This window comes from Myotis yumanensis, unplaced genomic scaffold (assembly GCF_028538775.1).
Source record: "Myotis yumanensis isolate MYYU_CA2020_CCGP unplaced genomic scaffold, mMyoYum1.0.hap1 SCAF_5, whole genome shotgun sequence".
Classification (NCBI taxonomy): domain Eukaryota; kingdom Metazoa; phylum Chordata; class Mammalia; order Chiroptera; family Vespertilionidae; genus Myotis; species Myotis yumanensis.
In genome coordinates, this window is record NW_027223756.1 from 35267738 (window position 1) to 35328685 (window position 60948).

Genomic DNA, 60948 nt, shown 5'->3' on the forward strand with positions numbered 1-60948 from the left:
GTGACAGAGTTACTTTATAAACATCAAGGACAGATGTAAAGGTGTTTTGAGAGCAAGCAAAAAGGGGGGTGAGGGGCTGAATGATATAAATATAAAACACAACCCCCTGGACATGATTTAAAGAATATTCCTAATCCCCTTAAGAACATTCTCTAGAATCTGTCCACAGAACCAGAGACCTCTAAGATGAGAAAGCCCTGCAATAAGTCTTTTTTTTTCTTCTTCCCCCTCCTTTTGGGCAAAATGCCACGGCTAGCCAAATTCCACAGGTGAGTCCAGAAAGGTCAGGCTTAGGTCTTCAACTGGCAGGTGACGAGGGAGACAAAAATGGTCAAGGTGGGGCCCTTCCAACCAAAATTTAAACATCCTATATAATAAAAGCCTAGGTGGTGTCATATGACGTCATCACAAGATGGCCACCCTCACGTCGTCACAAGATGACCACCACAAGATGGTCACCACAAGATGGCTGTTGGGGGAGGGCAATTGTGGGCGATCAGGCCTGCAGGGGAGGGCAGTTGGGTGCAACCAGGCCAACAGAAGAGGGCAGTTAGGGGCGACCAGGCGGGCAGGGGAGGGCAGCTGGGGGCGAGATCAGGTCTGCAGGGGAGGGCAGTTGGGGGCGATCAGGCCAGCAGGGGAGCAGTTAGATGTCAATCAGGCCAGCAGGGGAGTGGTTAGGGGGCGATCAGGCTGGCAGGCAGAAGTGGTTAGGGGCAATCAGGCAGGCAGGCAGGCGAGCGGTTAGGAGCCAGCAGTCCTGGATTGTGAGAGGGATGTGTGGGATCGGGCCTAAACTGGCAGTCAGACATCCCCAAGGGGTCCCAGATTGGAGAGGATGTAGGCCAGGCTGAGGGACACCCCACCGATGTGCATGAATTTCGTGCACAGGGCCTCTAGTTTTAATATAACATCCAAGTATATCTTTTCTAATCTTAAACACAACTGTATTTCACTTCTAAGCTGGTCAACATTCAGTTCTAAATGTAGCTGGTCCCCCTCTCCTCCCCACGAAGCTCTGCATGGGGGTTCCTGCTCGAAGACAGCAGAACTACTGGTGACTAACAGCACCAGAAAAGAGGCTAAGCATAGAAGGACACTGGGCAGATCAAAAGGCTCTCTGGGAAGGCTGCAGATTTAGAGGCCAAGCAGCCAGGAACACGCCTCAAACATACCTTAGGGCCAGGCAAAAACACAATCCTATCTTCCTACAGTGGCCTGCAAGGATGGTGGCCAGTGCCTCCTCCCTCTGTGGTCTCTGCTCCTCCCACTCTCCTCTTGCCTGACTCTGATGCACTGGTCTCCTTGTTGCTCCCCACACAACCCCATCCCAGGGCCATGAACATGCTGTTCCCTCTGCCTGGAACAGACATTCCTACGGCTTGCTCCCTGGCTTTACCAGGTTCTGTTCAAACACCCCTCCCTGGAGAAGTCTTCCTGGACTGCCCTGTCCCTGTGCCCTCTCCCTGCTTCGCTCTTCCTCAGAGCACCCACTGCTCCCTGACACTGTGTTAAGCACTGTCTGCCTCCCAGAGGGGACCGTAAGCTCCATGAAGGCAGGGGCTCGGGTTTTGTTTGTTGCTGTAAGCCCGTAGGTGCTTAACTATTTGCTGAATGTTCCATGAAGGAATGAACAAAGGAATGAACGGAAAAGTTCAGCACACACCAAGTGCTCACATTCTCCTGCCTGTGCTGGAAGATCAGGGCAGTAACAAGAGTCAGCTTGTGCGGTGGCTGCAGCTGCGCTGTCACCCTGCCCGGATTGCGATCAGCCCTGCGGCTTCCACTTCGGAGGGAAGGCTTGTCCGGGGACCTGTAGCTCCAAAACTCCCCGACAGCCTCTGCAGCATGTGGGACTTGTCTGGACTGTTGCTGTGCAGACCATGGAGGTCTGGCTGGGTTCCTGCCCTGCTTTCTGAGGGCCTCAGAGAGACTGGGAAGTGACTTACCCAAAGTCTCCCCTCTCCCCCTGCCCGGTTAGCGCCGGGAGTGACGCTGACAAACACATGCAGTCGTGTGTAGACTCTCAGGGTCACATAAGGTCAGAGCTGGGTGAAGCCTTGGCGATCCCAAGACCCGCCTGTGCTCTGCAGATAACACAGGCCGAGCGTGTGTGTGGACTCTGGGGTCTGGCGGATCCAACCTCCACCAGCTGTGTGACCTTTGAGAATTATTTGAGAAGACAATATAAAAGCACTGCTTTTCTCAGGTGTGAAATGGTGATAAAAGTCCCTACTTTAAACAGGAAGCTTGTCCTCCTGTTCAAAAGTCTTTATTTCCATTCTTGATCTTTAAGTCAAATTATTTTGGCTTGAGAAGTCAAATCCTACCACCACCAAAATCAAGTCAACCCAACCTACTCAGTGTGATCCCTCTGGACTCCTCCTCCTGATGCTCCTGCTCCCCGCCCCCCCCCCCCCCCCCCCCCCCGCCACCCACCCCCCAGCTGTGTGCCTGGAACCACCACCGCCTTCTTTTCTCCCATCTGAGTTACTAAAGCCCCAGGAGCAGGCCCCACAGTCTTCCCTGACCTGGGCTTTTCTGGGAACTCACAACTGGGTACTCTGCCATGCACATGCAGCATGTTAACAGGAAGAAACCACTTTTTTGGTTTTTTAAATTTAGATTTCTTTTCTTTTGAAAAATTGTATTTATTTATTTATTTTTAATATATTTTTATTGATTTCAGAAAGAAAAGGAGAGGGAGATATAGAAACATCAATGATGAGAGAGAATCATTGATTGGCTGCCTCCTGCATGCCCCCTACTGGGGATCGAGCCTGAAACCTGGGCATATGCCCTTGACTGGAATTGAACCCGGGACCCTTCAGTCCACAGGCCAACACTCTACCCACTGAGCCAAACCAGCCAGGGCTAATTTTATTTTTTTAAATAGTTTACATTCAATATTGTTTTCTATTGGTTTCGGGTGTACAGCATAGTGGTCAGACAATCATATGCCTTGCAAAGTGTTTCCCCGAAGTTTCCAGGACCCACCTAGAAACCAAGTTCTGATTCTCCCACCAGAACATGTGACCCTTGAGGGCAACAGCCTCTTCTCTGAGGGTGACTCCACTCATCAGGCACTAACTAATACTCAAGAATCCCTGCTGACTGAAGTTAATATGCCCCCAAATATTCCCTCCATTTCCCGAGGGAAGAAAATGAAAGATAGAAATCAATTAAATTGGAGGCAAATTCAAGTCATTCCTATTTCTGAGTGCTTGGTCTGTGTTGAAAAAAAAAAATCATCTCTATCTCCAACCTAGACTTGACAAGTAGGGCCACGCCCTAAAAAATGAGGCATAGAATAAATCATGAAGACTAGCCTCGCGTAAAGACTTCAGGAAGGAACACACGGTTAAACTGAAAACTGTTAACTGGTGTTTAAGAAGAAAACACAACAAACAGCCCGGAAATGTTTTCAGGAGTTTGCCCATCAAAGTCCCTCGGGGCCCGATTTGTCCTTCCACACCTGCTTTTACTAAAAACCAACAGCCCAATACCAGAGCTTTGTGAGTCAGAAGCTGAGCGAAACCGGACACAGGGGTACTGAACTGAGGCACAGCACCCAGAGAGCAAGCGGTAACCATGCCAGGGCTGGCCGGGCCTTGTGGCCACGAGGGTGGGCCCAGGAGAAGCTGGAACCAACAGAAGATGGGCGTCCCACATGACCCCCTTTGGGGGTCGAATGACCCTTTCATAGGGGTCGCCTAAGACCATTGGAAAACACATATATAATTACATATTGTTTTGTGATTAATCACTATGCTTTAATTATGTTCAATTTGTAACAATGAAATTGGGGGTCACCACAACATGAGGAACTGTATTACAGGGTCTCGGCATTAGGAAGGTTGAGAACCACTGAACTAGAGGGAACTGTTCTGGGTGGGCCCCGCACTGGGTGGGCCCCGCCCTGGGTGGGCCCCGGGCCCCGCCCCCCGGGTGACAAAGGGGCGGGACACCACGCTCACAGTGCAGAGGATGACCCCTGGCCCCGCATCCCCTCTGCAACATCCTGGTAATATTTCTGGTTCCGTTGTTATTGTTGTTTTTGTAAACAAACTGAAAATCGACAAACTACCTCAGAATCCAACATGTGTGGTTTACACCAACCCCTACGTTAAAAATAAATAAGTAACGCGGGACAGAAAAGAGGAAAACTCTGGTCAAGCTCCAAACTCACCGATGGCTGGTGGCTGGCATTCCTGTCTCCAGGAGAAGGGAGTCCATTTTCTCGGTTCCCTGCTGTCCAGCCCCAGGTCTGCCTGCAGTGCAGGGAAGTCCAGGGCGTGCTGCCATCTGCAGGCAAAACAAAGAAAAAGCACAAGTTATGGCTCAAGCTGCCCACCTGAAGCCCTTGCCGGGAGCTTCCTCGCGCCAGAGCCAGGAGAAGTCACTCAGTTCTGCATTTGGGATCCCACCTCAGAGCTGCAACAGACACACTAACAATTCTAAGCGACTAGGAGCTCAAGTATTTCTTACCAGCAGCAAAGTCTTAGACAGGGCTCACCGTGTGCCAAATGCTGTTCTCAATGGTTTGCATTTAACAACTCACTGAATTACCACAAAAACAGGTGAATATTTTAGATCTCTGCCAATCTGCCTAATTCTTGAGCTAGACTGAATAATTAAAACGAAGACCTTGATAAAACCATCTTCTGGGATAGAGTCCGGGCATCCCGCAGATGAGTCATTGCCTGCATTTTTGTCGAGCGCCTGTCTTGGCCCAGGCACGACTCTGGGACCTGGGAGTAGAGGCATGGACTCAAACACAAAGCCCCGCTCTCACGGAGCTTCCATTTGGGTGGAGGGAGGCGACAGAAGAGGTGACAAATGCTGTGCAGATGACAAAGCAGGATAAAGCGGATAGAGAGTGATGACATTCATTCCATTATTCATTCGTTCCCACGTTTCCCCAGTACTTACTAACCACCTACCACAGCCAAGCACTGCGCTGGGATGCAGTGATGGGCCCCAAACAGACACAGCCCAGCTCGCCTGGCATACTTATCACACAGGAGAAGCACATACGAATCAAACGACCACCTCGATAAATGCAAAGCTGTTAACCTGTGGGAAGTGTGATAGGGGGATGGCACAGGTCCCTGCGAGAGCATCCCAGGGAGGCCTGACCTTGTCTGAAGCCTCGGGAAGGCCTGGGATGGAGTGTGGGGAGAAGCATTCTTGGCAAAAAGCACACAATGTACAAAGGCTGGACCATGAATAGCAAGCCAGAGGCGGAGTGGGGAGAGAGGAAGCAGGGGCAGGTGGAGAGGGGTTTGGGCAGCTCTTGCATGGCACTCGCAGCGGTGAGAGGTCCTTATCACCTGAGAACTGGAGCACCACAAGGGGCCTGGCGGAGAATAATGTGGCGGGATGTGAGTCTTTTTAAAAGATTCACTCTGAGGCTGGCTGGATAATGGCTCCACCAAAAATGTTGATGCCTGAATCCCTGGAAGCTGTGCATATGCTCCCTTACAAAGGGGCTTGGCAGATGTGACCAAATTCGGCATCTTGAGATGGGAGGCTTATCTAGGAGTGTCCAGGTGAGCCCAGTGTCACCACAAGGGTCTTCATTAAGAGGGAGGCAGAGGGAGAGGTGATTACAGAGGAGGAGTGCCAGTGTGATGCCACGTGAAAAAGACTGGTGGGTTTAAAAGATGAGGAAGGCCCTAACCGGTTTGGCTTAGTGGATAGAGCGTCGGCCTGCGGACTGAAGGGTCCCAGGTTCGATTTCGGTCAAGGGCATGTACCTTAGTTGCGGGCACATCCCCAGTGCAGGGTGTGCAGAAGGCAGCTGATCGATGATTCTTTCTCGTCAATGTTTCTAACTCTCTATCCCTCTCCCTTCCTAAATGTAAAAAATCAATAAAATATATTTTAAAAAAATAAAAGATGAGGAAGTAGCCATAGCCAAAGAATGAAGGAAGCCTCTAGAACAGTGGTTCTCAACCTTCCTACTGCCGCGACCCTTATTTAATACAGTTCCTCATGTTGTGATGACCCCCAACCATAAAATTATTTTTGTTGCTATTTCATAACTGTAATTTTGCTACTGTTATGAATCATAATGTAAATATCTGATATGCAGGATGTATTTAGGCAACCCCTGTTAAAGGGTCGTTCGACCCCCAAAGGGGTCGCGACCCACAGGTTGAGAACTGCTGCTTTAGAAGCTGGAAAAGCCTTGATTTGTTACAGCAGCAATAAGAGACCAAGACACACTGTCTTCGGTGAAGAAACACACTAGAAGTAAGGAGAAGGGGAGGCAGGGGCCAGTTGGAGGTCACTGTGTTATCCAGGCAAGCGGTGTGAGAGCTTGAACCACAGCAACGGCAGTCGGAGTGAAGAGGCGTTGAAGGAGGGGAAGAGTCAACTAGTCAAAGGTCTTGCTGCAACCTGGCAGATGCTACCGAGTGCAACATCAGGCTTCTTCCAGGCTCAGGACGCGGCTGGCTTCTCCTGGGCAGAGCCCAGCACCCTCTGTAGGAGGAGGAAGTTGTCCCGGGCTATAGCCCACTCCTGGACTCTTCTCAGGGACCTGCCAGCCCCATCCCCCAAAGGAGTCCAGGGGTTCCAGACACAAGCTCTAAGAAGTAACAGCCTGGGAACTGCTACTGGGCAAAAGGTAGCAATTGTTTCAGCCAAGCACTAGGCCTTGCAGTGAACATTCTTTTTCTTCCAAACAAAGAGATTTCATAATCTTGGAAATGAGGTGCCCAAATTTAAATACACACATCTCCAACCCAGGTGATGCACAGCCACAATGATATCCAACATGTGGAAATTTCAAGGTCAGTAAAATAATACAGAAATCAAAGGAAGATAATAAATGAGAAACTAGGAGACCCTCTCTCAGCACCTACCCCACCCCTACGTAATGACCCGGACCTACTGAAAACGTGGTGTCCTGACTTGGTCCTGCCTAATAGGGCTGTTGAGAAGAAAAGGCAATAAAAATGATTACAGAGCATTTTCTATACATTCTCCCTGTTTTACTGCAAAAGTATAAACATATACCCACCAAGTACTTTGGAGTCTACTGAGGGGTGACAAGTAAGTCTTAAACGCACTGCTCTCCCTCCCTTTAGTCCGCCACCCCCCCCTCCTCCCCCCACCTAGGTGGCTTTGGGTCAGGCCTCAGGGACCCAGGAGCATGTCAAGACCCAGGAGTGCATGCAGATTGCATAATACCAGGTAGTCCAGTTAGGGTTGGAACAGGTTAATTAAAAAGCAGATATATGTATGTATGTATTGTTTTTCTGGTGATAAAAGTGACATATGTTTATTATTGAAAAATACAAAGATCTCCTGTAGTCCCAACCATCCAGAGATAATTTATTTGGAAATATTTTCTTTCAATCTTTTTTCCAATAATTTTAGTGTGTGTATCTATATATCTATAATTTCTTTTAAAACTTTTTAGGTACTGTGTATATTTTCTTTTGCAACCAGCTTTGTTTTAAATAGCAGTATATGATTTTTCTGTGCCATTAAATATACTTTTTAAATAGTTGGCACTATTCCATCATAGAAAGGTATCAAAATCACTTAACCAATTCCTTCTTGCTGGAAAACTGAGTGGCAACGTTATGTAGCAGAAGTCACGGGGAGGAACAGCCCACATATAAGAACACCCCGTTTAAAATCTGCCTGAAGCTCTGATGATTCCTGGGGGCCATGTTTCGCACATTTCAGTCATCCATACATCACCATTACTAGTTCACTGTAATTCTATACCATCCGTACCATACTTAACAGTTCCCTTTAAGTCAACTCATTTTCCCTTCAGTAAACGTGTTTTAAAAGCAAACCTTATTTACTATTGTAAATGGAAAACCGGCATCATAGTCATAAATGAAGGCGACTAGAAAAATAAATACGAAGGAAAACAAAACAGTGTGGTGAAAATACAGTTAAGATACTGCTCGCCCTTTGCTCATTCTTTTATATCAAAAGGGAGATGAGGAAGGTGTGGAGGGCTTTTCAAGACGGACTAGCACCAAGCTGAGACGTTTCTCCTTGGTCAGAAGATTGAAAAGGGCAATAACTTCTCACCATGCGAGTCAGTTAGACAATGCTGTATGCTCCGCCTAGAATGACTCTGCACCACCCGAAATAACCCCACGTGGGAATCACGTCTTCGGCTAGACCACTGGAAGTAGCATTATTGGGATAAGAGGTATGGACACTTTAAAGAGCTTTTGATAAACACCATCCAAGTTACTGGCACCACTATCAGAGTGCCCATTTTACTTCACCCTCACATAATAAGTATGATAAACAGCAATGTTAAAATGTTAAGCTTTTTAGTGTAACATATTCAGCAGCTGAATTTTCAAAGCTATGCTCATACTCCTGCAGCCAGTCTCGGACCCTGGGGCAGGGCCATGACATGAATCTTCACTTAGTGGTAAGTCTACACAGCCCGACACTGCACTTTTTAACCCAGTTAAAGGAAACTCAGGAAAATATGAGGAAGTGACTTCAGCACTTGTAAACATTTCAGAACGTGTTTGTGCCAGCAAAGGTCAAGTGAGGATTAGAATAGCATGGACTCCACAGTATGCTTCTGAGAAATCAGAGGCCGGAGAAGCAATACTCGCGAGACACAGATAACTACAAATGTTCAGTAAGCCAATGAAAACGCCAAAAGAAACACATGTTGAAGCCCTCCTACCCTGGTATGATAGGCCATTGCACAAATCGGTTAAAGAGTAATGCAATTGTTAAGAAAAGATTTTAAAAATAGAAAAAGGAAACTGTATTTTGAAGCATGAAGAGTTAATAACAATGGGAAGCTTCCAGATTATTTCAATAATTTCTGGGCAGATACCCATGTGTGAATGTGGCTGTGGGAGTAAGGTGGGGGAGGAGAAGATAATTAAAAACATGCTAAAAAGTTTCTTATGTTTGGAAGGAGGTTAGAGATTCTGATTAATTTGGGGCATTTATAGGAAAACATAAGTTTGTCTATGCTTAAGAACTGAATGAGGGCTCCTGGTAAGATACAGAATTTAAAGTCGCTAAATAAAAAGGAAGGAATGGGGACAAAGACGCCTTGATGAATCCAGAAAAAAACAATCACAAGAAAAAAGGAAGAACCCATAATAAATATATGGCAAAACAAGATGGTAGAAAGGCCACACATATCAGTGATCAAAATAAACATGAATGAATTATATTACACTATTTAAAAAACCAAGATTTTCAATCTAAATGCCCATTAATGGAAAAATTGATAAATAAATTATGCCATTCCATTGTAATGGGGGGGTGTGTGAGCATACCACAGAAAGAGGCCCATGCCTTACATAGTTTAGAAAGTTGTAGAAAAATGTGTAAGTATAGAAAAAAAGAGTCCAGAAAAAAGCACACCAAATTGGTAACTAAGGTTACCTATAAAGAGTGGGATTATAGAAAATAGGAGTGGCCTTTCCTATCTAACTCTATGAGTGTCTCATTGTTTACATCTATTACAAGCAGCATGTAACCAGGAAAACAAGGTGAAGTGAAATAATAAGTATAAGGGAAGAACCAATTAAATAGAGGATATAGAGGACAAAAAAATAAAGGTGGTTGACAAAACCCAATGTATTTCTTTAAAAATAGACAAATCTCTGGGGAGACTGATCAGGAATATCTGAGAGTGCCCTGGCTGGTGTGGCTCAGTGGCTAGAACATCAGCCTGTGCACTGAAGGGTTGCAGGTTCATCCCTGGCCCCTGTCAGGGCACATGCAGGAGGCAACCAATCAACCAATCAATGTATCTCTCTCACATCGATGTTTCTCTCTATGTCTCTCTCTCTCTCTCTCTTTCTCTCTTTCTCCTTTCCTCTCTCTAAAAAACAAATAAAAAATATCCTCATGTGAGGATTTAAAAAAAGTAAGAGTTAAAACTATAAAACTCTTAGCCCAGTCAGTATGGCTCAGTGGTTGAGAATCAACCTATGAATCAGGAGGTCACTATTCAATTCCTGATCAGGGCACATGCCCAGGTTTCAAGCTCAATACCCAGAATGGGGCATATAGGAGGCAGACAATCAATCATTCTCTCATCATTGATGCTTTTATCTCCCTTCGCCTCTGAAATCAATAAAAAGAAATATTTTTTTAAAAAGAGAAGATTGATCAGTTGGACCTCAACAAAAATTGAAAAAAAAATTGCTTTAAAGAACACCATCAAGAAAGTGAAAGGGGGCCCGAATGGCATGGCTCAGTGGTTGAGCATCCACTTATGAACCAGGAGGTCACAGTTTGATTCCCGGTCAGGGCACATGCCCAGGTTTCAGGCTCAGTCCCCGGTGGCAGCCTATCAATAATTATCTCTCATCACTGATATTTCTATCTCTCTCTCCCTCTCTGAAATCAATAAAAATATTTTTTAAAAGAATTCTTTACCCAAGAGAAATGAAAATATATGTTCACACAAAAATTTATACATAAATGCTCATAGGAGCATTATTCATAATAGCCCCAAAATAGAAACAACCTAAATATTCATCAACTGATGAATGAATAAACAAAATGCTGTAAATCCATATGATGGAGCATTATTGGCCAATAAAAATGAACAAACTACTGCCCTAGCCAGTTTGGCTCAGTGGATAAAGCGTTGGCCTGCAGACCGAAGGGTTCCAGGTTCGATACCAGACAAGGGCATGTACCTAGGTTGCAGGCTCCTTCCGGGCCTGGGCCCTGGTCAGAGCACATGCAGGAGGCAACCAATCAATGTGTTTCCCTCACATAAATATTTCTCTCTGTCTTTCCCTCTCTCTAAAATCAATGGAAATCCTCCGATGAGGATTCTAAAAAAAAAACAAACTACTGATACATGCTGTAATACAGATGAACCACCAAAACATATGCTAAGTGAAAAAGCCAGTCACAACAAATCACATATTGCATAATCCCATTTATATGAAACTAGAAGCCTGGTGCATGAAATTTGTGCACGGGTAGGGTCCCTAGGCATGGCCTGTGATCAGGACCCATCTTCCCTGGCTGCCAGCAGCCGGCCCCGCCCCCAGTGGCCGATGCTGGTCACCCTCTGTGTGTGGGGTGACTGGCGGGGCAATTGGGGCCCTGCTCACTCGCACTCACCTTGGCCTGGCACCACCTGTGTCCCCCGCCACCCACCCCTGGTTCCCCATTCCCCATCGGATGATCAGAGCCTGCCGGGCAGGGGGGGTGGCGGGGGACACTGAGTGGTTGGCCGTTCCCACCCACTCGCCACATGGAGATACCCGAAAGGATGTTCGGTGTAGCATCCTTTATGGAAGCAAGGAGTTAAGAGGCCACCCAATGTCTCTTCTCAGGAGACTGGTTATGTACTTGTGGTATGCACTTATGATATAGTGTATCAAAAGAACAAAACTATGCAACAGCTAGGAGTAATGAGCTAGACTTACATATAGCAATATGGTTTGACTCAAAAACATAATGCTGAGGGGGAAAAAACCAGTATGAGATTTATAGCACAATCCTGTTTATCCAGGTAAGTTCAACCAAAGCAAAACATGATATATCTTTCAAAGATACACATTTTCTGAGAAGATGTAATGAGAGGTCGGGAGTGTGTGTGTGTGTGTGTGTGTGTGTGATCTCAGAAGATGCGTGATATGATTTCAATCTTCTTGACTTGTAGAGACTTGTTTTGTGTCCTAACATGTGGTCTATCTTTGTGAATGACCCATGTGCACTTGAGAAGAATGTATATTCTGCAGCTTTGGGGTGAAATGTTCTATAAATATCAATTAAATCCATCTGATCTAGTGTATCCTTTACAGTCACTGTTTCCTTGTTAAGTTTTGGTCAGCAGGTGTTCAAGTCCCCTAAGATGACTGTATTGTCGATCTCTCCCTTAAAGTCCTCTAGAAGTATTTTTTTTATATATTTAGGTGCTCCTATATTGGGTACATATATGTTTACCAGGGTTATATCCTCTTGTTGGATTGATCCCTTTAGTATTTTGTAGTGACCTTTATTGTCTCTTGTGATGGCCTTCATTTTGAAGTCTATTTTGTCAGATATGAATATTGCTACCCTAGTTTTTTTTTTTTGTTTCCATTTGCTGGAAATTTTTTTCCATCCCTTCACTCTCATCCTGTGTGAGTCTTTTGTTCTGAGGAGGGTCTCTGGTAGACAGCATATAACTGGGTCATGTTTTTGTATCCATTCAGCTACCCTAAGTCTTTTGATTGGAGAGGTAGTTTTGAAGAACAAATATGTCAGTATGGCTGCCTTAAGTTTGTGCAGGCCCAACAAGGAGGGTGTTGAGAGAGAAATAGAGGATAAAGGGAGGAAATAATAACAACAACAAATAAGACTGAGGAAAAGAAATAAAACTCCTAGCATTACTTTCTAGTGAAACACACACACACACACACACACACAACAAAGGCCATCACATCACATGCTGGTGGCTAACGCAATGAATAATAAAGCTGTGGCGAGAAGAAGGGATTGGGGGAGACAGGGGCTTGCTCAGTCTTCAACTGAGTCATCCAGTTTTCAGGAACACGGAAGCAAGAACCCCGGGGTGGGGAAAATGTGGTGGATGGTGTCCACTATACCACCCCTTCCTAACCCGAGATGAAAGGTAAGAGAGTGTGGGGTGTAAAAAAAATAATTTTCCTCCCACTTTTCTAAGTTCTTCTGGCTGGACTAATAACCAAACATAAGACAGATTAACAGGAGAAAATGTCCAAATTTATTGCACATAGGGGCTCCATAAGAATCTAAGACTGAGGCCCTAGCCGGGTTGGCTCAGTGGATAGAGCATCAGCCTGCAAACTGAAGGGTCCGGGGTTCAATTCCAGTCAAGGGCACATGGCTGCAGGCCCGATCCCCAGTTGGGGGCCTGCAGGAGGCAGCCAATCTATGATTCTTTCATCACTGATATTTCTCTCTCTCTCTCCCTCTCTCTCTCTCTCTCTCTCTCTCTCTCTCCCCCCTCCCTTCCTCTCTCAAAAAAAAAATCAATAAAAACATTTTTTTAAAAAGAATATAAGACTGAGGATGCATTGGGCAGTTGAGGCTTACATGCCCTTCTAGACAAGGGGGACGGAGGCAGGGGTCTAGGACAGTGGTTCTCAACCTTCCTAATGCCGCGACCCTTTAATACAGTTCCTCATGTTGTGGTGACCCCCCAACCATAAAATTATTTTCGTTGCTACTTCATAACAGTAATTTTGCTACTGTTATGAATCGTAATGTAAATATCTGATATGCAGGATGTATTTTCATTGTTACAAATTGAACATAATTAAAGCATAGTGATGAATCACAAAAACAGTATGTAATTATATATGTGTTTTCTGATGGTCTTAGGCGACCCCTGTGAAAGGGTCGTTCGACCCCCAAAGGGGTCTCTACCCACAGGTGAGAACCGCTGGTCTAGGATTTCAAAGGGAAAGTAGCCAATTCACGGGTAGATGAGAAAGAGCAGACTTGTCAACAAATTCTGGCTGGGCCACCCTGAGACAAGGGACAGAGGGGAGTCCAACAAACAGGCTTTGCTGGGTTTCTCCCAGGCTGCCACGTACTCATGGGTGTAAGGTGACTACCCTGAGGTCAGTGTGCTAGGCTTTGCTTCCTGAAGCAGGCTTTTCCATCGGAATTCCTTCAGGCAGGAAAGGATCAAAGGCCCTTTGTGAATCTTTCCTTTCTCCAAAATAGCCGTCTTAAGATCAATATCCCAAAAGGCATATTTTAGGGGGGCAAACTTTGGTTCCCCCTCAAGAGGAGAGAGAACCATCCGTGACAGTTAAATTTTAGTTTAATAGGAGGGAGTGGAGAAGGGCCTTAGGAAATTCAGAAGAAAAGGAACAGCTTAGAGGAGGTTAGTCACAAAATCAAGGACCTGACTTTCTGGCTCATGATAAAGACAGCATTTTCTAAAAGTGATAGATGCCACTCTTCTGAGGTGGGACTCCATGTTTTAAAAACTAGGGCACTGAGTCATCTCATCAAATTCAGATGGCTATTTTCAACGTTAAGGACGTTCCAGCTTTGTCTCAGTAATGAGTCTTAGGATCAGATCCATGTAATTAAGCTGAATTCCTTTTTATTGAGACAAAAGCAGAAGAGAAGGGGGTTCTTGGCTACAAAAACTGGGTTCTTGTCCGTTTTTGCAAGTCGGTGCCTGTAGACTAGTCACTTTACTTTCAACACTTAGCGCCTTACCTCTATGCCTGTCCCACACAACCGGCCTAGCGCGCAGCGAGCTGACCTACCTTCTCTCGCCCGGGGATGGGGCACACCCCCAGGTCAGGGGCTGTCTCTCCAATTCTTTCACACCAGGAGTGCGCGGTAGATCTGACTAAGGACACAGACCAGGGCACTCATCTTTCACCCTTCTGCCCGGCAGACGCGGTGGAAGGTTGCGTGGTTTGGGAGGACCTGAGTCCCTGGGTGCATCCATCCCTGGCCATTTATGTCAGCCCTGGGTCTGGGGTCGCTGCAGGGCCCGGGGGAGGGGCGGCATCCCGGCCTAGCTGCTCTCCAAACCTATGACCAAGAGGGGGTACCTGCCAGGCGCCCTGAGGGCACCGCAGGGACGCCCAAGTGCACCAGATCGGAGAAACGCAGAAGCTAAGGACCGAGGGACACCTTCTGGCCGGGATGCGCGCCTTCCTCCCGTTGAGCTCAGGTGAGGCACTCTGCCCCGCACCTGACAGGCTTCCATCCTCCTGCTTCCATTTGGGAAACCCAGGTTGGAGGGGGAAGGGGGCGCGGTGTTCTACCGAACGGGAGCGTGTGCGGGGAGCCGTGGCTCGCCTCGCCACGTCCCACCCGACCCCGGGCTGCCGGGTCCTTGGCCCGTGGGTCGGGGCTCCCCGGTCTCCCAGCCCGGCCGGGAGGGTCCGAGCCCTCCCCGCCCCGCCGGCCGCGTCCCCGGCCCTCCCCGCCCGCGGAGGGCGACGACGGCCCGGCGCCCCGCCTGCCGGGTCCGCAAGGAGGAGCCCGCGAGGCGACCGCCAAGGGGCTGCGCTTACCTCGCCCGGCGCGGGCTGCGCCCCGGCTCCAGGCTCGCGCTCCGGGCTCCGGCCGCCGCCGCGCTCCGCGCCCCTCGCCCGGTGGCAGCCGCGCCAGCCCAGACCACGGCCGCTTTCATTTTCCTCAACTATATCGGCAGGAAAGCGAAAGCGAAAACCGCCGAGAGGCGGGCCCGGCCCGAGCGCGCGGTGAGCGCGGGCCCCGAGCCAGAGGCGGGGGCCTCGGGCAGCGCGCGGCCCGCCGGGCGGCCTTCGGGCTGGAGCCCCGCGCGCCGAGGGGCCGGGGCCGGGGCCGGGGCCGGGCAGGAGGCGGGCAGCCCGGCGGCCAGCGGAGGGGCCCGCGCGCCTCGGTCCGGCCGGGCCGCTTCCCTGCATTCAGCGCCTCCTGGGCCTCGAGGCCCGCGGCGGCTGTGCGGCCCTGGCTGCCGGCGCCCCTCGTGGGTTTCTGGCCCGAGAAGGTGGGCTCTGGCCTGGCAGCGGAGAGCCAGCCTCGGAGGGATCCTGGTTCCAGGCGCTGAGCGCCCCGGTCCCTGGGCCAAACTGGTGCGCCATCACTTGTAACAGCCTGGTCCTGGCACGAGGCTTCCTCCTGGGTCAGCGGAGAAATAAGTCCGAGGTGTCGGTGAAATGGGGGACCCCTCCTTTGACAAGAAAAACTGGAACAGCAAGCTTAAGGTTTGGACCCCCTGGTCTTAATGGTGCCCATCAGTACCCCAAGTTTAAAGACTCCAGGGTTCAACCTCTTGGCTCTGTCACTTGCTGGCTCTGTGATTTCGGAAATACTCCCTTGGCCTTAGTTTCTTTCCCTATAGGATGGGGATAATAACTATCCCTGCCACAAGTGTAGGCAGTAAGACAGACGAGCAGAGCAAGGACGATGGGCCAGGTACAGAAAGTCACCCGGTGGGACACCCCAGGTGTCCAGCAAAGGACAATTGTAAGGTGGGGGAAGGCTAGGTGACTTCCTCCCCTAGCACATCACTGGTCATGAGATTTGGACCCCCAGTGCTTTCCTCCCCTGGGATAACATCTAGCCCTCAAGTTGTATTTCAGCTCCAGGCCCAGATAAGCAACAGAATGACCTCCTCCCCCCACTCTCCACCTGCCAGCCAATCAATCAGTGGCGACCAGACCCTGAATGGACACACCGGGAAAGCTACTGGATATTCTATTAAGATCTTTCCCTGGTGCTGCCCCTAAAATCTCCAGCCTTAAAAGCCTTAGGAAGGAGGACCCAGTGCTGCTCTTCCCTCTGGGGAGCACTCCTCCTGCCCTTCCCTTCCCTCCCCTTCCCTCTCTTCTTCCTCCTCCTGTCCCTCCCCCTCCTTGGGTCGAGGCATGTTACCATTAGCTTCCTAACTCCCAAGTTCCAAGGGCCCTTCCTTGACCTCCATAATTCATTTCCTAAGGCCATTTCTTCTAGGAATTACCTTTTCTACCTCTGTAATGGACCCAATAAATCTTCTCTTACAGTTTGGGTCTTGCTCTGAATTCTTCCCTAGCCAGAACCCAAGTACCGAGGTTGCTGAACCCCACCAGTCAGACACCTGGTGCCCTTCCCGCCTCCTACACCACCACTAGGTCATAGGAATTTAATGAACCATATAATGGAGAAAATACTGGGTATTTTATCTTAGGCTCTAGGTGGTTCTTTGAGGGCAGTGACCGAGTCATTGTTTTTCTGGGTGCTTGATGGACATATTCTAATGGTCTGATAAGTTGGAGGTCTCTGTGATAATAGGAAAGAAAGTTTTCTTCAAAGTTTGGACTGTGTTCTGTTGACTAGGAAGGACTGAGGACACTGCAGCCTTTATAGGAGGCACCTGGCACTTCGCCTGACAATCAGCCACTGGGCCAGTTTTTATTAGCGTAGAGCGCTGCTCCAATCAGTCAGAGGGAGTCCCCGCAGCTCTATCCAGCACCCACTTTTGAGATCTGAAAATACTTTTTGTAAGTATTTCCACTTGGAAAACATTGACAAGACTCCATACTCCAAACACAATTTGCATGTGTGTGTTTGTCACAGAGCAATCTGATACCTGCAACAGAAAAACAAAAAGAGCTTAGTCTGCCAGAGTCACTTTGGTTTGCCTGTTTGTAATTCCTGTACGTTCCCTGCATGATGGCGGCTTTGATCTGTGGCTGACATTGTGGTTTTCCCTGTGTCCTTGCAGTATTTTCCTCAAGAGCAGGTGGGGAAGAGGGGAAGCCAACTGCTGGCCTTAGAAAAACAGAAGCCCATGTTTCCTCTTTAGAAGAAGATGCTATTGCTCTCTAGTATGAAGTAAAAAGGAAAAAAAAAATAAATCCAGACAAGTCCTGGAGCCTCTTCCTTGTTATAGAACAATCATTCTTGACTTCAGGAGAGCAAAGTAGAGCTAACTCTACGTCTGCATAAAAAGTATGTCTGGGAGATGAGGAACAGGAAAAGAGCGGTTGAGACACAAGGTGAAGCCAAATCCTGGCTGCCTGTTATAGATGTTGCCCAGGAGAGCAGAGGTAGCAGGAGGTGAGGACTAGTCTGCAGTCTATCACCTTGGTGATTTCCCGAGGTCCAGATTTGGTCCTCAGCCTTGTGGGATCAAAATTTTTATCTTTGCCCTAGCCGGTTTGGCTCAGTGGATAGAGCATCGGCCTGCGGACTGAGGGTCCCAGGTTCGATTCTGGTCAGGGGCACATGCCCGGGTTGCCGGCTCAATTCCCAGTAGCGGGTGTGCAGGAGGCAGCCAATCAATGATTCTCTCTGTCCCTCTCTCTTCCTCTCTGAAATCCATAAAATATATTTTAAAAAAAATTTTTCATCTTTTTTTTTTTGCCCAGCCACCAGGGTTGTGGGCTCGATCCCCAGTAGGGGGCATGCAGGAGGCAGCTGATAAATCATTCTCATCATTGATTTTTTATTTTTATCTTTCCCTCTCCCTTCCTCTCTGAAATCAATAAAAATATATATATATATACATAAATTTTTCATCTTTTTAGTGTTCCAGCTTTGATTAAAAGTCAACATTATATAAAATTAGAATGCCAACTTACTGACTTCATCTGTTTGCTAGCCTCTATGCGAGGTGCATTGCATACATTGCTTTATTTAACTCTCCCTATAATTATGTGGTGTATTCTGATGTTTGTTTGTTTTTCAGTTGGGAGGAAAAAGCTGAAGGAAATTCCCAGTTAGTGTGTATGTAAGTGATAGTGTCAGGGTTCAAATAAAGGCATCTGATTCCAAAACCTGGAGCTTACCCATTCCTGTTAGAAGCAGAACTCTCAGGAACATTGGACTCTTGCTGTTGCCTGGTGCATGCTCTCTCTACTGGTAACTGTGCGCTTTGTAGCCCAATTGTAAGAAGGTAGCTTGGCAAATTGAAATCAGAATCAGAAGAGTCAGAATCTGACCTCAGTGTTTAATGATCTCAGACCTGGGCAGCCTGGTGCGTTTTCCTCCACACCAAAGGCCACACAACCTGCTGGGAGGACTGCTCACCCATTCCCGCTGCCTGGCTGCCCTTCTCGGGGTGATGCCCACTGGACACTCCATCCGTGTTGCCTCCTGTCTTTATTATGCTACGTGGGCTGCCCCTTCTCAGGTGGACACATTTCTTATTTTAGATAGAGCAAGGCCTGATCAAGTGTAACAGTGCCCTTAGACTCCTGGAGTCCTTGTTCTTCTTTATGGAAGCATTTTGTTTGTATATCTTTGCTCTGATTGACTTGATATATAATTGAACTTTCAAAGAGCAACTTTGCACCCCAACTCTTAGGGGGAAATTTACTTTCTTTTCCTTCCTACCACCCCTCACCTTCTAACTCTAGGACAGTGATGGCGAACCTATGACACGCGTGTCAGTGGTGACACGCGAACTCATTTTTTGGTTGATTTTTCTTTGTTAAATGGCATTTAAATATATAAAGTAAATATCAAAAATATAAGTCTTTTTTTTGCTATGGTTGCAAATATCAAAAAATTTCTATATATGACATGGCACCAGAGTTAAGTTAGGGTTTTTCAAAATGTTGACATGCCGAGCTCAAAAGGTTCGCCATTACTGCTCTAGAATAAAATCTTGTGCAAATAGCAAGTTATGGAACAAGCATTTTATCCAGGCTGCAATGGTCATTAACGAAGACTCAAAATTCCAAGGCCAAGGCCAGCCTTCAAAGACATTGGGGCTGGGGGGCAAGAAGAGATGATCAGGCAATACAGCTAGAGAACAATATAAATGCAAAGAAAGATAGAATTTGCTGATTAGAAAACACCTGGTGTGTGATTCAAATAAAAAGGGGGGAAAAAGTCAAATAACCCTTTACATACTTCATTTATTCAACCAATATTTTGTGACAACTACAAAATGCAGCCACTCTCTATAGTTAGCCACTGCTATGATTCCATAATGAGCAAAACTAGACATGGTCTCTGCCCTCAGGAAACACCTTAGTGAGGTAGCCAGACATTCACACAATCAGTCAAATACAGAAAACTATCCTAGATGCCTTCCCATTCGCTGCAGTGTTCACACAAGGCCACACGTTCTGGCTGCTCCCAGCCAATGAATGAGCACAATAGGGGTATCAGAGCCAGGTCATTTCTGCCCAAGGTGGGACTCCTCCAACAGGCAAGGCAGTCTCTACCCTGCAGGTCCCGTGAATATGGCCAACACTTTCTCAGAACTGCTCTAGGGCAGCGGTTCTCAACCTGTGGGTCGCGACCCCTTTGGGGGTCGAACGACCCTTTCACAGGGGTCACCTAAGACCATCGGAAAACACATATATAATTACATATTGTTTTTGTGATTAATCACTATGCTTTGATTATGTTCAATTTGTAACAATGAAAATACATCCTGCATATCAGATATTTACATTATGATTCATAACAGTAGCAAAATTACAGTTATGAAGTAGCAACGAAAATAATTTTATGGTTGGGGGTCACCACAACATGAGGAACTGCATTAAAGGGTCACGGCATTAGGAAGGTTGAGAACCACTGCTCTAGGGGGACCCAAAGTGACAAGGATGCCCTTTATCAAGCTGGAGAACATTGGAAAAGACCCAAGTTTTGGAGGGCTTTGATTCTGCATGTGTCTGGTGATGCTTCAGGTGGGCAGGGAACCTCCATATCCACGTTCCCAGTCATAAGATATGTTTGTGCTTTGCTTTGAAACTATCAGCTCTGTCTTCAGTGTAAGCTAGTGTCTGGTCTTTGGGAAATGCTTGTTGCATGGATAATTTCCCAACTTCAGTTTAGAACTCAATACTAGAACTATTGCCTCTAGAAAAATATAACTTACCAGTAGCAAAAGTATCCTTTAACTTCCTTGAGGAGGAGGCAAAAGTCAAAAAATAGAAAGGGAGTGAGCAGTTGTTCTTGAACAACCGAAGGTAAATCATTGTGCTTTGGGGGCTCTGGTTTTCTGGGAAAAAGGAGTAGTTTTTTTAATAAATGTTCCTGAAGAAAAGCAGTTACATATTTGGCAACACCAATGGAAATTTCTGTTAGTCCCTAAGAAAAAGAAGCTAATATTCCAAAAGGCACTCTTGCTCTGACGCCTATCTCCCTGAGCAAGATGCCCTTGGAGAGCTGGGTGGTATGGGCCGACCCTGTCACGGAGATTGCAGTCACGAGCAGCCTGTCTGAGCGAATCATCCGGGAGAGAGCGGAGCTGTTCAGGTCCAACATTGGTTCATCCTAGTGCAGCGGGTTGTACAAAATCATAACTACTACCTGCTGTTCGAACTCCGGGCTCTCTCGTAGGTCAAACATTTCCTGCACGAATCTCGGACCCCAGACAACCCGCACCCATCTCACGGCATAGGTGAGTTTACATGCTTTGTTAGTAGGTGGCCAGGAAGCCCAGAAACCATTGGTTTCCTTGCAAAGAAAGGAGTAGGTGTGGGCATCATGAGGTATGTTTTCCTGAGGGCTCTGTCTCACTGAAGGATGAATGAGTAAACATATTTGTTAAAATGTTAATAACAGACAATCAAATGTAAAATGAATATGCTACTTAAGTGCCTTAGGGATAGGAAGCCTGTGCTTTCTCCCAAAGGTAGTTATAATTTCCTTCTGGAACCAAACAGACCATGATAAGGACTAATTATTTGTATAGTCAATAATTACATTAGGAAGTCTGGAGGAATAGCAATATTATTATTGTTAATAATATTAATTAATTTAGTACTGCTAAGCTCTTTACATGCATGATCTAATATCTATATAATAAAAGTCTAAGCAACCATTATAGTGGAACAACTACTAGACCAGTCTCTATGATGCGCACTGACCACCAGGGGGCACTCAACGCAGGAGCTCCCACAGGGGGGCAAACAGCTGGCAAACGCAGGGGCAGTGGCAGGAGCCTCTCCTACCTCCACAGCAGTGCTAAGGAGCAGTGAGTAGGTGGTCCCAGATTGTGAGAGGGATGCCGGCAGGTGGACATCCCCCAAGGGGACCTGGACTGTGAGAGGGTGCATGCTGGACCTGGACTGTGAGAGGGTGCATGCTGGGCTGAGGGACACCCCGCCCCCCCAGTGCAGGAATTTCATGCACCAGGCTTCTAGTAATCCCTATAACAACCCAGTGAGGTAGTTCATCTATTTTACATGTGAGGAAAGTTTGTGATTTGTCCAACTTTTTGAGCTAGTAAGGGGAAGCCGACTGTTAGACTGCTTGGACCACATACCTGCTCCTGGTGCGGGCACTTTGCCAGTAAGTCATAGCGCCTCCCAGAAAGAACATGTGCTTGAGGTGAGCCTTGAGCATGGGTAGAATTGGGATAATCAGAGACAAAGGAGGGCAATGTATGGATGGAGGCAGCAGGATCAAGGAGAAATATGAAACTGGACGTGTGTCATATCAGGAGCTGAATGAACTACATAAAACGTATGTGAAGCCCTGGCCCTCGTGTCTCAGTGGTTACAGCGTCAGCCCTCGCGGTCAAGGGCAGGTACCTGGGTTGCAGGTTTGATCCCTGGCTCTGGGCTGGGCTAGTGCAGGAGTAAACCAATCTGTGTCTCTCTCATATCGATGTTTCTCTCTCTCCCTCTCTCTCCCTCCCTCCCTCAGCTCCCTTCCACTCTTTAAAAATCAGTGGGAAAAATATTCGTGGGTGAGGATTAACAAAAATAAAAATATGTGAAGTTTTGGGAAGGGATTGGGGGAGTTTTTAAAAATAGTGAAAAGTACACAGAAGAAACGAATTCATCCTTGTCTTCATCTTGCATATTTACTCCCAGTTTTATTTTTTAAATTAAAAACCACTACAAAACTTATGCATTCTCATTATATGGAATTCAAGCAATATAGAAAGTACAATATATGCTATAAAGCTCTCCCAAATCTTACCATCTAAAAATTATTACTATTAATGTTAGAAAAATATTATTATATACATTTTCCTTTGCATTTATAAAGAGGAGAACGCAAAGGTAAAAATGATACCGCAATAGAGTTTTTGTGTGTATTTCTCTTATTAGGAGGGATGTAAATGAAACCGACAACAAATGGGTCCGGGCTGCCTGTCACTACTTGAGCCAATTAAACAGAAACAGGGTTGAATTATGTATGAGCATTTATTCCAATAATGCCAGCAGCATCGGAGAGAAGCAGGTCATCCAGGAAAGTCTGCTCTGCCATAAACCAGCTGCTTATATTGGGTAGAAGGACAAAGATTACATGGGGAAGTAGGCAAAAGGAATAAAAATGGGTATAATGGTTAGATTGCAGGCAATGTGGGCTTGGGGTGGTGAGGACTCCATTGTTTGGGCAACAAGGTTGTTAATCTTACCAAGATAATGGACCACATTCCAAGGTTGACTCCCTGGTGTGTGTGTGTGTGTGTATATGTGTGTGTGTGTGTGTGTGTTTGGGGGTGGGGGTACAGGGGGAGGGGCGCATGGTACAACTCCCAGCCAGGTTAGAGTGTGCTTTCTTTAATTAGAACAAAACAATCACGGTTAACAGAGCATGATTAATATTTTTTTATAACTAATAGCTAGTCCCCAATAGCCTATGTCTGCCCCTAACAAAGTCTCTGATTCAGGCATCCTGGGCATCCTCTACCAATGTCATTGGAGTTTTATGAAGATCAAATGAGAAAGTAGGTGTATTTTCCAAAGTGCTTTTTGCTGTAGCAATGGCGTACAACATAAGGAATTGCCAAGCTGTCTGTACTGCATCCAGACTCTGTATCTTAGAGTCTAAAAGCACTTTGGGAAAAGGACTTGAATGAATCACCCAGGGGAAGATTAGTTGTGCTGCTTACCACCTAACAACAGGGCCCTCTGCCCAACTCATTCACCATCACTTGGACGAGGTGTTAAGCGGGATAATTCTCTCTGGCAAACATAGCCCTTCTGGCATTCATGAGAGTGTTCAGGGAGCTCTGATGGAGACAGAAACTAGTTCCTAACAATAGGAAAAGATTATGGGGTAAACCCTTCGTTACACATTTATTTTTTTGGTATGAATTGTCCCTCCCCCTCCTTTGCTTTATCCTTATTGTTCTATGGGTATCCTGGCCTCTAATTCTTACAGGTATTAACTGAACACATTACCCACCAACCATTCCTGTGATTATAGGTGGTGCACACCTCTCTTCCTGAGAGGAGATCCCTGATCAGGATAACTTGGTCAGTCATCCCAAAGCCATGGCTCTGATAGAAAAAACACACACAAGAGCCCAGGAGGCCAGGACAAAGGCCTTGGATTTCCTGATACTTGTCTCTGCCCAGGGAGTAGTGACTTGGGCTGTTGTTCCCATGGTAAGAGCTCTGAGCATTCAGGTAATTGTTCAGACTTACAAGCAATATAATTCTTAACGGCTATTTTGTCTACTGGGCATAGGAGAACAAACACCAGGAAGACTTGTTGGACAGGAAGTGCTAGGCACCAGGAATCAAACATATCAGGAACTAAAACTGCCAAGAAGCATCCAATCATGCACCCAGTCCCACATCCACCTTCCTGTTGACCCAACCCCGCTGCCCAAGCCCACCAACCAAGCCCCCAAACCCCACTGACGACAAAAGCTTCCGGCCAGTGGCTGCATATAAGGAACAGACTCCAGCTCTTAGGGGCTGCCACCATTCACCCAACACTCTTTGGCTCGGTGCTACGTAGCCCTTCCCTTTGGATATCCCCATCCCCTTTTCTTTAAATAAATTCCCTTTTCTTTATTCACCGTCTAGGATTGCTATTTAGCCTGCCTGCGCACCACCGCCTTGAACCTTTCAGTCAGTATGATTTTTGCTCCCAGAGGGCTACAAATAACTGGAATCAGTGACACTGAGGATAAGAAAGAAAACCCAGAAACTCTTCACTCATGCAACAGGAGACAGGGCAGGCGGGACCGTAATTCATATCCTGGAGCCACTGTGTAGTCCGTTCATCGGGGAACCCAGCACAGGACCAGGTCTGAGGGGAGTGGAGGAGCCAACAGTGTTAGGGAAGACAAGCTTCCTTCCATCCCACCCGAGTCGGAGGCTGCTTGTTTGGTTATGCATCATGCTTTTTTAGTTCTCTATCCCACACTGGAGCTCCCTACATGCTCTAGCACAGATTGCCCTGTGACACATTGTGTGTGTGTGTATGTGTGCGCGCGTGTGCGCACCATGTCCAACCCCAGTGCACAGCAGCTTTGACCAGCTGTGCAGCCTGACAGTGCTCACCTCGAGCCTGCCTTGTGTTACCTCTTGGTTTCTTCCCAGGGGACAGAACCTGCTCGGACTTATGCATGTGCAACTTGGACATGTGGGAGGCTGACATGTAGGGGGCTGCTTTCGATGAGTGGGGGACGGAGGCTAATGTATAAATGCTTCCCCCTCTTATCTATGTGCAGATAGCTTTGAGATAGATTTCAGAAGGCTCCTCAGATGTTCTGGATGGATGGAGCAGTGCCCTTGGTGCTGGCCAACCTCTCGCTCCTTCGCTGTTTCCTCTGCCCGTCCTTTACTCCTGCTTCCTGGAATCTTGTCCCCAAATAAACCATCTGACTGCACAGGAGCACTGGCCTCAGGCTCTGCTTTTATTATTATTTTTTAAAAATATATTTTCATTGATTTCAGAGAGGAAGGAAGAGGGAGTGATAGAAACATCAATGATGAGAATCATTGATTGGCTGCTTCCAGCATGCCCCACAGGGGGGATTGAGCCCGCAACCCAGGCATGTGATCTGACCAGGAATCAAACTGTGACCTCCTGGTTCTTAGGTTGACGCTCAACCACTGAGCCACGCTGGCCGGGCTCGGGCTCTGCTTTTAGGGGAAGCCAGGCTAAGACACCAGTGTAAGACGGCTGGCTCAGTGCACAGTCAGTAGAGGGAAGGTTTCTAGCACACAGGGATTAAGTCTCAGCTCCAGAGGCTCATCACAAACCACTGCGAGAATTAGGCCAAGGTGACACAGAAAAGTCAGGCAGTGGCGTGGTATGGCTCACCAAATTGTGGAAATAAAGGTTGTGGAGAGTTGCTATTACTTAAAAAATTATTTTATTTATTAAAACATCTTCATTTTCCAAGGCACGTCAGTAGCTTTCCCAAAAATGTTGTTTTTTAACCAGGTGAAGCATATGCTGCAGGAATACCACAGTAACAATCAGAAGAGAGGACAATTACATGGAACACAAAATCTCTCCCAATGTCATATGACTGAAGTGAGCAGCTCTGAAAGACTGTGAACACGACTGAACTTTCTTCTTTGTAATTTCCCCCATGATTTGGCATCACAAAAGGAACCCCCACAATGACACCCGTACGACACTCAGGAGTGCTAGTGGGAAGGCCTTGCACAAGTGGCAACTGCAGACCTTTGCCAGAGTGATTCTGGGTTGAAAAAAAAAAGACACAAACCAAGAGGCTAAGGAACCAGTCTTTCCTAAGTCTTTTCTGAAGAGCAAATAACGTAATGAGAAAAAGACATAACAACACACAAAACCCATATTACGGTTTTAAGAGAAGAGACAAGTTTGCTCATTTCTCTTTCTCACTGATACACTTCCTTCATACATGGACATCATAACAGGTAGGAGGTTTGACGCATATGGCATGAAAACAATAGTGGGTTCCAAGATGCGTCCATTATGGGCCTGGACCAGCCCGGTGTTTGATCAGATGTAAACAAGTCTGCCCAGTAATCACACTGAGTGGCCCAAGAGCTCAGGTTCATGCCTTGCCTGTGTTCTTTACCTCTACATCCCCTCATGTTAATTACCTGTAATTTCCCCACACCCAGCTCTCCTGCCCTCAGGAAGCAATAATCCCAGTTAATAACCTTTGTAACTGAGGAAGTGTGAGAAATCCAACTCCCTGTAAAATGATTTCTTTTTGTTGTTGTTAATCCTCAACCGAGATATTTTTTCCATTTATTTTTAGAGAGTGAAAGGGAGAGAAGGAGAGGGAGAAACATCGATGTGAGAGAGACACATGGACTGGTTGCCTCCCTCAAGTAACCCGACCAGGGCTGGGGATTGAATCTGCAACCCAGGTACGTGCCCTGGACCAGGAATGGAACCCAGGACCCTTCGGTACGTGGGCTGATGCTCTAACCACCAGCCAGGGCTGAAATGATCTTTTTCCCTCTAAAGTGCACCATTAGAGGGAATCGAAGAAAATATTTAGAGGGTGGGATTTAGACCTCCAGTTTTATTAGGAGGCCTTTTCAGGAAGTCTGGAATTAAAATGTAAATTTAGCAGATGCCTCTTATATTCTTCCAAATCCCAATGGTTCTAGTCCACTTCTTAGGAAGTGCTCCGTCCATCATATGTTAGGACTTCTCTGAAGTTGTCTGTCAGTAGCCACGGTGTCGCTGGAGGGAAGGTGGCGCTCTAGGACCACACGCAGCCTCTGAGCCCAGGTGCCCATCCGCGAGCATGTCAGACAAAGGGTCAACGGAATGAACAGCAAAGACCCTGTCGCTGAAGGACTCAGCGTCTACACAGTTTCTGACAAGACCAGTCTTTCCTCTTCACTTTCTCACTCACTAGAGGTTGTTAGAAGGCTGTGCTTTTAAGGACTGTGGGGCTTTCTTCATCATCTTTTAACATCCTTGTGTGGCTTGGAGTTTGCCTGTATTTTATTCTGTCAAAACAAGCAAAACAAGTGTTAGTAACAAATCTTAAAAAGATGTCCACCAGTCTCAAAACTAATAAACAAAACAAACCTAGAACTGAGTATGTCTCGCTAAAGGGGAAAAAAGAAATCGTACAGCAGATTCTGCAAGGTACTCCTCGTTTCTGTACTATATCCCAGAGCCGCTGTTGCTGTGGAGATGGACATGGTGACATGGTGATCTTGTCAGGCCACAGAGGACGGAACGTAATCTCCTTGCCATCTCTAACCCTCTAAACCAGTCCATGGCGCTGGTGAGACCTCCCGGGGAACTCTCTGCCAGGCGCAGGCCCAGTGTGCCAACACGGTGAAGAAGGAGGCCTCCTTACCCTTTCACTCTTAGCATCTGGTCAATGGTGTCTGGGAGGGGGATGCCGAAGCTCTCTGGGAGGAACAAGGTGAGGATGGCTGTCAGGATGGTCAGACTTCCCATGAGAATGTAGGGCAGGAAGCGGTCGTAGGCACCTAGGGCAAAGCAGACAGAGTCCCAAGCCAGGGTGCAGTTAGACTTGGTCCCCTCTATCCCTTTGAGCTCTAACGGGGATCACCTGCCCCCTCAGCCGTAGTCTGAGCTGCCAGAATGGGGTCTGGCACCTAGACAGGTCAGAACCCAGAGTTGGCACTGGCATGCCCAGAGGTCCAGGAATGCCTCATGGTGCAGGGAAGGGGAGCCATGATGATTATGATTCCTATTTCTAAATGCTGGGTTTCCAAAAAATGCAAGATACTCGTCCAGGGACAGGAATAGCTCCCCCACCTTTCCAGATGTGTTACAACCCATCCAATTTGCCTACAGGTCAAGCAAGATGTTTCTGCTTGTCAGATCTATGGAGCATGTTCACCTAGCGTAATGGGTACTCTCAAGGTGGGCGCACTCCTCCCCAAAGATGTGCCAGCAGGGATGCTCAGGGGAAAGCAGCTGCCAAGAGAAAATGATTTTGAGGAAGAGACAAATGGTGCCCTGCTACAGAAAATGGCATGAGGCGCATCTTCATACAGAATTCAACCACCGTGTCACATGCTCCAACCCGCACACATTCTCAGTTCATCAGCCCTCTTGAATGGACATCTTTCCCTCTCCTGTTCCTTTTAAATTCGGATTCCAAGAAGAGATTCTCCAATTAAGAATACTGGCTCCCTAAGCCACTCTGTAGTTTCTTAGGATAGGGGGATTCTGTTTTCTGATGGGAAGCTAAAACAGGAACAAAACTCCCTACTTTTCTCAGCAATTTCAGGCTTAGCTACAAGCCAGTGCCTCTCCACAGCACACGCACCTGGACAGGAACCTTCTCCAGGCGCAGATCCAGGATTAGATGGGTCCCATTTGCTGTGTGTTTTCCCTTAGCAAGCCATCTTCAGCTCGCATTCCAGCTTACCAGTGCTTCCGCCCCATCGCTCCCGTGTGCCCTCGGCCCAGGGGACTTACCAAGGTAAATGAAGTAGGGAGACAGGATGCTGCCCAGGCGGGACGCCATGGAGCTGATTCCCACGCCCATATTTCTGACCACTGTGGGGTACAGCTCGGCTGTGTACACGTAGACCATGGAAAAGGCAGCAGTGACTCCAAACTTGCCCACCATCACCAGGACGGTGGACAAATAATACAAGTCTGGGGAGACAAAGGGAAGAAGGTAGGAGAAGGCACCAACCCAAGGTACACTGCTGTTGAGAGTTCCAGGTTTTGTTGTTTTGTTTGTTGTCTGAAACAAACATACTTTCTCCCTTTTCTGTGGGGCTGGCAGTTTCTATATCTTCCTATTGTGGGATGAGGGGCTACAGCCAAGAGATCCCTCCAAACTGTTACTACGGAGAGGAAGCTGGACCTGCAGCTGTTTGAGTGCCTGCCCTTCCCCTCTGTGTGAAGACGACGAGAATGAGCCCCTCAACATTCCGAACAAACTTGCTTTCCAGGCCAGAAGTCATCAAACACGCACCTGTTGAGGGGTCAGCTGCGTCCAGAACCTCATGCTGCAGGCGCTGTGGAAGTATAACCACTGGCTTCTGGGTGAATGGGAAGCTCATGTCTAACTCATTTCATGCTTTCATTCTACTCAGACCTCAACAATTCTCAGACCCACACACCCTCAGAAAGGACCCTCCCATCTATCCTGCTCGCTGTGCCAATGAGAAGACGCTGTGAGTGGCCTGTGGGTCGCCCTGAGCTTGGGCGAACCTGTACACGCACTCCTGGGCTCCCCTGCCATGTCACAGTCGGGGCTGTCCCTGTGCAGTACTGCCAGCCTCGGGGACCCACAAACGATCCCCAGAGGCCTGGGTACTCTGACACTCTAGGTACCACAGGGAGTCCATGAACTGTTCTTTGAAAAGGGCTGTCTCCTCCATCTGCGGGATACCAAGACGGTTTTAAGAATCAGACCCTGCTAACGGCCTATGATCTGGCCCCTCCTTTTTCCCTCTCTGTCTTTTTCCAGCTCTTCTTCTCTCCTCAAACATGCCAGGCTTGGTCCCTCCTCAGGGTCTATGCCTCTGCTGTTTCTTCAGCCTGCAATGCTCCGTTCCTAGAATTTTTCATGGCTTTCTCCATCACTTCATCTATGTTTCTTTCAACTGTCTGTGACCACTCTGTATAAACTAGCTCTCCACAGTCCTTGCTTGTTATTATAAAGGTAACACAGTCTGCACTATATTAAGCCTTTATTTACTTGTTTGCCTGTTTTCTCAACTAGAGTGTGAGCTGCAGGAGGGCCTGGGCTCTGCCCAAGTTGTTTTCTTCTGCATCCCTGCCCCAGCACAGTGCCCCTATCTACTTGTTGGATAAATAAATGACTAAGGGCCAGGTTAAAGAGTAATGGGGATGGCTGTCTTTCCTCCCTCTTACTCTGCAGAGAAATGATGGGGCTGGCCAGCAGACCCTGAGTGACAGATGGATGGATTATTCCTGCACAACGTTTGCTGTGAAAGAAAGGCTAAGGGACAGCCCGGCTATAGCAACCAGGCAGCCTCAATTACCTAACTCATTAGCCTTTTATTAGAGTTTTTATCTTCAGATACAATCAATAGGGTGAGTAATCTTGGGAGGACACATGTGTTTGCATTGTCTTCTAGGCAAGGGCATTCAGGGGTTAAGCATAAGGATTCCAGTAAACACCCAGGGATCTGCACATGCACAGACTTGTTTGGAAATGTCAAGGAATAATTAGGGGTGCCGCCTTCGACACTCCCCTAAGTCAGAATTCCGACAAACAGAGCAGGAGGCCTTCCACACACTTCCCTTTTCTTGGACTATCCTCCTTATAAGCCTTCCAACCAAGTCTCATGCTTCCCCACAGAGAAAAACAAATGTGCACACACTAACTTGAGTTGAGAGTAAAACTAACCACCAGCCCCACCTGGTTGCTCTGCCCACTCCACACAAGCCCAGGCCATGAGGAGTGTTGGGTCTCAGGAGACACTTTCTCTTGATTTTTTGGCCAAGAATGCAGATATGCAGGTGAGTGGTGGTGGCATTATTTTAATCCCCTCATGAGTTGGGGGAGACAGCCTGGTAGAGGCTGAGTGGCTCAGCAAAGACCCCAGATGCAGACGCACAAGCTCCCTACCTGGGGGCACCAGCTGTACGAAGAGGAGGACACTGCCGCCCAGGAAGAGGGCGGTGGCCATGGAGTAGCGGCGGGGCAGGTGCCGCAGCAGCAGCCAGGCCAGCACGTACGCGGGGACTTCCACCACTGCCGATAGGAAGCAGTTCACATAGGCGTCGCCATGCAAGTTAGGGGTGTCCAGGGAGAGCCCGAAATAGCCCACTGCTATGGTCATCCTGCAACAGAGCACAGAAGAAAGCTGGAGGAGCAGCAGCCACCTGGGGCCTCCAACAGAGGACCTTCCGAGTGCAACTAATGCAGGAAATTCACAACGACCCTTAGGGGAGGGCAGCAGATTGAACCCAGTCTCTGGCCCAGTGCATTTTCAGAAGATCCCAAACAGCAAAAAGACATACAATTCAGACAGATTTACTTGGTAAAAAAAAAAGAAAGGAAGAAAGAAACAAAAAAGAAAAAAAAGAAAAGACAAACCCATCTGTAACCTGCCTGTGGCGGTAGAAACCCTAAGCTGAAGCTCTCACTAAGCCAACTTCCTGACTCTCTGAACCTCCCCAAACCCAGCAGCTACAGAGGAGCTGGGGAGTGAGAGGAAGCAGACAGCGAGAGGGGTGGGAGAGGGACTGGAAGGATAAGATCAAACACGGTAAAGCATTTGGAGAAAGAGCCAGAGCAGACCCCCTGTGGCAACCAGCCAGGAGGAGGCTGGTCAGAGGCAGTGAACACAACACCACCTACTCCAGGAGGAGAGGGAGCTGCTGATGGCGGGGCCAGGGGGGCTCTCATCTGCAGGCCGCACCCCCACCCGGTGTCCCTGTCCCCAGGACATTCTGTCAGACTGGACCTTTAGGGTTAGACTGGGCTCATCTGCAGGGGTGAAACCACAGCTGGTGCAACCAGGGAAAGGGGCAGGAGCAAGAGTTCCTGGGAAACCCAGAGCCGGAGGAGTGCCAGGTGAACAGTGGGGGCGACTGGCAAGTCTGTGGCACACACTGAATGCTGGCACTGTCTGAGGCCGATCCCGGGCGGGGCACTGCCCTGAGGGAGCCTGGGCTATTTCTTGGAAATGGGTGACTCATCATCTCTAGGGAGCAAAATGGCTGGCTGCCCAAAGACTGGCTGACTCGTAGTTTAGACTGAGGTGAAGTCTGCCTTCCTCACCCAGCAGGATCAGGTGGTGCCTCTAACCCTAAGTGTCTGTGGCTGGGCAAATGCTCTCCAACTCAACTCCCTTCCTGACACACTTGGTGAAATGCCTCATCAGAAGGAACTGGTAAGGAGCCCTGCTTCTAGGACACTCTCCAAACATCCCAGAAGGAGGGATCCTGCTTCCACACAGACTTCCAGAAGGTACTCAGCAGCCTCTGTGACTGCAAGAGCATGGCGTCTTCACTTAGCGCCTTCCTGAAGGCCTGCCCTGTCTTCCTTAGACCAAAACTGAAAGGCCATGTCATCAGAAAGTAAAAGGGATGTGTCTTGACTGCGTGGGGCACAAGGGACAGGAACAACTTAACTGGGACCCAGAGTGAGCAAGGATTTGCCCACCACCTGGAGTGATCCTCAAAGGTCCTATATTTCCCCCCAAACCCCCCACAACAGTTTCCATTTCCTTTTCTGAGATTCCATCAAGAATCATGCCCGAGCCGGTTTTGCTCAGTGGATAGAGCGCCGACCCTCGGAATGAAGGGCCCCGGGTCCAATTCTGGTCAAGGGCACGTACCTTGATTGCAGACTTGATCCCTGGCCCTGGCCCTGGTTGGGGCACATGTCGGAGGCAATCATCGATGTGTCCCTCTCACATCGATGTTTCTCTCTCTGTCTCTCCCTCTCCCTTCCACTTTCTCTAAAAAAAATCAATGGAGAAATATCCTTGGGTGAGGATTAACAAAAAAATAAAATAAAATATCTTAAAAAAAAGAAATATGTAAAAAAAAAAAAGAATTGTGACATGCTCATTCTTTGATGTCAAGACACATCCCTTTTACTTTCTGATGACATGGCCTTTCAGTTTTGGTCTAAACCACATTTGCCAATGAGAGAGGCATGACAGCCACTGCAGAGGCGTCACATGGAAGCCTCAAACAGTCTCACGCACCACAGAATTATGGACATGATGGTGACCATTCGGATGTTCCGGGTTCGGAGCAGATCCAGAATGCTGTGGGACTGCGGCTTCTGGGAACTGAGGTCTTGTAGCTGCAGGGACAAAATGACAAGAATATAGGAGGAAATACTATTACAGTGATGAAGTTCTGCCAGACACTCTATTAATCCCCAAAGACTTAAAATGAATAAAATATGATCCTTACTGAAAAAAAAAAAAAAAAAAAGAATATAGGAGGGAGAGAAGGCTGGAGATTCAGAGATCCAACAGCATACCTGAAACCCCTGCATCTTCCTCTCTGAGTTGGGGAGGGTTTTGTTTCTTTCTTAAAAAGAAGAGTAGATGTAGTGACTGCATCTTGGGCAGCACAAGGCTTCCCCTGGCCTTGTCAGTACCACATTAGTGTCAAGAATGAGGAGGGAAAATAAGTGGCCAGTCCCCGAGGGCCAAGGCAGACCCAAGCCCACGGTAGCACCACCCCAGTCAGTGGCCACATTCCAGGCAGGCCTCTAAGCATTCCTCCCCAAGACTGGATCCCTGCCCTCTGGGTCAGAGAGAGAAACTGGCTGTGCAGTTTACTGATCTGCTATTTTAGAAGAATTAATGTTTTGAGACTTCATACCATGTAGTCTCTGGTCTACTTCCAAAAACAAAAACATTTCAGATAGAAAAACAGGAAAATTGACCTCGGCTTCACCCAGAGTGACTTCCTATGAAATTCAGCATAGCCAAGGACATTCATAAACCACACGTCTAAACACACTGATGTTTCTTTCTTAAGCAAACCCAGCTTTTGGAGCTTGTTTTCCCAGAGTTAGCAGTTCAACACAAGGTCAACTTTAGACTTAATGGATCCCCTGAATAGCCTCATTTCCTCAAGGATGCCAGTGGGACTATGGGTTCGCCCAAACTGACCCCTCACTGAAAAGCCACCAAAGCCGCTTCTCTGAAAAGCCCTCTCTGCCACCCACTCCTGCCCTGCCCTCTGCGCATCGGAGGAGCCCTTTCCAACTGTGCTGGAGGGAGCGGCTGTTGTCACTCGCTGTGAGGCTGGCCGGGCTGGCAGGGAGGGGGGGGGAGGCACGCGGCAGCAGCTTCTCTGCTGCGTAGAACTGGTCTCTTTCCCAAACCCCCACTCGGCATCTTCGAGGCCCGAGTGTCTCTCACATGCTTTCCACACACTTCAGCATGAGTCTCACAGCTGGTCCCCTATCTTCCTGTCAGATCAGACACACATTCCAGAACTGTAGCAGCCAGCAACTACAACGTCTGACCTCTTCTCACTGTCACGAGACTGAAGAGAACTGCCTGCTGCAGAGGGTGGAAGCTCTGGGAGAATAGGAAGAAGCGAGACCCGGGAATCAGGCAGGGCCAGGAGGTTACTCACGGCATGAGAACAGGGTTTGCTGGGAGGTGGGGTGGGGCAAAGAAAGGGTCCGACACCAAAAAGGACCTGGCTCCAGGGTCATGCAACAACTAACCACAGGAGGAGACTGAGCACTTCTAACTCCAAAACTGTGTTTGCTTCATATTTTACAAACTGTATTATTTTTTTTACGATTGAAGACTACTTAGCCCCTTACTCATAAAGAGTGCTTATGGTTAAAAGTAATGGTAAGATTATATGATTGCCTAGAAAAGAAGTGTATAAAGTATGAAAACCTAATTTCCACAAGAAAGGTGAAGAGGGTTAGGCAGTTAGCACCTTCTTCTCAGCTTCTGAAATTTTTCATTTTTATTGTTTCAGAGAGAAAGGGAGAGGGAGAAAGAGAAACATCAATGATGAGAGAGAATCATTGATTGGCTGCCTCCTGGACACTGGGGATTGAACCCACAACCCAGGCATGTGCCCTGACTAGGAATCAAACCGTGACCTTCTGATTCATAAGTCGATGCTCAACCACTGAGCCACACCGGCTGGGCTCCGCTTCTGAAATTTAATAGGGCCTGCCTGGGCACCTGGGGCATAGGCAGGGAGAGGGCAGGGCTCCTGTGTGAAGGGAGAGCCTCTGGTCTTTTGTATTTTTTTAATATATATATTTTTATTTAATATATTTTTATTGATTTCAGGGAGGAAGGGAGGAGAGAGATAGAAACATCAATGAGAGGGAATCATTGATCGGCTGCCTTCTGCATGCCTCCTACTGGGGATTGAGCCCATAACCCAGGCATGTGCCCTTGACTGGAATCGAACCTGGACCCTTCAGTCTGCAGGCCTATGCTCTATCCACTGAGCCAAACCTGCTAGGGCTTTTTAATATATTTTTATTGATTTCAGAGAGGAAGGGAGAGAGAGAGAAAGATTAATGATGAGCGAGAATCACTGATCAGCTCCCTCCTGCAGAACTCCTAGTGGGGACTAAACCCACAATCTGGGCATGTGCACTGACCAGGAATCGAACTGTGACTTCCTGGTTCATAGGTCGACACTCAACCAATGAATCACACTGACTTGACTGAGCTTCTGGCCTTTGTAATGCTGCCCTCAAACCATGGCACGGAGACCCTCCCACCAGCTCCCATACAGGGCTTACCTCGCTTGGTTCAAAGATGGCTGAGGGTGCAACAATCCCATTGATTTTGGCAGCCCTGTGGATGATCACCTCTGCCTCTTTAAATCGTCCCTGAGAGATGAGCCATCGGGGGGACTCGGGGATGAACCTGAAGTACAAGAAGCAATCTCACTGAGGCATTCCTGCTTAACAGACAAGATGTAAAATGGGGTCCAGGTGGGAAATGGGGCCTCAGAACCAGAGCTAGGTTTGGGGAATATTTGGTGTTTCCAAGTCAAAAGCAAAGTGACCATCTATGCCACACCCAATAATGACCTGACGTGTGAGCTTTTGAGTACACTGGAGAGCACAAAATTTGGAGGGGCCTGCTCACCATGACGGGATGCCTCCACTGGCTGGCCATCTCCATTTCTGAGGAGCAGTGGTGCCACCTGCTGGACATTAAGGAGACCAGGCAAGTTGGGCTCCGGAAGCCTGGCTTGTGTGTGAGCTCAGCGCAGCCCAGCTCCTTGCCCACCTGTACTCCTCTGCTTGTTCCTGGCACCCACAGAAGTTTCTACGCTGGCCTCTTAGCTTCTAGTTTTTCCTCATCTCCACCTGATTCACCCAATTGACTTGTCAGACTCTCTACCTACACTTACTAAGGCATCTGGGTGCTTTGAGAGTATGTGGATCTTAATTTCTACCTCAGCAGGTAGCCCCAGCCCTTGGGTCAGGACCAGGACCCATGCTGAGCTCTGTATCCTTTCCCAAATGCTCTGGAATGTTTGCAACATGTGGGGCAGTGCCCTCAACATCCCCACCTGCAAGGGGCGATTCCCGCCTCAGCCCCTCTGCTGTGTTCCCTCCTTTGGTAAGGAATGGCCTCCCCTCGGCCTGTCCAACTCCTCTCTGTTAGAGGCTCAGATGGAGCCTGGCTTCTTCTGTGTGGCCACCCTGGGAACTCTCACTTCCATTGCTCTTCCTCTTCTCCCAGTGTCTGTGTCATGAAGCCTTGGTGGCAACACAGCCAGAAGCAGGGCCTTAGCCATCTAGTCTGTAGTTGGATAACTTCCTGGAGGTCAGGGAGGACCCTGTCATCTCACAGAGAAGATGCTCATCTCTCAGGGAAGATGCTGCTCCTTCCTCTCCCTGAACTCTGAATAACCCAGCACAGGGCTGAGAACAAGTCCACTGATGCCTTGGGATTTTGTTTTGTCTTTGGCTTTTCTGAGTGTGGAGAAAACATTCTAAAGTAACTTACAAATACAGTGGAACCTTGGTTCTTGAACTTAATTCATTTTGGAAAGCTGTTTGAGATGGGATTTGTTGGAAAACTGAATCATTTTCCCCCACTAGAAATAATGTAAATGGAATGAATCCATTCCAAATCCCTAAATGAGTCTGTGTTTTAACCTTTCTTATGTGTACTGTTTAATCTATAAATACTTCTTGAATTGATGGAACCACACCCTACTAGCCTTCATCGAGTCACTTTCAGCACGAGTTCCATGGGCATCTTTCAGGAAGTAGGTGTGCAGCATCTTCACTTTTCACATATCACTGTCTCCTAAATATTGTCAGCAGGTAACGGCTTTCTGCTTTTCGTTTATCCAAATCAACAATAGTTTCCGACCTCTTCAGTCCCCTGTGATTGGAATTCTGTGAGCATGTTCACACCCTTAGCAACATCAGCACACTTGATGGCACCTTGTATATGTTTTAAAAGTGTGCTAGTTGTCCTTTCCACCAGCAACAAAAGCAAAAAAAAACACAACAAAAAACCATGAAGATATTCACAGCACAACTTCCTGAGCTATTAACAACAGGTTTAGGGAGATTTAGTGGTAAGCTGACCCGAGTTCTCTCCTTTGTGTGTGGCCGGCGAGTGGCTTTTGCCATATTGATGTATCAGCACGAAAGGGTTGTGAGGTCAAGAACTGAAGTTTTGCCCTGACCGGTTTGGCTCAGTGGATAGAGCGTCGGCCTGCGGACTCAAGGGTCCCAGGTTTGATTCCGGTCAAGGGCATGTACCTTGGTTGCGGGCACATCCCCAGTGGGGAGTGTGCAGGAGGCAGCTGATCGATGTTTCTCTCTCATCGATGTTTCTAACTCTCTATCCCTCTCCCTTCCTCTCTGTAAAAAATCAATAACATATATTAAAAAAAAAAAAAAAGAACTGAAGTTTTGAAAAGGGAGACAATTCTGCCCCTCCCCGCAACCCCAACAACTTGGGTGAGAACAAAATTTGACTGTAATTTACACTTCCTGTCTCTGGGAGCCCAAAAGGGATTTATGGGTTGCTGCTGCCCCTTAGTGAAGGCCAGATGGAAGACGGAAGATCCCCTGTGGGTGTTTACCCTGGGCATACTCACCACCAAAGCACTGCGCACAGCAGCCCCGGCAGTGTCAGCGCCAGCAGCAGCATCCGCCAGTCTCTGATGAAGTAACCGAACAGTGGCAGCAGCATGTAGCCAATTGCATAAAATATGCACACTCCTAACGTAGAGAATATAATACGAATGGACTTGCCAAGAATTTCTGTTCCTATTCAAAGCAAGGGAGGAGTCATGTTAGCATTTTAATTTAGGTTATTTCCTTATTAATCTTCTCTTGTATCATCTTCTCTTGTCAACATAAAGACAAGAAAGCCGCCAGAATTATTTCTAAGTTTCTCAGCCCTCGTGAGGGATGGGATTCTGAAACCAGCCTGGTCTGACTATCTGCTGGGCGTGCCTCATTGTGGCCTCTCAGTGACAGTTCTCTCATGAAAATGTCATCACTTCCTGAAGCCATATGCCAAAGATGCCACATTAGGCCTCAAAATGTAACCCTCACAGGAGGAAGAATTCATAAAGGGGAAGTCATTACTAAGGCTGCACAGGCTGACTGCTATCCTTTAAGGAAAAAATATTCTGTTAAGTGTGAAGAGAAAGAAATAATCCTTTCAACAGTACAACTGAGACCAATAAGCTAGAGTTAGATTCCTCCAAACAGTGAGACTGGTAACTTTTCAGTGAGAACAGGCAAAAGCCCCGCAGTGTGAATTCTTAATTAAAACCCAAAGGTCACATGACTAAAGCCTGATCCTATCAATTCATTCTTGCTAGTCAACTTCACTGCCAGTGTTTTGCAGGAGGCCATTTCTTCCTTGGCCTTTGTTCCTCATGTCATGCTTCCTTCTTTCCTTAGCTACCTCAGCCCTGGGCAGTGGCAGGCCCTTTTTGTTGGATGGAGGATCTGGGGTGGGGTATAGTGAAATGGCCATCAAGTCCTAATAAAACCAAGGAGCCACTCCTCAGAGGCCAGAAGAGAACTGGCATACAGCAGGTAGGCTACATGCTGCTGGGGACCCAAGGCTAGGTACTTGGTGGACTCAGATTCCCTGCCTACAAACTGGGTTCTCCAAGAAGCCCTGGTTGGTGTTGCCAGAGACCACTTCCCCTTGAGGGACATCACGGATGTCTCCAGAAAGTGGGTGGTGAGATGATGGTGAAACACAGGATCAAGTACTCAACTCCAACTTGATGGCCATACCCAGGACAAATGCTGCCACATAGTTGGAGATCTGGCCCATGCCTACAAGGACAAACAGCACGGCAAACATCTCAAAGTTCCTGGAGAAGATCTGCAGGAAGCTGAAGCCTGTCTGCATGGCCATGGTCACAAACAGCACGTTCTTCCGACCAAACCTGGGAAAGAAAGCGGAGTGACAGAACCAGCAGGGAGAAGGCAGTAGGAAGGGGCTCCACCAAGAGGGGCTTTCTCCAGGACCATTCAGGGACAGGTGGTGGACAGTACTGCTAGGGTACCAGTCTCCCAGTCCCTATGCTGTTATCCTCCCCCCCTCCACAGCCTGGGCACCAGGGTGGCCCCCCAAAAAGATGCTTATTTTTAAAAAAAGATGCTGTTTCTGCCCTCAAGGAGCTTATAGTTTACTAGAGACCTGGTGCACGAAATTCGTGCGGGGGGGGGGGGGGCACCCTCAGCCCAGCCTGCGCCCTCTCGCAGTCCTGGAACCCTCAGGGGATGTCCGACTGACAGCTTAGGCCCACTCCCTGTCTAAGCTGTCAATCGGACATCCTTAGCGCTGTCACAGAGGTGGGAGAGGCTCCCGCCACCACTGCTATGCTGACCACCAGGGAGCAGCTCCTGCATTGAGCATCTGCGCCCTGGTGGTCAGTGCATGTCATAGCGGCGGTCATTCTGCCGTTCACTCAATTTGTATATTAGCCTTTTATTATATAGGATAGGTAGTGAAATAGACAGTGATCACTTTTTAGAGAGAGAGGAAGGGAGAGAGAAACATCGATGTGAGAGAGAAACATCAAACGGTTGCCTCTCGTATGTGTCCCAACCTGGGATAGAACCCACAACCTAGGTATGTGCCCTGACTGGAATCGAACCTACCACCTTTTTGGTGCACAGGACAATGCTCAACCAAGTGAGCTACCCAACTTTGCAGTGATCACATTTTAGTCAAATAAACACATTACTGAAAGTACAGTTACACACTAAGATAGGTGCACTGAAGGATCAGCACCCAGGTCCTCAAGTGTACACCAAAGGAGCCTACCCTGGACTGGGGGTAGGGGCTGGGTTTGGAGGCATTCAGGGAAGGTCTGCCTGAGGATGGGACATTGAGATGAGGCCCTAAAGAAAAGTACTTGTTGACAAGGGGGAGTAAGGATAGGGACCAAGCTTCCAATGATACTCACACTATAGCAAAGAGACCATTAATTACATGAGAACACCTTTTACTTAGCAATTTTTAAAATATATATATATATATATTTATATCAGTGAGGAAGAGATAGGGAGAGAGACATAGAAACATCAATGATGAGAGAGAATCACTGATTGGCTGCCTCCTGCATGCCCCCTACAGGGGATTGCAACCCGGGTATGTGCCCTGACCGGAATCAATCCTGAGACCTTTCAGTCCAAAGGCCAGCGCTCCATCCACTGAGCCAAACCAGCTAGGGCTATTTAGCAATTTCTGAAGGAAAGGCACAAGGAACCAAGGTAATGTAAACCAGGGACTCTGAATTAGCCTGCAAGGTCAAGGAAGGCCCCAGGGGCAGGGTGGTTAAGAGGAGAACACACAACTGTGGCTGAAGTCAGCTGCTCACCAGGAGACTGCAGGGTGGGCAGGACCTACACTGCACAGGCCTTGCAGCCACACTGAAGAGCTGGTGCTTCTACTTACTGCGATGGGGTTGTTTTATTTGCTTGTTTTTGAGGGGGTGGCTAGTGCTACTGGCATATAGTAGTAGACAGAAGCCGGAGATGATCTAGACCAGTGGTTCCCAAACTTATTTGGCCTTCCGCCCCCTTTCCAGAAAAAAATATTACTCAGCGCCCCCTGGAAATTAATGTTTTAAAAAAATTTAATAGCAATTAAACAGAAAGATATATGCCCCCAAATGCACCTGTGGCCATCACTGCCCGCCCTGATCGCTGCAGCGCCCACCAGGGGGCGGTAGCGCCCACTTTGGGAATCACTGATCTAGACATCCTAAAAAGCCCAGGATAGCCCCCCAGAACAAAGAATCCTCTGGCTCAAAATGTCAGTAGTGTGAAGGTGGGGAAAACCTGACATTAGAAGGAGACTTTGTTTCCCCCACCGCCTTCTGGCCTTTCTTTTACAGAGCACCCTCCATGCTGTCCAAGGGCAGCCCCTTCCTGCAGGCAGAGCTGTAACCTCTATCCCTGCCTTCCCTGCCTTCCCTGCCTTCCCCACCCAAGGGCTCCCTGGGATGATGGGAAAGAGAAAGATCCAGGGAACCCTGTCATAGTACCAGCCCCTTGGCAGTCCGGGTTGGGCCCAGAAACACTCACTTTTAACGTATGTCAACAAAAAAGTAAAATAAATAAAATATGTCAACAAAACATCAAACATATACGTGCCTACAAAACCAGGAAATACCAGTCTACTTCTTCCCAGGGTTGTGCCTCTCATAATTCATGCACATAAAACTAACTCAATGTCAGATAAAAGGCTTTGACAATCCAAGATTTTTTAAAAATTTAAATTCTTTATTGTTTAAAGTATTACTTATGCTCCTCCCTCTGCCCCCCACCCCCATTGACCTCTCCCCGGCCACTCCCACCCCCCAGCACATGCCTTCACCGGCCTACTGTCTGTGTCCATTGGTTATGCTTATATGCATGCATACAAGTCCTCTGGTTGATCTCTTACCTCCCCTCTCACCCTCCCCTGCCTTCCCTCTGAGGTTTGACGGTCTGTTCGATGCTTCTATGTCTCTGTCCCCAAGATTATTGTATTGCTCTTGAATTTCAGCCTTACTTATTCATGAAGGTTAAACCTTTGTCCTACATAAAAAGTTACTACTGGTATCCTAGACAAGTTGGGGTAATGAATCTATTGCACTTAGGTAATTTGTATGACTTAGGTTTTGAACTGGTTGACTTAGAGGTAATGAGAAGAGAAACTGTCCACTCCACAGAGCCCTGGGCCTCCCGTGGGGGTGGTGCTGAGGGCTGATGGTAGGGGCTACAACGAGAACAGCCATACTTCTAGTTGTTTCATTTACTGGACTCAAATGTTCCTACTTAAAAGAAGTCTGCTGACAATTTTTTTTTAAAGTTTTGAAAAACACTACTAGCACTTCTAAAGATTAATGTTGTCCTTAACATACTCATTAGTGTTTGTTTTTTTTCCATACTCATTAATGTTTTATTTCTGTTCACTTGGACAATCCTTTGGAACTTAAACACTTTCCTTAGGTAATCAGGATGTTACACGGCCATCAGGTTTTTAGGCTATCCCACAAAGAACTACCCAACCCATGATACAGTTGATCCAGAAAAATGCACTGTGTTTCAACTCTGAGCTTGGGGTACCTTCTCCCTGTCTATATCAAAGTAATTACTCTGAGTCTCGGCTGCCACTCAACTCAGAAAGAGGGTATTTCCCACTTGGAGGCCCTCTAAGCTCAGTCCCCTCTTCTCACTCTACATTCCCGCCAGGCAATCTCATCCATGTTTGGGGCTGTGATGAGGGTTCTATGAGCTGTTAATTCCCAAATGTGCTTTTCCAGCCCAAACCTCTCATGGAGCACTATATCCATATTTCCAACTGCATACTTAATTCCTCCACTTAGGAGTCTCACAATCACCCCACATTCAGTATGCTCAAATGGAACTCACCATCGTCCCCTCTTCCAGAGTTATTTGTCTTAGAGAAGGGTATTGTCATCTCTCCGGTTGTGTAGACCAGAAACCTTCCTCTCCTCATTTCCCGCATCCAACCCATAGTCAAGTCCTCTTGGCTTTACCTCCTACCACTCCTCCCCATTTATACCACCTGGAGTCTAGTCCAAGCCACACCATCTCCTGCATAAATTATTGTGATAACCTCTTACTTAGTCTCTCTACAATCCCTCTCTTGTTTCCTCCTTCAAAACTTTCTCCACAAAGTTTATCACATAATCTTTTAAAAATTGCAAATCTGATTATGTCACACTCCAGCTTTAAAACACTCTCAATGGCTCCCCAATGCTCTACGACTAAAGTCCAAGCTCCTAACTACCACCTGCCACTCCCATCTGCTCTTCTGCCTGGGCCTCTGCCTGCCTCACTGCTCGTCTCTATCCACTCTCCACATCTCCATCACAGAGGACTTTTTTCCAGTTCCTAACAAATGCTATTATGCCTTTTCTTTAGTCTAGGCTTAAGTTCATGCTGCTCTCTTGCACCCAGAATGCTTTTTCCTCCCTCTATTCCCTTAGCTGGCTAATTTCTACTCATCTTTCAACTCCCAGTGCATGCTTTGCCTCCTCAGGGCCCCCTCTCCTGGCCCCCTCTGTCAGATTCTCTCTTAGCATCTGCACATCTCCTCTGTATCACTTACTACCACTGAGAATAACAAGTGCTCCCCTCAATTAGTTGTTTAAGACATTCTGCCTTGCTAAAAGGCAAGTTCCAGAAGAGCAGGGCCCATGCAACATAGAGGATCAAGACTATCTGGACCCAAATCCTAGCTCTGCCACTTGCTGGCTGTGTGACACTGGGGCAAGTCACTGAACTTCTCTGGGTTTTATTTTCCCCATCTGTAAGATGAGAATACTGATACTTCCTACTTCACAGGGTTATGAAGATTAAATCATTATTATTGTTTACTCGGTACAGGGCTTATAAGAGTGTCTGGCACATATTAAGTTCCATGTGTTTGTTAAATATATATCAGTAATCAGCTGATGCTTGTTGCTAGATAAAGGATCTGGGGGAGCATAGGCCCTTCCCCCAAAAGGACAAGTGTCTATGGCTTGTCTAGAATCACCAGTCAATGGTGATGGCCTACTTAACTCTTAATGCTCTCTAGTGACTACTGGAATTTGTCCCTTTTTTTAAATTGCTGGATGATACTCTGGAAAAGACAAATCTAGTGAGAAATGCATGTATTTTTCATGAGTAAAGACTCCTCAGTTAAGGACAATAATACATAGGTGTAAACATGCCAAAATATCACCCTGAATCAGTGCTACAGGATAAAATGGCTTTGTTCTTGTGTAACACTAGAGGCCTGGTGCACAAAATTCGTGCACGGGTGGGGAGTTGTGTGTCCCTCAGCCCAGCCTGCACCCTCTACAATCTGGGACCCCACTGGGATTGGGCCTAAATGGGCAGTCGGACATCCCTCTCACAATCCAGGACTGCTGGCTCCCAACCGCTTGCCTGCCTGCCTACCTGATTGCCCCTAACTGCTTCTGCCTGCCAGCCTGATCACCCCCTAACACTCCCCTGCCAGCCTGATTGCCCCTAACTGCCCTCCCCTGCAGGCCTGGTCGCCCCCAACTGCCCTCCCCTGCTGGCCTGGTCCTCCCCAACTGCCCTCCCCTGCTGGCCATCTTGTGTGCACATGGGGGTGGCCATCTTTGACCACATGGGGGCGGCCATCTTGTGTGTTGAAGTGATGGTCAATTTGCATATTATATAGGATGACATTCTAATCCTGAACTTCTCTATTAGAGAACCCAACCAGCTGGGACGATGCCGGGACTCCTCTCCACTGGGTGACACAGTGCAGCCAAGGACCTTGCTGAAGGCCACTCTTGTTGCCGTGGACTTCTCCAACAGACCCCACAGCTCCGGGGTAGGGAGATAATATAACAGATCCCTCTGAGAACTTCACAGAAACTCCGGACCTCTCTAAATGCTCACGTACAATCTCTAAAATTTTGCCTATAATGTCAAGAGTACATGAACTCCCTAAGTCAGTGATGGCGAACCTATGATATCTCTGACATGCGAACTCATTTTTTTGGTTGATTTTTCTTTGTTAAATGGCATTTAAATATATAAAATAAATATCAAAAATATAAGTCTTTGTTTTGCTATGGTTGCAAATATCAAAAAATTTCTATATGTGACACAGCACCAGAGTTAAGTTAGGGTTTTTCAAAATGCTGACATACCGAGCTCAAAAGGTTCGCCATCACTGCCCTAAGTCATGAATGGACCTTGAGTTAACAGCCTTGGAATTCCATAATTAATCTGCTTACAGGTGAAAATAGCACATTTTCTGCCTGTTGTGAAGTAAGTGCCATAACCACAGGCTTCTTAGCTAAGGGGCATCAGTCCTGTGGACACAGGTTCTGCCCATCACGTACCTACTGGCTACTGAGATCTCCTCTTACCTTGTGGAGAGAGCGGTGGTTTTGGGAATATGGCAACAGCCATCCATGGTATGCCTAAAGATCTACAATGTAGTGTGTGTGTGTGTGTGTGTGTGTGTGTGTGTGTGTGTCTGTGTGTGTGTGTTGTCTACCTCTCCCATGCTTGGGAACATGAAAGAGTCATGCTCACCTAGGGAGGGACAGCCAGACTAGTGCAGAAAAAAATCATGGCATATTTCCTGGTCAAATCCAGCTGATCCTGCATGGATACACTCACCTCAGGTTGTTTTGTTTGGCAAGAGTTAGGGAGAGGAGGTTGTTGGCTCTCTTTACTTGGTGTGGTGTCTGTACTATAGGTCAGGCTTCCCTTTCTTTTAAAATGCAAGGCCCTGGGCTAAAAGAACACTGCCACTTGAAGTCATGGGCCAGGCACACACACACTCCTTGCTCAGTGCTGGGGTCCCCTACCACTGCAGGAGACAGACACCCACCTTACCTGTCTGAGAGCTGCCCCGAAATGAAGGAGCCTATCAGCACACCCACGAAAAACAAGGAGACCGTGAGCGGGGCCTTCCAGTCGTCCTCACACACCAGGTTCCACTGTAAGAGGAGCAAAGGGATGTATCACTCACTTCTGTTAAAAATGTTTTAAATTTAAACTTTCTTGGAAAATGAAATCAGAACATCCTGTATTCCTGCACTCTGTTTAGATGACTATGTGGGTGTGAGTCCGTTGAGGCAGCAATGAAATGATCTGGGCAGCAAGGCAGGGAGGAGGCTCCCCTCACATGGAGACTGGGCTTCCTCCCCGTCTGGTTTTTCATAGCTTTTAGCCCCATTGTTTTTGCTTCTAATTTGAGGAAGGGAGCAGCAGGGAGAAAGTTCTCTGCCCATGTTCTAATCCAAGAGAAGGCAAGGCCTCTCATGGTCACTTTGAAGAATCTGGGCCGAGCCCAGGGCTGTGGACGGGCAGGGAACCCTTTCAGTGGGGTTTGGGTCATTGGCAGGATGGTACAGGAGTGGTTCTGAGCAGGGCTCTGGGGCTCTAAGGGTCAAGGCATCTGGCAAGGAACCGAGGCCAGGGGGCCTGAAACGCACCATGTGAACCTGTTCCTTCAGCTCTGCTCAGGTCCCCACCCACCCTGGGCCAATGACTTCTGGGACCTTCTGGTGATATTTAGAGCTGGGATCCCTGATGCTGCATTAACACTAGGCCTAATTACAGCCAAGAGCTCTGAGCTGGATGTCAAGAAGCTGGGGTTTAGCTTCTAGTCTACTGTTAACTGGTTCTCCAATCTCAGACAAGATTTCCCTCCTCATTGTACCTTACTTTCGTCTTTTGTAAAACAAGGGTTGGGTAGGTAACAGGCTACATGGCTTGAGTTTCCCAGCACCCAATATGGAGTTTTGTCTATGGTTACCATAAAAAGAGGTCTGCAGGCTTGGGGAAGCGGCTGAATACTCAGATGTGAGGTTTCTCCAGCCTAACAAGGAGCCAAAAACGAGGAAGAAAAGCCAAAACAGGAAGCTTGGTGGTTCCCAGGAAAATGTTTCCCAGAACAGAGAGATGGCGCTCTGCAGTAACCAAGCAGGCCACCTGCCAGGGCATTCTTGCTTGCCTGACGCCAGGCTGCTGGCCTGCCCTCCATGGAGTCTGCAGTCTCCCCAGCAACACAGAGAAGCAGTGGGAATGCGTGGCTCCTAAGAACAAAGCATCTCTTCTAGGCTAAGTGAGGAGGGAAAACAAGTCTACTTCTCTGCTCTGCTGGGCAATGTGTGCACGTAGCCTCTGGGCCCCTTAGAGGGGTAGGAGGGCAGCCCCAGGCTGGACAAGAAAATCCCTGCTGCTATTGATAAGGATGGCTCAGCCACATAGCTGGCTCTCCACTCTGGCACTTTGGATGGGCTGAGAATGGGGTGGTGGCCCCTAACCCAGGGCAGAATTGGGGGTCTCCAATTCCTACATCTAGAGGAACTCCAGGCTAGCAGGAGGCCAGAATTTCAAAACACTAAGGCTTGAATGCTTGGGTTATGGCAGCCTTCCTCATCTACAGCCTTAGTGGTGCTAGTACCCAGATATCCCCGTCCAGACATGGCTGCTAAAGTCAGGATGGAGTGACAGGGAAGAGAGCTGAGGGACTCGGTGATGGGTGCTGGCCTTTGGTATTAGGTAGGGTGCAAGGCAGAGCTTCAGGGGCCAGGTCGTGGCTGCTGCTGCTCTTGAATGCGATGGGATCTACTCCCAGCTAGCACACATTACGTTTGTAGCAACAGAGATGAAAAAATAAAGACCAGTAGCTGTTTCTCAACAGGTCTCTTGTGAGGGTTAGGGAATAATATAGCTGAGCTACACTAGGAATCCACAGGGGCTTCTGCAGTGAGTTCTGGGGTGATAGTCCCCCCAACCCATGTCAGGTCTCCCAATATAGGCTTTTAGAGAAATCTGGACTGGCAAGGAGACAAGGTGACTGATGCTCATGTTGGGATAGGTCCCCAGATCATGTCTCCAGCTCCCACAGCTGCCACTTGGTTCAACCTGTCCTTATTCTGGGCAAGTGTGTAACTCCCTGGAGTAATTGAGCTTTCAATCCACCACTAACAATTCTTGACAATTCTCAGGGCCTGGCTTGGGCCTTCCAAAAGCAAACATGGGCTAACACTTCCTACTGGTCACATGGGGGGACGGGGAGGAGGACGACTATGTGTAGGGTCAGGACAGGTAATAGGTCTCAAAAAATGAACACAGGGGCAGGCACCTGCCAACCTATCCACTCACCTGTCAACTGGTCTGCAGTGGACTTAGGATTTGGCCTGAATCCTCCTTAGGAAGGGTGGGATGAGAAGGGGTGGGATGATATGCACAGAGGAACCCAGTGTTCCTACACTGAGCTCCTGGCTCCCCAGCCATGACTAAAGCAGCTCCAGACCAGCTCATTGATGCCTCCACTCGGTGCATTGGATGGGCTCTACTGGCTGTTAATAACTGGTATCAGTGTTAGGACTAAAGGTGTGGATTTAAGATTCAGGTCCTGCCCTAACCGGTTTGGCTCAGTGGATAGAGCGTCGGCCTGTGGACTGAAGGGTCCCAGGTTCGATTCTGGCCAGGGGCATGTGCCTTGGTTGCCGGCACATCCCTGGTGGGGGGGGGGGGGGGGGGTGCAGGAGACAACTGATCAATGTTTCTCTCTCATTGATGTTTCTAACTCTCTATCACTCTCCCTTCCTCTCTGTAAAAAAATCAATAAAAAATATATTAAAAAAAAAATTCAGGTCCTGAGTCTAAGATCGTGAGCCTTCTGCCGGATGAGCTGTGAAAGGGGAGTGTCTGAGGACCCAACCTGAAAAAACCTGGGAGCGATCCTGGCATGGGGCCTAGACTTGCTATCCTTCCTGGTAAGAAATGAGCCTTTCATTTGCATGAAAGTTTTCATTTTCCACACTTAGCTATGTACAGTTTATGTCACTTATACCTCAATAGAGTTGCTAAAATTTTTAAGCGAAAGAAGTGTGTCTCTTGTATGTAGTATGTAATTGGTGCTGCTTCTTGGTTATAGGAAATAGATTCTAAATGTTCTTACCTAGAACTAAATGTTCTTGCCTGTGAGTTGGCTAGAAGGAAAAAGATACAGCATCTGTGCCCATAGGGCAGAAGCTCTTCCCTGAGATGTACCTAGCCTGACTGCTTCAATGGTCAAATACACTGGTAAGAATCACTTGCTGCTGAATGCCACGTACTCCTATACACATTTAGTTCGGCTTCCTGCTGCAATTAATGACAAATCCTTGCCCCATGGCTGGCAAGGAGAAGTATCTGCTATCATAACCACTATAATGCTTGGCAGTGCCCTGCACAGGTGAGGCTCAGTAGCTGTTTGGTAGATAGGTGAGTGAGCAAACAGATGAAAAAAAGGGCTGTGAATCTTCAACATCATAGTATTCTTTGGGCGTGGCTATCCAAAGCCCAGATGAACCCTGAACTTTGATCTCTAGATTTTCTTTGCTTCCTCAGCCCCTTCCCTGCGTCAACTGTGAGAACTTTGACCCAGAGTGTGGGTTCTCAGCCATCTAGAGAGGGGCTCAGTCTGTTCACTCAGGGCCACGTGGGTCTGCTAGGACCGCATGCACCAGGGGGCCTCAGGGGACCCAACAAGGGTCTTCTTTGGCTTTCCAGAGCTACAAACGCAGGGATAAGCAAGGGCATCGTGGTGAGGCACAAGCTCCAGGTCTGTCCCTCCACCCTAGAGTCAGCCCAGCCCCACCTCCCAGTTTGATGTGGCCTTTCCTTCAGGTGATGTGGCTTGTGGATAACAGTGGGGGCGCTCCTATCTTACAAGACTATCTGTGTATGGCATAAGGCTGACAGAAAAGCTAGTCCAGAGAAAGCAGCTTTCTAGGACAACAGGGAGAAAGTCATTGTGCTGCCAAGGGCTGGGGCAGGGGGCTTCTGGGAAGCAGAGACAGGCAGAAGGCAAGGGGACAAAGAGGATTGTCAGGCCTTAGCTGAACAGACTCCAACTCATGGGTGCAAGGGCTAGAAGTTTCTAAAGGAACTTTTCTGGCTGCAGGCTGGGCTATGGAGACACCAAAAAGCAGGAGGCCCAGGCCGTGTAAGAAATCACCCAGGTTCTCAGAGGAGGGGGCAGTCCTGAATCAAGAAGCACTCGGGGACTGGAGCAGCACAGCAAGGTGGGGTGGCTGACTCTCCAACTCCAGGGATGACTGAGGGGCCAGAGAAGGGGCCAGCCTAGAAGCACGTGGACCACCAAACTGTTCCTGAAACGTGGGAGAGCAATCTCATCTCACAGTGTCCCCTTCTTTCCGCCAATCCCAACCCCTTGTCACATGCCCCAGTCCCTGGGATGGGAGATTACATTTCCTTTAAAATATTTCAGTCAGTGCTTTTCAACCACTCTCAAATGTCCCTGCTGTGAATTAAATTATCCTTTTCTTCCTCAATTCTCAAACGTTAGAAAATAGTTCTTAAGTTATCCATTAATCCATTCAACAACAATTTTCCTGCGTACCCACACTCTGTATCCAGCATCATGTTAGGACCTGCAGGAGAAGCAAAGATGTAAATCCAACACCAACTTTAGTACTTACACATACACACTTTAATTTCAAAAGAGGCAACAATCACACAGGAGACCTGAAGTTTTCATCTTCTGTTGAAAAAAAAACGGCTAAGAATTCAGTATCAGTGTACCTCTACATATGATGTGGGGCAGAGGGCCGACCTGGGGACTAGCTGCAGTGGTCAGCACGCCAGGTCTGAGTGGAAAAGAAAATGGGCCTTAGAAACCGGAGTCAGAATGTGAATGCGACAGCTTGAGGAACAAGCAGCTCTGAATGTGAAGTCAGGCATTCCAGCATCTCCAAACAAAGGGCGAAGTAAGGTATTAATATGGCCTCCCAGCAAAGACTGACAACCTGTCAGTAGGTGAAAGGGCACACAGCTCTTATGAAACCGCTAAGACAGTAAAATACACAGGCTAAATATAAAAATGAAAAAGCTGACACTGGTAGCAACTTAAGCTAAGGACCCCTCTGGCAGGAGCTCATCAGTACCACCACTACTCTCAGCCCAGGGCAGGATGAAGACAGTCAAACAAGAACAGATGACGAGAGTAAGTCAAGGGATACGAGGGGTCCGGGTAAAATCCAGAGGTGCCATGAGCTTCTTCTGACTTCCATGAGCAGTTGGAAGCAGAATTTGTAGGGACTCCTGTATAGAGGAGATGGACAGTCTCTGCTTTCACAACTCTCACTGGCTTCCAGGAAGGTGACAGACTTGCTTGCGAGGCTAGGGCTGAGGATCTGTGATGACAGAAAGTTGTGATTCTCCCTGGAATCTTGGGCCACAAAGCACAGCCAGCTACCTCCATTCAGTGTCTCTCTTGTCAACACCTCAGGACACTAGAATGATGTCATGTCACTGGTTTTGAGATCCCAGTGGGGATCCCCTTCAGCCCTCCCCTCCCCCTCTGAACTCTGCCTTCCTTCTAGGCCGTTTGTTGCTGTTTGAGACTTTGCATCTGCTGAGCTGAACACCCCAGACTCACGGAGAGGCCTCCTCTTTCGGGAAGCCGTCTCTAATCTGCAAATCCCTGACCCTGCAGTCCTGGTGCCCATCAAGGAGGGCTCTCTCACTGCCCTGCTTGCTTAGTTGTGCTGAGACTCCAAGCAGTTAGTGCCGGTGTCTTAGGAAGAGGCAAAGCACATCCACACTCATCCATTAACATCATGTTATACATTCAGTTCTGGTGACGTGGGGGTCGCCAGGGGACAAAGCCACCCAGAACAAAACCCCAAGGGGCTGGGGAATGAGACAGGTTTCTCCTGTCTGTCTAGGAACGACAGCTGTATGCTTTGTGACAACATTTCTGGGCAACAAGTCACTCTGAACAGATCTTCAGATGCATGGATCCTAACAGGTTGATAACCAACTATCAGCAAAAAGTAAACAGTTCCTTAGAGGGCATGCTCAGACTGTCATTTTGGGGTGAGGGTGGGTGGGGAAAGAGTAACTGGAAAAGGGAGCAAGAAACAGTTTTATACACATGCTTCCCTTAACTTTAAAAGTTCGGGAAAGAAAGGGAGCATTTTGATGCCAAGAGGCTGGCAGAAAAACGGCGACGGACCCTTGTCCCAAGCCCTGGATCTGCTCCTCCACACTCTCATCCCAACTAGAGGAGGCCTTTGACCACTCAGGGCCTTAGAGCAACTCGTGCTGGCTGGGCCGCCAGTGCCTTCTTGGCTCCCTCCCCAAGCTGGCCACCAGGACAGATGGACCGTCTGACACTCTGCTGTGAGAGGGCGTCTCTGGCTGGAAGTCACCGCGCAAAGCGTTCCCAAGCCACCCGGCTGGAGGATGGATGATCATCACCAGCGCGCAGTGGGATGGGGGAATGTGAGTGACAACAGCGCGCACTTTGCCCAGGTGAAGTGCGTGAGCTCAAAGACTGCGAAGGACCTCCCCACACCCCGGCCCTCGGTCCCAGCGCGGGGCTGGAACCCACCTCGGTCACGATGGTGGACAGGTAGACGTCCTGGCTGAACTCCCAGCCATCCAGGCAGTCCTCCTGCTCCAGCTGCTCCAGGTCCACGTCGCGCCCCGGCTCCAGCCCGAGCGCCGAGAAGTTGGCGATCGCGGCGAGCCGGTAGCGCCGGCAGTTGTGGGGCACCTGGCGGCCGTCCTGCAGCCGGAGCGGGGCACTGTGGTTGCGCCAGGCGCTGCTCAGGTTCGCGGAGTCCGGCACCCGGCAGCGGTGCTCGGGGGTCGCAGTCAGGAACACGGCGGACATGCCGTTGAAGCCGTTGGGGATGATGCTGGCGCTGAGCAGGAAGAAGATGAGGCGCTGGAAGGGCCCCCACTCGCCCAGGAAGGCGGTCACCTCGTCGTAGTCCCGCATGCCACACTCGGCAGCCCGCGGCGCGCGGCGCGGGGTCGTGGGACACGGAAGCGCGCAGAGGCGGGGCGCGGGGGCGTGCGCGCGTGCGCCTTGGGACTCCGCCGCTCGACCGACCGAGGCACCGTCTGGGTGACCGTCCGCCGACTGAGCTGCTGGCGAGCTCCCTCCCGGAGCGGCCCCGCCGCCGCAGGCCTCACTTAGAGGGCGAGGCCGAGGAGGGTTCTGGGGTTGGGCCGCCCGCCGCCCGCGGTGCGGCGCCGACGGAGGCGGAGCTCAGGCCGCGCGTGACAGCAGGTGGGCGGGCCCGGGCTGCCGCCCGCACCTGGGGCTCAGCCCGGGGGTCCCAGCCCGCGGAGCCCTGGCGCGGGTTCTGAAGGCGGCGGCCCACTCCGGGCCGCTGTGTCCGAGCCGAGCTCACGGGCCCTGCGCGGAGCCGGGGGGGGGGGGGGGGGGGGGGGGGGAAGGGGACGCGCTGGCGAGCGGGCGGCGAGGCTCGATTCCCGCCCCCACCTCGCAACTCGTCGCTTGGGCGGACGGGGGCCTGGGTCTGGCCCAGGGTCTCCCTGTGCTTAGCTGCCCCGACACCACCCAGCCATGTAAGAGGGACCGGGATTTTTTCGAACCGGAACCGTTAACTACCCCAAAGGAGAGGCTGGGAGCAATGACTTTGAATTCTATTTCAAGTGACCTTTCCATGTTTTGGTCTCTAACAAGCCCTTTTGTTGTCCTTTAACGTGTGCGAACGAAAGTAAAATTTTAACATCAAGATTATTGATGATCCCAGGCTAGGATTAAATAGTCTTGTTAGATTAATTGTTTATGCACAGGCTTAACTCTGGTGTTGACTAGCAATGAAAAAAAAAAAAAGAAACTAGGTGATTCTAAAGGTTCCCTGTACAATAGAATAAGTGTGGTCGGCAGTTAGTCAGCCATAAGCAGAGCGAGGAGAATGGGCCAGGTGCAGAAGGTCACCAGGACGGAAAGCACTGGTTCCCAGGCAAAGGGCAATTGTAGAGTGGTGCCTACAGGATTGGGGTGCCTGGTGCCTGCAGAATGGCCCAAAACAGCCCAGGCTAGCACTGACACCTCTAACTCTTGGCTTGGAACATTTTATCTTTTGTAGATGGGGAACCAGTCCACAGTGCCTGGAGGCACCTTTTAGGATGCATATTTGCCAACTGGGAGAAATTTGACCCTGAGTCCCTTGAGGTTCTTTTGCAACATAACCTAGCCTCACTATGAAATGGGCAATGGAAAGACTCGGCCACTTCATGGCACCATTAAGTTTAATACTATCCTACAGTTAGACCTGTTTTGCTGTTCCAAAGGGAAGTGGATGGAGGATAAGGCCTCCTTAGATCAATGCGTCTTTTCCATACAGCCAAGTCTTTATGGCTCTCAGAAATTGTTAGGGACAAGAATAGAATATCAGGGACTAGGTATGGTTAAGGGAGGTATTAATCATGATCTGTTAACCATGATTGCCATGTGTTGGTTAAAGGACATTATATTTTTAATATATCCTACAACTTTTGTGATATACTATGTTAGTACAGTTTGGGTAATATTATATTTAAAATCTTTTTTTCTTGAAATATTAATGTTTATTGTATATTAAATTATATTTAAAATAGTTTTTCTTGCAATATTAATGTTTATTGCATGTAACATTATTATATTTAAAATTGGTTTTCTTGAAATAAATTTTAAAAAAGGACATTCTAACTTGGCTGGGAGTTGTATGCCTCTGGGATCTGAGAGTCATCCTGGGACCTGGAAGTCAACCTTGGAATGTGGTCTATTCTCATTCCGAAGAACTTCCTAGTATCATGGAAAGATGAACAACCTTGTTGCCCAAACAATGGAGTCCCACCCCAACCTGTAATCCCTACCTCCCCATGTAATCTTTGTCCTACTTTTGGCTTTTAAAAAAATATTATTTTTATTGATTTCAGAGAGGAAGGGAGAAGGAGAGGGAAAGATAGAAACATCAATGATGAGAATCATTGATTGGTTGCCTCCTGCACACCCCCTACTGGGGATAGAGCCCACAACCTGGGCATGTGCCCTTGACCAGGAATCTAACTGTGACCTCCTGGCTCATAGGTCGATGCTCAACCACCAAGCCACACCGGTTGGGCAGGAGACATTTTTTAAAGCAATTTGGCAAATTATATATTTTTTCTCCCTACCTGATCCCTTCAAAATTAGGCAATTTTTAATGAGTGAGCCATGGCAGTAGGTTTCTTTGCATGAATTCAATAAGGCCAGTTTCCAATTGTGGTTTTATTAACCAAGACCTTGACTAGAATGTCATATTGGAAAGAAAGATACATGCCTGGACTCTGGATGTCACCAAAAAGCCTTATAGAATGAAGATTGACTTTAAAGCCAATAACATTGTAATCCACCCACTATTTTGACATTGTTTCTGTAAAATGCTGACTCTAACTAATATGTGGTTTGTAGATAAACACCATCCTATATAATAAAAGGGTAATATGCAAATTGACCCTAACAGCAGAACGACTGGGAATGACTGGTCACTATGACACACACTGACCACCAGGGGGCAGACGCTCAATGCAGGAGCTGCCCCTGGTGGTCAGTGTGCTCCCACAGAGGGAGCTGTGCTCAGCCACAAGCCAGGCTGATGGCTGCCAGCACAGTGGTGGTGGCAGGAGCCTCTCCCGCCTCCTCAGCAGTGCTAAGGATGTCCGACTGCAGCTTAGGCCTGCTCCCCGCTGTCAAGTGGACATCCCCCTAGGGCTCCTGGACTGCCAGAGGGATGTCTGACTGCCAGTTTAGGCCCAATCCCCCGGGAGTGGGCCTAAGCCAGCAGGTGGACATCCCCCGAGGGGTCCCAGATTGCAAGAGGGTACAGGCCGGGCTGAGGGACCCCCCCCTCCCATCCCCAAGTGCACAAATTTTTGTGCACTGGGCCTCTAGTATTTGTATAAGAATCCTAGGAACTAACTTCAGAAGATACACTCTGACCTTCAGTCATCCCAACACTAGGAGAATTGCTGACCTTCAACCATAAAACCAGGATAACAAAGAACTAGGATGACTGAGACCAGGATGACCCACACTGGACCAACACTTGACCAGTTTCAAGATCCATATCGGAATGGACTGTGCTGGACTGCAGGTAGAGAACTTTTCAACTCCCTCCCCTTGAATATTTTGTTCTGCTTTGCCTCTCCCTCCTTGTAAAAACCTCTGCCTACACTGAGATGTTGAGATGGGCTCTGTGACAAGAATCCTCCATTTCCTCTTTCTCTTTTCACCAACATCTGTCTAATAATGAGTTTGTTTTTTGTGGTGACAGGCAACAGAACTTGAGTTTTGGTTACAGTTTTGGCAAGCCAGCCAGGAGTGAGCAGGAGCCCCTTCCCCCACACCCAGTAAGCCCCTGGACTTTGGAGGGAGTTCCCCAGGTTGCCTGTGGCTGACTGACTCCCTGATAAAAAGTAAGGGTGATTTTAGGAGAAAAATTGTATTTCAATGGAATTTATAATACAATCCTATATAATAAAAGGCTAATATGCAGACTGTCCCCTCGATCGGGAGTTTCATCAGGGGGCAGGGCTGGCCAGTCGCCCCCCCACCCCACCCTTCAACCCCTCTCCCCCCATCAGGGGTGGGGCTGGCCGGACCCCACCTGTGCATGAATTCATGCACCAGGCTTCTAGTTATAAACATTAGGCTCTGGTTCAGTATATTGTCTATAATATTGTATTTCTCACCTATGAACTAGACTGAATTTTTCTAGTTTCCTGAAATATTTTGGCTATAACTTCCTAACTGACAGTGGGGACCTGTAACAGTGGAAAATTGTAACCCACCCCACATTCTCTTGCCGCTGTTTCTGTGAAATGCTGACTCTGACTAATATGTAGTTTGTAGATAAACAGCATGTTTGTATAACAATCCTAGGAACTGCCCTAGCCAGTTTGGCTCAGTGGATAGAGTGTCAGCCCACAGACACTCTATCCAGGTTTGATTCTATTCAAGGGTATGTACCTCGGTTGCAGGCTCCATCCTCAACCCTGGTCAGGGATCATGTGGGAGGCAACACATCAATGTGTGTCTCTCACAACAATGTTTCTCTATCTCCTCCTCCCTTCCACTCTCTCTAAAAAAATCAATGGAAAAATATCCTGGGGTGAGGATTAACAAAACAAACAAACAAACAAATCCTAGGAACTAACTTCAGAAGATACAGACTTTGACCTTCAGTCATCCCAGTTCTAGGAGAATTGCTGACCATAAAATCAAGATGACCAAGATCAGGATGACCCACCCTGGATTATCACTTGACCAGTTCCAAGATCCTTAATGGAATGGACCATGCTGGACTGCACATAGACAACTTTTCAACTCTCTCCCTTTGATTATTTTGTTCTGCTTTGCCTCTCCCTCCTTGTAAAAACCTCTGCCTGCACTGAGATGTTGAGATGGGTTCTGTGACAAGCATTTCCCATCTCCTCAGGTATCTAGCACTTGAATAAAACCTCCTTCCTTTTTTCACCTGCATCTGTCCAATGAGTTTGGTTTTTGTGCAGCAGGCAGCAGAACTTGGGATCTGGTTACATATAGTTATTGCAGGCAAACATGATGGCCATTAGAGCTCAATCATGAGATTCCATCAAAGCAGATTTAAAAGAGCCTATACAGCCTATACAGCCCAGTGTGGGTAATAGAAAGAGAACTAAACGTGCATTTTAAAATGTAGTCTATGGGTGCCCTAGCCAGTTTGCTTGGTGGTTAGAGCATCGACCTGTGGACTGAAGGGTCTCAGGTTCAATTCTGGACAAGGGCATGTACCTGAATCCCTGGCATCTGTCAGGGCATGTTCAGGAGGCAACCAGTGGATGTGTCTCTCACATCGATGTTTCTCTCTCTCTGTCTCTCCCTCTGCTTTCCACCTTCTCTGAAATTCAGTGGAAAAAATAGCCTCAGGTGAGGATAAAAAACAACAACAAGTAGCCTATTGGGTGAACACTTCAATAGTGATTACATTTTAAATTGAAAATAAGAGAATGAGAAGGTAATGTTAATGTAAGAAACATTCAAACCTGTGATAAATTTTTGTGCATGTATTTGAGCCAAACTGTTGGCAATTACCAGGAAGCAGAATCTCAACAGATTGAGATGATGCTTGGGAGAATGGCAGTTTTGACATGACTACCCACCATAAACTTCTTTTAGTAAAAGAAGTTAAATTTCAGACCATCTTTGCAGTTACTTTAGGTCTTTGAAATTGCAAGGCAGCCATGCAGGCCTTCCCTGAGCTAGTCATGTTAGCATGTGGCCCCTTTTCGTCCACACTAACCTTGCCAACGTTTTACACAAGGAAATATTAACATTTCCATAAAGCATAGTCAATTTTTTTTACATTAGGATAAAAATTAACATAGGTGTTGGTCATTTCATTTGCATTTACTATTCAGTATTCCTGCTTCCTGAAGATGACTTGCTATGCCTTCAGAAATATACTTAATTCCTTTTTATAACATCTTATCTCAAGTTAACAGTCCTTTTCTGGAACTAACTGAAAAGGAAAACCAAGCATCTTAATCATAAATTAGTTTCTTATATTGACTCTCAAAATTGTTTTAATATTTCAAAATAAATGAAAGCTCCTATGAGAAGAATGCCTGTGTACAAATTGAGGATTGGAGTGAGGAAATATTGTCAATCTGCTAAATTACTAATATCAAGTGGGTTAAGGCATTAGGCAATGAGTCTATTCTTGTTCTAATAGCCTAGAAACTTAAACTTTTTGAATTTTTCAGTCCTGAGTCAATGCCTAGATATACACCTGGACACATAACAGACCTTCAGATACCCCTCTGATTACGCACCGAAGGACTCCTAATCAGACCATCTGACATCCGTTATCCTGACCGCCTGACATCTGACTGATAACAGCCCTGGACCAATCCTGGATCAACCAGTAATTCTCAGTAATGTACTTTTTACTATAAAAACTTTTAACTTTCCTTTCTTCTTTGGAGAGCTTCTGGGATTTTTTGCCTAGCTGTGTTCCCATTTGCAAATTCTAAGACTTTTGAATAAACATCATTTATTTCTAGCCGAAGCCCCCAGACTCTTTGAGTCACTTTGACAAGACCAAACAAATTGGAAAAAAAATATTTTCGGCAATATCAGTTGTGTGTCAGAAAACACTCCTGAAAGGGTCTGAAAATAATCCAATAGGCTACCAAAGAAGAAGCAGATCTTAAGGGGAAAAAACCATTTGTCATAATAGATGTCTTGTCCACATGTACAAAACAAACAGCAACCTTGGACGGTGCCTTCCAGTTCTTGGTGGGACAGTAATTACCACATATCTGAATGTTAGCATTATTTAAATTACACCCTTTATAAGAGAGCTTGAATTCTGTATCTGAGAAAACCAGTTACCTGAGGCCCTTTGACCCTCAGATTCTGAATTAGGTTGCTTTCTCTTATATATACTTTATATATAAGAGGAAAAAAACGTATATGACAGAGCAGATTCAGGATTAGAACCCTAAATTAAAAGGATTAAAACTCTAGCAGACGTGGTAGCTTTTCTCCAAGATGATCCCTGCCTTCTAGTATTCATACACTTGTCCCTCCTACATTGTACCAGGATTGATGACCAATGGCATATAGCAGAAGTGATGTTTTGTCACTTGAGTGATCATATTTTTAAAATACATTTTTATTGATTTCAGAGAGGAAAGGAGAGGTAGAGAGAGATAGAAATATCAATGATGAGAGAGAATCATTGATTGGCTGCCTCCTGCACACCTCACACTGGGGATTGAGCCTGCAAACCCAACATGTGCCCTGGCCGGGAATCGAACTGTGACCTCGTGGTTCATAGGCTGATGCTCAACCACTGAGCAACACCAGCTGGGCTCAGTGATTATATTTTAAAAGATTTCTATCTTGAATGCCCCCCCTCCTCTCTCTTTTTCTGGTAGAAACAAACTGCCATGTAGTAAGAGGTGTAGGCAGTGGCAAGAAATAAAGAATTCTGCCAGCAGCCAAAGGGGAACTGAGGCCCTTTGACCCTCAAGTGAGTGAGATTGTGACCACTTCAGCATCAGTTGAGTCTTTAGATGACTGCAGCCCCAGCCAATAGCTTGACTGCAAGCTCATGAGAGACCTTGAGCCAGAACTACCCAGCTAAGAGGCTCCCACATTCCTGACCCTCAGAATTTGTGAGAGATAATATGTTTGTTGTTTTAAGCTACTAAATTTGGGGGTAATTTTTTATGCAGCAATACATCACTAATATACAAATTATTAAACATTATGGAATTAATATTAGCTATAATTATTAGTTTTGATTATTGACCCTAAAAAAAAGCACCTTATGAACTAAGCATCCTCCATAGTTTTGGACAAGTCTGAAGGTTATGTGACTAACTTGCCTGAGGAAGAGGAAACTTGCAAAGAAGTCCAGACTAAGTCCAATATTATAGCTTCAGCATCCGAGTGAAGGATGATGTAGAGTTGCGTCTGTCTAGTTTCTGCTGTTGATCTCACAGATTTTATGGAAAGGGAACCTTGAGCAAAATCTGAAATAGCTATTTTTGCTAAAATCTCTGTGAGACATTATTTGCCTTGGTCCCATAACATCAGAGTATGACCCAAAAGTGGAGGAACAGGAGTCTATCCACCTCATCAGACCACATTTGTAGTGGCATGTCATCGCCCATGCATATCAGCAATTGGGGCACAGCAGAGCAGCTGCAGCTGAGCTTGGCACAGCAGGCCTTCATCCTCAGTGGGTATGCAGCACTTTTGTGCTCTTTTCTGGGTGTCTACTGCAGACACATCTCAAAAAAAAAAAAAATTAACAGAAAAGTCTGTATTCATGAGCCCAACTGTGGTCTGTAGGTTTGACTTTGAGGGAGATTGGAGGTGCACAAACAGAAGGGCCAGAGAAATCACATTTGTACTGTTATAGGATCCTGCATTTTAACTCCAGTCTGTTTTGACCTGGACACATAGGTAATTAACCTTAAGGAGAATGGGCCTTGAAACATTCTCCAGACCAGAAAAGTTAGATAAGAAATCATTTGAACAGTTTTTTAAGGACGTAGATGTCCAGACCTTGACTTTGAATGAGTGTAATTTCCAATGTGAAATCCACAATTTGGCTTAAGAGATACAGGAAAGTTTTAAAATTCCATATAAATAATTATACATTGCTACCAACTTTGCTACCTACACATTGCAGTAGGAATACAAACTTGCTCCCTTCAAGGCAATACCTGCATAAAATGAGATGTGAAATACGCTGCTTGCATCATAAAGACTAGTTATCAACCTCTAGAATAGATGGAAAAGACATTGGTGATGGCTAATATTAGAAATACAAGTTTTCCTAAAAGGGTTTTATGTATGCATATGACATAGAAAGAAAATTGGTTTTTTGTTTTGTTTTGCTTATTGATTTCATAGAGGAAGGGAGAGGGAGAGGGACAGAAACATCGACGATGAGAGAGAAACATTTATCGGCTGCCTCCTGCACGCCCCCTACTGGGGATTGAGCCTGTGACCTGGGCATGTGCCCTTGACCAGAATTGAACCCTGGACCCTTCAGTCCACAGGCCAATGCTCTATCCAC

At 47.6% G+C, this 60948-nt stretch overlaps 1 protein-coding gene and 2 long non-coding RNA genes across 4 annotated transcripts; 2 read left to right on the plus strand and 1 right to left on the minus strand.

Moving 5' to 3' along the window:
• Positions 1-15464: 15464 nt before the first annotated feature.
• On the plus strand, positions 15465-25005 carry LOC139010506 (uncharacterized). The gene is made up of 5 exons (XR_011471525.1): positions 15465-15680; positions 20758-20818; positions 23584-23765; positions 23848-24415; positions 24842-25005. It is a non-coding gene; the product is annotated as an uncharacterized lncRNA (long non-coding RNA).
• Positions 25006-25472: 467 nt separating this feature from the next.
• Positions 25473-52457, minus strand: SLC22A5 (solute carrier family 22 member 5). Its single transcript, XM_070415034.1, has 10 exons — positions 51921-52457; positions 45398-45501; positions 38798-38952; positions 37636-37807; positions 35303-35429; positions 32760-32860; positions 30668-30882; positions 28534-28716; positions 27437-27572; positions 25473-27077 (listed from the first exon to the last, which is right to left on the minus strand). Exons 1-10 carry the CDS (start codon positions 52311-52313, stop codon positions 26990-26992), a joined length of 1674 nt encoding a protein of 557 aa, XP_070271135.1. The 5' UTR covers positions 52314-52457; the 3' UTR covers positions 25473-26989.
• Positions 52458-52524: 67 nt separating this feature from the next.
• On the plus strand, positions 52525-58413 carry LOC139010507 (uncharacterized). Of its 2 annotated transcripts, none has more exons than XR_011471527.1 (3): positions 52525-52607; positions 55332-55464; positions 58115-58413. It is a non-coding gene; the product is annotated as an uncharacterized lncRNA (long non-coding RNA). The 2 variants fall into 2 exon arrangements; XR_011471526.1 differs by lacking the exon at positions 58115-58413 and adding an exon at positions 56565-56753.
• Positions 58414-60948: the final 2535 nt, after the last annotated feature.

Coding starts and splice junctions, on each gene's coding strand:
- SLC22A5 (XM_070415034.1), bottom strand. CDS start 52,313: ATGCGGGACTACGACGAGGTGACCGCCTTCCTGGGCGAGTGGGGGCCC. Junction 45,502..51,920: donor TGTCCACCATCGTGACCGAG/GTGGGTTCCAGC, acceptor CTCCTCTTACAG/TGGAACCTGGTGTGTGAGGA. Junction 37,808..38,797: donor TGTGGCAGCATTTGTCCTGG/GTATGGCCATCA, acceptor TGCTTTGAATAG/GAACAGAAATTCTTGGCAAG.